Source organism: Dasypus novemcinctus, chromosome 17, assembly GCF_030445035.2.
Source record: "Dasypus novemcinctus isolate mDasNov1 chromosome 17, mDasNov1.1.hap2, whole genome shotgun sequence".
Taxonomy (NCBI): Eukaryota; Metazoa; Chordata; class Mammalia; order Cingulata; family Dasypodidae; genus Dasypus; species Dasypus novemcinctus.
Window position 1 is genome coordinate 14,542,384 of NC_080689.1, and position 61,311 is coordinate 14,603,694.

Genomic DNA, 61,311 nt, shown 5'->3' on the forward strand with positions numbered 1-61,311 from the left:
ATTTGAAATCTCATGATGAAGACATTGATAAATGCAAGCAAGAGCCTGGACATCTTAGACATCCGTTTCTTGAGTGGGTTTTAACAGATGATCACTCTAGTAAGAAGTTGTGAGTGGCCCTTTCAGCACTCCAACCCCAAGGAGAATGGAACTCCTCAATCAGAACATCCCAGTCGTAAGAAATGCACAGAGAAAATGTTCACAGAAAAGAAATTAAAAAGAAAGAATTTTAATAAAAAGACTGCCAGATTTTTTCTGCATAATCAAATAATGAAAGAAAAAGATGATTGATAGCAATACATGGGGACTTATATTTTAGGCCTGAAGATGATACAAGTAGTCTATCTTATGGCTCTTGTATTTTTAGAATAGTGTGCTGGAGTCATATGAAGCAAGTCCCATCATCTGGCCACTCGTCATGGTCAGAAGCACACAGGTGAAAATTACCATGTCAAGATCTGGCTTCTCTGATAAACCCAAAATAAGAACAAGGCCTAGAACAACTTTGTGCCTGGGAATTTCCTCCTGTCAGCCTTCATGTTACTCAAATGTGGCCAGTCTCGAAGCCAAACTCAGCATGTAAATGCAATGCCTTCCCCCCAGCGTGGGACATGACACCCGGGGATGAGCCTCCCTGGCAACGAGGGACCACTATCAACTACCAACTGATGATGCAACTGGAAAATGACCTTATATGGAAGGTTCAATGCGGATCAGCAGAATATCCATGTCTACATAAAATACCATGACTTTAAAATGCTGTTTGACCTAAAGTAAGGGGGAAATGGAAAGGAGAAATGAGTTTATATGGCTACGAGTTTCTAAAAAAGAGTCTGGAGGCTGGCAGAAGGTTTGCCCCCATGCACAACTGAGCAGAGTCAGAGAGACAGATAAAGCAGATACAACCCCCAGATATTGGTTCCTTTGAGGGCTAAAGAGACCCACGGGAGTTATGGTCATGGCCGATGGGGTTAACTACCAGGGCAGATGGCCCCTCTTTGGAAATGGTGTTTATGTGTGATGAATCTGGACTCAGATGGGATCTCCCTTCATAAGACTTTCATGCCAATGTGCTGGAGGTGCAGTTAATGTTGGGGTTTAAGATATATTTAGGGGATTTGAATCTCTGGACTGACAATGTGATAGCCAGTTCCTGAGCCTCAACAGACTCCAGCACCTACAATCTGATTTATTGGACTTACCACACTCAGCTAAGATGGAGTTGAAGAAGGACAACCACCACACCATGGAGCCTAGAGTGATTACAACTGAAAATGGGAGGATTGCATCCAGCATCCAGGTGGAATCTGACCCTCCTCTTGACATAGAGGTGCAATGGACACAACCAATCCAATGTCCACATAGAAGAGGTGGCATTGGAATGGGAAAAGTGGACATAGTGCACGAAGGGTATGGGGAAAGGCAGGAAGAGATGAGAGGTGGAGGCGTCTTTGGGACATGGAGCTGCCCTGGATGGTACTTCAGAGGCAATCACCGGACATTGTAAATCCTCACAGGGCCCACTGGATGGAATGGAGGAGAGTATGGGCTATGATGTGAACCAATGTATATGAGGTGCAGAGGTGCCCAAAGATGTACTTACAAAATCCAATGGATGTGTCATGATGATGGGAACGAGTGTTGTTGGGGGGGGGAGAGGGGGGGTGGGGGGATGGGGTTGAATGGGACCTCACATATATATTTTTAATGTAATATTATTACAAAGTCAATAAAAAATAAAAAAATTTAAAAAAAAAAGAAAAAAAAAAAAGATCTGGCTTCTTTGGCTATGGACAGAGCTAATTTATTAGGCTTACAAACTGATTGAATTTTCTATTTCAAAACTCTGCTGCTTTGGCACCTGTTTTCAGAGGTCGAATTAACTGCCAGGGACAATAACTTGCAACCATTTTTCTTAATTCCTGGGACAGAGGTCTCAAAGGACCAGAAAATCAGCATCACCTGGGAACATGTTAGAAAAGTAAATTCTCAGACTCCACTTCAGACCTACTGAATCAGAAACTGTGGGGAAATTTGTGCCGAGCTTGTTTGTTTTTGTGATAGCTAAGAAAAATGTCTTGCTGGCTATTAATTGTGTAAACAAAGTTTCAGAAAGAATGTGCAGCCTACTTACAACTTACAAGATTAAAACTGTATTAAAGAACTTTTATATTTTCATTATTCCTACACAAATCAACATACATTTACTGAAAATGTATGATGTACAGCATGGTCCTGCTGTTAGTTATCGAGAATACTTAGACTCTATTGAATCAAATTGGTTAAGATCTCTTCTTAGAAACATTAATTAGTAATTATTCTAAGCGGTCATATGTAATTTAAATGAATTCATCATTATGGCTTTAAAATAATTCTGAAAGCAGGAAGTGGGTGTGGCTCAAGTGATTGGACTCCTGCCCCCCACATGGGAGGTCCCAGGTTTGGTTCCTGGTCCCTCCTGGAGAAGATGACGCAAGACAGCAAACTGGTGCAGCAAGCTGATGCAACAAGATAATGCAACAAGGAGAGACAAAGAAGAAAGATAATGAGTGACACAACAAAGCAGGAAGCTGAGGTGGCTCAACTGATTGAGTGCCTCTCTCCCACTTGGGAGGTCCCAGATTTAGTTCCCAGTGCCTCCTACAGAGTAGATGAGCACATAGCCAAATGAACACAGAGAGCAGAGAGCCAGTGCAAATAACGGGAGCGTGGGAGGGTGAATAAACAAAAGAACTTTAAAAAATAAAATAATTCTGAAATTAAGCTTGGCCTTTCATCTCTACTCACTTCTACCAGTTCAAATTTGTGAAGTTTTCCTGTAGTTATTCCCAGTTGTTCTCAGGTCTTTTGAGGAAGCCCCAAGAATGGCCTGGGGTACCATGTTGCTAGCTAATTATACCCCATAGCATAGAATAATTTGTAATGCAATTTAAATCTCTTCACCATTAGATAGCCCCAGGATTCCAGTGCAACAATAATTCACAATATGCAGCTATCTGAGTCACAATGGCCTCCATGGCTCTTAGAAATTCTTCCAATGGCCCATGGAGAAACCATCCCTTTCTGCATTCAATGCAAGGGGCATGGAAATAGAAATAACCACAAGAAACTCTAAAAAGTATCAAGAGCTCCTGTGAGGGAGCTAGCAAAGTTTTAGCTAGAGATGGGGTGGGAGAAGAAGCTCTAATACCATTTTGCCCTGATGAAGAGACTAGTAGCCTGACAATATAGGTATTTGATCTCTTCTATGTTATAATTATCATTAGGAGTCCATGGTCTTGAAAATGGCCCATTCCTGTGGGTATGAACCCATTGCATATGGGACCATTTGATTAGATTAATTCAGTAAGCCATGACTCACAGTGGGTCTTAATCCTCCTGCTGGAGTCTCTCATAAATGGGATGGACACAGAGGGGGTTAGAGAAATACACAGGCTTTCAGAGGGAAACACTCCCTCCTTCAGAAGCTAAGAGAGAAGGTCGCAGAAGCCAGAAGCTGAAATCAACAGAACCTGGGAGAAAGAAAGCCACGGGAGCAGATAGAAAGCTGAAGGAATCCAGAATATTAACATGTTAATTTAATTTTTAGCTATTCTGCCAATAACTCTAAGGTTTTCTCAAAATATTACTCTTTGAAAGAAAATAGATTGTGATGTGCTCTTGTAATAAGAATCAGTACTTTTTAGTTGCCTATAAAGTTTCACTTCAGAGAGAATACATTCAGAATAGAATTCCTATCCAATATCTCCAGTATGACTTCATTGTCTTTCAGGGACTGTAAGGGACTGAAAGAATGCCTCCTCAGTAACACAAGGAGATATTCAATGAAGACCATAGGAGGAAAATGGCTGACACTTTTCTGATAATCTACACAGAATTCTAAAGAGAAGGAGACAAAATCCAGACTACCTTATCTCATGATTTTTTAAAATTCACTTTATTTCTACTTTTCGCGTAGAAATGACTTTCTGAACTCGTTCAAGTTGTTCAGGCAAGAACTAGAAATTATGGACCTTTTTCCTTTCAGCACACACCTGAAAGATAAAGACAATTCTGTTAGCAAAAAGGCTGGTCTCATGGTTCCTCAAAAATTGACTGAATAGTTCTAACTGCAACTATGAAATTTAGTCCAAACAATTGGTGGTAATGTCTCTAAACCAAGGTTCTGAGGTCACCGGACAAAGTTCTTCACCCCTTCACCTGGCCCTGACCCCAGACCTGTCTCTACTTCCCTTCCCAACAGGAACATTTTCTCTAATGGGCAACTTTGGTTTGAGAGCGCCCCAAAGCCTTTGTAATGCATTCTTAGAACTGAACCACAGTCTAAGACTTTCCCTGCCTACTTTCCACCCTTCCCTCTTTCCTTCACAGGATTTAGACCTCCACCAAGCTCTGACAGCTCTCCCAAACTTCTCTGCCTCCACACACACACAAACACACTTTTTCCCTCCACAGGCATTTTTCCAATAAATCTCTTACTTGCTAGGCATCTGTTTCTCATTTAAAAAGTGAACATTGGGTGGGGCAAGATGGTGGCTGAGAGAACTTGCCTGATAGTATCTCCTGTAGGGAAACGGCTGGGCGGCGTTGGAGCCTCTTCCGGACCAGGCTGTTTTGGGATTTTTGTGGGTCAGGAGGTATCTGGACAACGATTTGGTGGGAAGGTAACAGAGAACATACGTCTATAAAATAAACACAGAGGTCCCGGCTGTGAGCGGAAAGTTCCCTCCTTGGGTGGGTGGAGCCATGGCATCGGGCGCTGCCCCGGCACCAGGCACTGCAGGGGCGGTTTTATTTTTTTTTTTTGGAGGCTCTGCAGTACTGGGGAATTCATAAGCACTGAGCGGCCTATTGGGGGGTTAATAGGACAGGAGGCGCTTGCAGACCGATTTGGGGAGACAAACGGGAGTTTTATGGCAAAGCGGGGGGAATTTTTGATTGCGGACACAAACAATAGTGCTTCCGCCTAGAGCCACGCCCCCTCCCAAGCCCGGCTGCTGATCTACAGTGGACTTAAAGTGATAGCAATAAAGAGACGCCACCAGGGTCTGGTAGGGTGGGAGACATTTGAAAGCTGATTAGGGGAATATTTTGTGAAGCGTGGAAATTTCGGGTTTGGACTCTGTTATTAGCGTTTCCGGCTGGAGCCCCTCCCCAGACCTGGCTATTGATCTGAGTCATTAAATTGGCTGCAGCCTAGAGGCACCCCCAGGTGGCCATTCTGGGGGATCACAGGATGGGAGGGGTCCTGAAGTCAATTGGTGATATATCCACAGAATAGACCCTAGTGAGTGAATTGTGGGGTACAGAACACAGGATAGAGCTTGTGGATGTGACCTCACCCATAGGGCTGGCACCCACCTGCGGGGATCCCTGAAGGCTGTGATGCACTGTGGTGCTCCCAGGCTTCCTGTTAACCGGACTTGAGGTTGCCAGGTCTGAGTCCCCTAAACCCTGGTGGCCCACACCCCAGAGACTCACACCTCTTGAGTCCTCAATATCTCAGACTTTCCATCTCTGAAACCATCACGCCCTGAGGTCCATCTGAAGTCCTTGAATGTCCTAGCCCTCAACGTTTGCTTTTTTCCTTTTTTGTTTTCTTTTGTTTTGTTTTTATTTTTACTCTATTTTAATTTTTTATTTTATTTTTTTAATGTTCTGATTGCTTACATTGCATTATCCCCTAGTCTTTTCTCCCAGTGTATCCCCCAAAGTCTTTTTTTTTTCCTCTCTCTCTCTCATCCCCCATCTTCTTCTTATTCTATTTTATCTTAACTATACAATAGGTGCTGCAGGAAACACCTCACATTTGCTGGGTTTCCTCATCCTCCACTGCCTCATTTCTGTGTGAATAGATTTTGGCTATCTACACTATCCCCTTTCCCCCGACATCTTGATATCCACCATCATCTACTATCTCTCCTATATTCCACCTCCCTTTCTTTGATCCACAAAGTGTCTAACTCTTAATTTCTAATACCTTTGTTTGTTTTCTGTCTGTTATCCACTCTTGAAACTATTACCTTTCTTTTCTCTTTCCCTCTCTCACGAAAACAATAGCTTTTCAGTTCATACCATATTCCTCCCATATTCAGTCATCTACCTCATTATAGGTACTCTACCTACTGCTATAACTCTACAAAATTTACATGAATCTAACCTCCGTCCTCCCAGGTCTCATATTGTTGCTTTGTTAACATATATCACCAATACTACTTTACACTTTTTCCTTGCTTACACAATTGCCTTTCCCCGGCACTAATACTTTCCTTTAAAGTGAACGTAACCAGCAATAAGAAATAGAATAAGAAGAACAAAGTGACAAAGAGAAGATATAACACTTAAGCAAAAACAAGAGCTAATTAATCTCCAAGACTAGACAAAGAAGCTAAGGAACTGATTAAACCTGTCAAGGAAAAAATGATGACGAGACAGCAACAAAAATCTACAAACCAAACCAGTAATCAGGAAAACATGGCTGAATCCAATCAACAAACTGAAAATCAGGAAGGGGAGCAGAACTTTACACAAGCAATGAAAGATCTCAGAACATTTATCACCACAAATTTGATGAAGTAAAGGAAGAGGTTAACAACATGAAGACAACACTTGGAGGGGAAATTGCAGACATATGCAAAAAGATAACAGATATGATGGAAATGAACACCACAGTTCAAGAAATCAAAAATACACTTGCAGCAAATAGCAGCAGACTAGAAGAGGCAGAGCAGAGAATTAGTGATGTGGAAGACAGTACATTGGAAATCAAACAGATAATAGAAGTGGTCGATAAAAAGATAGAAAAAATCCAGGTAGGACTTAGGTACCTGAATGATAATGCAAAACGCTTAAACATACATATTATAGGCATTCCAGAAGGAGAAGAGAAGGAAAAGGGGTCAGAAGGAGTGTTGCAGGAAATAATGGCTGAAAACTTCCCAAATCTGAAAGAGACAGAGGTACATATCCAAGAAGAACAGTGTACTCCACTGGTCATAAACCCCAACAGGCCCACCCCAACACATATACTTGGCAAATTATCCAACGCTCAAGACAAAGAGAAAATTCTAAAAGCTGCAAGAGAAAAGAAAACCATCACATACAATGGAAGCTCCATAAGATTAAATGCTGATTTCTCGTCTGAAACCATGGACGCAAGAAGGCAGTGGTATGATATAGTCAAGGTACTAAAGGGAAAAAATTTTCAACCAAGAATACTCTATCCAGCTAAACTAGCATTCAAAAATGATGGAGAGTTCAAAATATTCACAGATAAACAGAAACTGAAAGAGTATACCAACAAGAAACCTCCCCTTCAAGAAATTCTAAAGGGAGTTCTGCAGGAAGAAAGGAAAAACCAGGACAGGCAGAGTTGGAGGACAGTGTAAGAGCAATAAAAAAGACAAAAATAGAAGGAAAAAAAATACAAACAAAATATGACAAACACAAATCCAATCAAAATATGGATAACACAAATAATTCCTTGAAAGTAATAACACTGAATGTCAATGGTTTAAACTCACCTATCAAAAGATTCAGACTGGGACATTGGATAAGGAAATATGACCCATCTATATGCTGTCTACAAGAGACACATCTTAGACCCAGAGACTCATGGAGGTTGAAAGTGAATGGCTGGAAAACAATCATACAAGCAAACAATAACCAAAGAAAGGCAGGAGTAGCTATATTAATATCAGACAAAATAGACTTTAAATGTGAAACAATTGTGAGAGACAAAGAAGGATACTACATTTTAGTGAAAGGGACAATCTGTCAAGAAGATCAAACAATCATAGATATTTATGCTCCTAACAAGGGTGCCTCTAAATACGTAAGGCAAATGCTGGAAAAACTAAGTGAAAAAATAGATGCATCTACAATTATAGTGGGGGATTTTAATACACCACTATCAACTGTGGACAGAACATCTCAAAAGAGAATCTCTAAAGAAACAAAACATTTGAACAGTATATTAGAAGAGCAGGATCTAATAGACATATATAGATCATTACACCCAAATACAGCAGGATATACATTTTTCTCAAGTGCACATGGATCATTCTCCAAGATACACCATATGCTAGGCCACAAAGAAAGGCTTAATGAATTCAGAAAGATCGAAATCATGCAAAACAATATCTCTGACCACAGTGGAGTGAAGCTGGAAATTTGCAAGGGACAGAGGCCCAGATTTCACATCACAATTTGGAAATTAAATAGCACACTCTTAGAAAAACAGTGGGTCAAAGAGGAAATCTCAAAAGAAATCAACGACTACCTTCAAACGAATGATAATGATAACACAACATACCAAAATTTATGGGATGCAGCAAAAGCAGTACTGAGAGGGAAATTTAGAGCCATAAATTCATATATCAAAAAAGAAGAAAGAGCAAAAATTGAAGAAATAACTGCACATTTGATGGAATTAGAAAAACAACAACAAAGTAACCCAACAGGAAGAAGAAGGAAGGAAATAACAAAGATAAGAGCAGAACTAAATGAAATAGAAAATAAGAAAGCACTTGAAAAGATAAACAAAACCAAGAGCTGGTTTTTTGAGAAGATCAACAAAATTGACAAACCTTTAGCGAGACTAACAAAGAAAAAAAGAGAGAAGATGCAAATACACAAAATAAGAAATGAGAAAGGCGATATCACCACTGACCCCACAGAAATAAAGACTATCATAAGAGGATACTTTGAAAAACTATATTCCAACAAAAATGACAATTTAGAGGAAATGGACAAATTCCTAGAAACACATAAGCAGCCCATATTGACGAAAGAAGAAATTGATGATCTTAACAAACCAATCACAAACAAAGAGATAGAATCAGTCATTAAAAATCTCCCAACTAAGAAGAGCCCAGGGCCAGACAGCTTCACAGGTGAATTCTACAAAACATTCCGGATAGAACTAACACCAATCCTGCTGAAACTATTCCAAAAAATTGAAACAGAAGGAACATTGCCGAACTCCTTCTATGATGCCAACATTACCCTAGTACCAAAGCCAAACAAAGACACCACAAGAAAGGAAAATTACAGACCAATTTCTCTAATGAACCTAGACACAAAAATACTTAACAAAATACTTGCTAATCATATTCAACAACACATTAAACGAATTATACACCACAACCAAGTGGAATTTATTACAGGTATGCAAGGATTTTTCAACATAAGAAAATCAATCAATGTAATACACCATATAAACAGATTGAAGGGAAAAAATCACATGATTATATCTATAGATGCAGAAAAAGCATTTGACAAAATACAGCACCATTTCTTGATAAAAACACTCCAAAAGATCAGAATACAATGAAATTTTTTGAACATGATGAAGAGTATATATGAAAAACTTCAGCCAACATTGTTTACAATGGAGAAATCCTAAAATCCTTTCCTCTAAAGTCAGGAACAAGACAAGGATGCCCATTGTCTCCGCTCCTATTTAACATTGTCTTAGAAGTACTTGCTCGAGAACTGAGGCAAGAACCAGATATAAAAGGCATTCAAATTGGAAAGGAAGAAGTCAAAATTTCATTATTTGCAGATGACATGATCCTATACATAGAAAACCCTGAAAGGTCGACAACAAAGCTTCTAGAACTCATAAATGAGTTTAGTGAAGTCGCAGGTTATAAGATAAATGCGCAAAAATCAGTAGCATTTCTGTACACCAATAATGAGCAAGATCAGGAGGAAATCAAGAAACAAATACCATTCACAATAGTAAATAAAAAAATCAAATACTTAGGAATAAATTTAACTAAAAATGTAAAAAACTTATACACGGAGAACTATACAAGACTGTTCAAGGAAATCAAAGAAGACCTAAATAAATGGAAGAATGTTCCTTGTTCATGGATAGGAAGACTGAATATCATTAAGATGTCTATCCTACCAAAACTGATCTACACATTCAACGCAATCCCAGTAAAAATCAACACAGCCTTCTTATGAAATTTATTTGGAAAGGAAAGAGGCCCCGAATAGCCAAAGACAAATTGAAAAAGAAAAACGAAATTGGAGGAATCACACTTCCTAACTTCAAAACATACTACAAAGCTACAGTAGTGAAAACAGCATGGTATTGGCATAAGGAGAGACACACAGACCAATGGAATCAAATTGAAAGTTCTGATATAGAACCTCATATATATAGCCATATAATATTCGATAAAGCCACCAAACCCTCTCAACTGGGAGAGAATGGCCTATTCAACAAATGGTGCCTGGAGAACTGGATAGCCATATGTAGAAGAATGAAAGAGGATTACCATCTCACACCATATACAAAGATCAACTCAAGATGGATCAAAAACCTAAATATAAGAGCCAAGACCATAAAGACCTTGGAAAGCAGTGTAGGGAAACATCTACAGGACCTTGTAATAGGAAATGGATTCATGAACATCACACCAAAAGCACGAGCAGCAAAAGAACAAATAGATAAATGGGACTTCCTCAAAATTAAAGCCTTCTGCACCTCAAAGGAGTTTGTCAAGAAAGTAAAAAGGGAACCCACACAATGGGAGTAAATATTTGGCAACCACATATCTGATAAGAGACTTATAACTTGCATATATAAAGAACTCCTATATCTTGAAAATAAAAAGATAAACAACCTATTTTTAAAAATGGGAAAAAGATTTAAACAGACACTTCTCCAAAGAAGAAATACAAATGGCTAAAAAGCACATGAAAAAATGCTCCAAATCTCTAGCTATCAGGGAAATGCAAATCAAAACTACAATGAGATACCATCTTACTCCCATAAGATTGGCAGCTATGAAAAAAACAGAAGAATACAAATGCTGGAGAGGACGTGAAGAAAGGGGAACACTCATCCACTGCTGGTGGGAATGCGGAAGGATCCAACCATTCTGGAGGACAGTTTGGCGGTATCTCAAAAAACTAACCATAGATTTGCCATATGACCCAGCAATACCACTGCTGGGTATATACCCAGCAGAACTGAAAACAAGGACACAAACCGATATATGTACACCAATGTTCATAGCAGCATTGTTCACTATCGCCAAAAGTTGGAATCAACCTTAATGCCCATCAACAGACGAGTAGATCAATAAAATGTGGTATATACACACAATGGAATACTACCCGACTATAAGAACAAATACACTACAAACACACATGATAGCATGGATGAATCTTGAGAACCTTATGTTGAGTGAAGCAACCCAGGCATTGAAGGACAAATACTACATGACCTCAATGATATGAAATAAACAAGCTGCCTCAGAGAACTAGAGACTGGAAAATAGGCTTACAGGAAATTGGGGGGTGGAGGAAGGATGTGAGCCGACGTCTGCAGGGGTGGAATCTATGATGAGCTGGTGGTAAGTATGAGCACAAAGAAGAGATAAAATGGGGGCAAGGGGTTGCCTTTGGGTGGGGCTTTGCGGGTTTGAGGGGGGCTGGGGATGGGTGGATGGGTAATATTGCCCAAAAATTGGGGGGAGGGGGGACAACATATGAACATAGGAGATTGTCAGGTGTTGGTTGAGAGTAAAATGCTGAGAAAATCGTATCAAAATATAATTAGGAGGGTTACCTGTTTAGGATGCTCGGAGGGGATGGCCTGATGGGGGACGGACTCCTGGGGAATGTCTGAATGCTCATTTTGCCAGGGTGGGTTGTACCATTGGGTAGAGACCCAAGAAGTGAGAGTTGGGGTGGTCCCACATCCTGGGGAGGACTAATGCCATCAAATAGAGGGAACTGTATATCTTGAGAGAAAGGGTGGCTCCCAGGGCATTAGGGCAGTTGAGCAAGTTAGGCCTGAACACTGTTGCAAGTATCTCTGGACGTGGCTCCTCGGGAAATGGAGATTGGCTGTCGCTGTGGGCCCCAAGGGGAGGGGAAAATGGATATTGAATGGATGGAACCAAGGTAAATGTGGGGGCAAGAGAGGAGTTTCACGAGAGTACACGAGGATGAATATAAAACATGTAATATTACACCAAAAACATACAGGGGACGACAGACTAATAATGTAAACCATAATGTAAAACATAGGATAACTAAAAAATTTAGAAAACTGTATATCCTAAAGTATGGACCACATTGTAAGCACAGATGTCACCTTGTTTGAAAGCTATTGTTTCAGAGTCTGTACATCAGTTTCAGTAAATATGATATGAATAAGTTAAAAGATTATTGCTGTGGAAGGGAAAAGGTTTTATGGTGGATGAGTGGGAGTATTGTATATTGTATATATGAATTACTGTGATCTAAGACTCTTGTGAAGAGAAGCTCAATAATCAGGAAAAAGGAAAAGAAAAAGACAGAATGTAGAAATTTTTCCAAATCAAAATGTACTCTAGATCTAACCTTTAAACTCATCGCTATATTCCATTTTACTAGTAAGGGAACCTGACATTATATTGGGATTCACTTTACAGGAAGTTTTGGATCACAGAGTGGTTCAACAATGACGGCAGAGGAATACTGGTATGGGATGTTATTGACAGGCTATATATGGTTGACAGGGAGTTATACAGGGCATATGTCCAGGGTGCATGGTAATGTTTAGATATACTCATAGTGGAAACAATTAAAAACAACAGCTGGGGGGGTACTGGGTTCCTGGCCGGGGGTGTTCTGTCGTGGTCCCTAGGGGAGCAGCAGCAGTCTCCCAGGTGCAACGGTAAGAACCAGGAAGGAATGAAGGTCCAACAGTGGGCTCCTGATACTAATGACTATGCTTGTGATCCTATACGCCTGCAATAAGAACAAGGCCTAGAGCAGCATTGTGCCTGGGAGTTTCCTCCTGACAGCCTTCATGTTACTCAAATGTGGCCAGTCTCGAAGCCAAACTCAGCATGTAAATGCAGTGCATTCCCCCCAGCATGGGACATGACACCCGGGGATGAGCTTCCCTGGCACCGAGGGATCACTACCAAATACCAGCTGAAGATGCAACTAGAAAATGACCTTGAATTAAAGGTTCAATGTGGATCAGCAGAATATCCCTGTCTACAAATAATAACATGACTTTAAAATGCTGTTTGACCTAATGTAAGGGGGAAATGGAAAGGAGAAATGAGTTTATATGGCTACGAGTCTCTAAAAAAGAGTCTGGAGGTTGTCAGAAGGATTGCCCTTATGCACACCTGAGCAGAGTCTCAGAGACAGATAAAGTAGATACAACCCCAGGTATTGGTCCTTTTGAGGGATAAAGAGACCCGAGGGTTCTATGGTCATGGCAGATGGGGTTCACTGCCATGTCAGATGGCCCTTCTTTGGAGCTGGTGTTTCTGCGTGATGGAACTGGACTCAGATGGGATCTCTTTTCACAAGACTTTCATGATACTTTACTGGAATTGTAGTTGGTGTTGGGGTTTAAGATATATTGAGGGGATTTGAATCTCTGGACTGACAATATGATAGCCAAGTCCTGAGCCTCAACAGACTTCAGCTCCTACACTCTGATTTATTGGACTTACCCCACTCAGCTAACATGGAGTTGAAGAATGTCAACCACCACACCATGGAGCCTAGAGTGCCTACAACTGAAAGCAGGAGGATTGCATCCAGTATCCATGTGGAATCTAAGCCCCCACTTGACATAGATGTGCAATGGACACAACCAATCCAAGGTCCACAGAGAAAATGTGGCATTGGTGTGGGAAGAGTGGCCATGGTGGCTGCTGGGTGCAGGGAATGGGAGGAAGAGATGAGATGGGGAGGCGTTTTGGGGACTTGAAGTTGTCCTGGGTGGTGCTTCACGGACAACTACAGGACACTGTAGATCCCCCCAGGGCCCACTGGATGGAACGTGGGAGAGTGTGGGCTATGATGTGGACCATTGACTATGGGGTGCAGCGATGCCCAGAGATGTACTTACCAGGTGCAATGGATGTGTCATGATGACGGGAGAGAGTGTTGCTGTGGGGGGAGTGGGGGGTGGGGGCGGTGGGGTTGAATGGGACCTCATGTTTTTTAGCGTAATATTTTTTTTTAAATGAATTAAATAAAAAAATTTTTTAAAAAAAAGACAAACAGAAAAAAAAAGTGAACATTATTCTACTTTTCTTAGAGTGACCATTATGCGGCATTATTAATTCAACTGTGCAAATATTAGATTGCATCATTTGAAATTGTTAAAAAAGAAAACCCTAAAATATCAGAGAGCTATCAACTTTGGAAAGATTGGAATTTCTAAAACGTTAAAATTTGGAGGAGAGGTCCTGGCCTTGAAACTCAGCCTTCTGGGGAGGCAGCACTACTTGGTTGGTGCTGGTGCCTCAGGAGGGCTGAAGAGGCTGGTTCTACGGTGGTGAGAACATCCATGAACTGGACTCAGCTGCTACAAAAAGGCACTGCTGCTGAAGGATTGAAGAAACATTTCTGGGTCATGCTCACAGGAGCAGAAAGCTGAAGAGAGCAGGTCCTTTATTCTTCCTCTTGTCTTTCAGTATTCCTCTGGCGCCCCCAATAGACTAACAGGGAAACAGAAATGTGGATTGCAGGGTACCAATCCCAGCATCACAAGTAAAACTAAGAAATGGTGAATTTGGACCTGAGAGAGGAAATAACTTAAGAACTGGGTCAACCAATAGATGAGCACTTTTAAATTCAAATATCAGGAAAGTACTGAAATTTATCTAAAAGAAATGAACCAAACAGACTATAATTTAGTTAAACTCTCTCCCTCTCTCTTCCATATCTTCTGGGGATTTCAGGTGACAAGATCTTCTCTGAAAACGATCTCAGAGCATGGCGCCCATATGTGAGAAGCCACTTGGAAGAAGCAGTGGTAGTAACTGATTGAGACTGAGAAATAACTGTGGGTGGAAGTAAAAGTGGATATTGTAAGCTCTGTACAATTTCTGTGTCTGACCAACTAGGAAATGTTTCTCAGATGATCTTTATAAAAATTTGCTTGAATTTTATGGTTAAGGCAGTAATTCAGAGGACCATGCTAGAAAATAAATGAACATTGAGGATGGGCTCCAGAGTTGTACTTTCAGTGTTTTGAAACTTAAAAGGCATTTTTCTAAGAAACAATGTGGTAAATGAGTACTAAATTCCGAAGACTAAGACAGACCCTACAATTAACACATAATGTAGTTGAAACACTATACATTTTCAACTAACAGAAGGTAAGGCCAGTACTATTGCAAAAGTAATTATAGATAAACAAGAGATAATTACATTTATTTTAAATGTTGGTGCCTTGGGACACAAAGCTGATTTAGTTAGGGGAAATGATAAATGAAGTTGAAACTTACAGGGAGAGTTTGAGACTTCTAGGTATTTTTTGGAGCTTTAAAACTTTATATCAGTGATTCTTAAAATTATCTCTAGCTTCTCAACTCAGGGCTAAATACTGCCACAACCCCATTCCTATAGCCATCAGCCATGGTTGGCGAGGCGCTAGAGCCAGCAAATGAATCAGAGAGGAGAACAGGAATGAAAGGAAATTATTAGAAAGACAGAGTAACCTGGCCAGTGAACAGGGAGGTGAAGAAGGTCAACCACCGCACCAGGGAGCCAAGAGTGTCTACAACTGAAAGCAGGAGAATTGCATCCATCATCCATGTGGAATTGAAGCCCCCTCTTCATATAGATGTGGAGTGGACACAACCATTCCAGGGTTCACAGGATGGAGGAATAGAGTATGGATTAGCGTGGACTTACTGATATTCTATTCTGGAACTATTGTGATTAGTAATTGAAGAAAATGTAGCATTGATGTGGAGAAAGTGGCCACAGTAGCTGCTGAGGGTAGGTAGTGGGAAGAAGAGATGTGATGTGGGGGCATTTTCAGGGGTTGGAGTTGTCCTGAGTGGTTCTTCAGGGACATTTACTGGACATTGTATGTCCTCCCATGACCCACTGGGTGGACTGGGGGACAGTGTGAACTATAATGTGGACTATTGACCATGTGGTGCAGCAGTGCTCAGAGATGTATTCACCAAGTGCAATGAATGTCCCATGATGATGGAGGAGGTTGTTGTTATGGGAGGATTGGGGTGAGGGGAGTGGGAGGTATATGGGGACCTCATATTTTTTTAATGTAACATTTAAAAAAATAAAGAAAGAAAAAAATAAAAATAAAGGGAAAAGGACCATGGGTAAATTCACTATTTTAAATAACAAATGTTACAAAATCAAAACCATCTGTTTTGTATGAGAAGAAACTACAATAATAAAGAAAACTCTTGAAAAGTCATTTTCCTTGCCAAAAAAAAAATCAAGAAATTTCTTTTCTAATTTAAATAACAATTATGGCAAGTAAAAAGTTTAAACCATGAAGAAGAAGAAAAAGAATGGATAAAAATGTGAAATATTCATTCAGTGAAATATTATAGCATACAGCAATAGAAAGAAATGAATTGCTGATAAAATAGCGATGAATTTCAAAAACATTATGTTGAAAGAACAAATCCATTCATAAAGGAGCACATAATATATGATTCCATTAATATGAAGTTCAAAAACAGTCACAACTGACCTATGGTGACAATGATGTGGGCTATGGGTGGGAGGCTCTTCGTCTCTTCAGAGATAACCTTAACCTAAACTGTCTGTCCTGGCTTGTGGGTGTGGAACGGTAAGAGGCTGCAGTCCTGCCCTTGGTGACCATAGCAATGACTCCAGTCCCAGGAAACAGTTTAACAATGCAAGGTCTATAAACTTTAAATAGTCAGGGGAAATGCAAACCAAATGTGCTAAAAGCTTATCTAGAATGTATGAAGTCCATGCTAAAAGCTTACCTAGGATGTGGAAGATAAATGCTAATTCAAGCCTATTAAGAACTGAAACAAAAGAACCATTTGGCTTTTCCTCTCTGTAAAAAAGGGACTCAAAAATCTTGTTTGGGGCTCAAGTTTGAAACAGAAAGCTCCCAAGTCCAGCCAGCCATCAATAAACCATTTTTCCTTCTCAAAATCATTCCTGAGTCCTGGCCTTTCTATCACAAATAATTGAACCTCTCTCAAATTCTACAACAACAAAAGTCAGAATAGTGGTTACTTTGCCCATGAGGCGGTGGTGAAAGGGAGGAGGGAACTTTTTGTGGCAAAGGAAATAATGTTCTATATCTTGATTGAGGTAGTGGTCAAATGAAAATCTAAACATACGGTTATACATTTTATTGTACGTAAAGTTTACCGTGAATTTAAAAAAGCTGTATATCATAATAGCTCTCATTAACATTACAATCTAAACTTCCATTCATAGAAGAGAAGCTGGTGCCTTGAGAATGAAATGACTCTTTTAGTCACTCTTGGCAATTGGAATGAAATTCTAAGCTGAACTTTTCCAACTGATGACATTAACACTTGCTTCTAACATGTGACATATTAACAAGAATGAGAGAAGTTCAGTTCTGGAGAACGTTTTTCTCCAAATTTCCATGGATGACTTAACCCAAAACAAAGAATCACCAGGTGAGGAAAGGGAACAAGGGAGGACAGTTCTTGCAGATTTGTTCCAGGCAGTCCTTCAGTCATGCTTCTCAATTTCCCATCTTTTTGACCACCACAGGATCCAGGAAATGCCTTCCTGGACTTGGGCCAGGCTCCTTACTCCTCCCCATTGTCCTTCCTTCTAGCAACATTAATGTAGAACTTAGCCAGCAAGGAAGAACAAGATCTATTCTGACACAATGCTAGAAGATTTTTGTTTCATTTAGGATGTACAGAGCTATGCAAATCACCTCTTTGTTCGTATGAACATACATACCTGTCACTAGCAACGAGAGTTCCGTGCTGAAGGCACTGAGAATACAAAAACTGTGTGAATCCCAGTTTTCATTTACTCTTCCCCTTCTTCTGCTGGTGCCATAGAGTAAAGTGGAGGGAATGGCCAAGGAAAAGGTGGAGGAGACAAGCGAGTTAGAATGGAGAATACCTCCAAGTGAAGTTTCCCAAGTGGATGGGACCATTCTACAGCAGAAGCTATGTAATAACTTCTGGGATGAAATCTGGAACTTCCAAGCCAAGCCTGATGACCTGGTCCTTTCGTAAATCAGGTACAAAACTGTCATAAAAAGAGGGAAAAGGAAGTCAGAGCATTTGTCAACTCCTTTTAGGACCAGGTTAGTGGTAAACTTCAACAACAAGGAAAGCAGTGTAATTGTCTATAAATCAGGTAGAATGGCAAAAGATCTGAATTTTTCTGTAAAAATATAATGTTATTTTTAGAGAAAGAGTAATTTAATTTATTTAAGGTATATAACTAGTGAAAGCAGATTATTCTGATTTTTAAAATCCGTGTTACTAAATTTTTTTTCATTCAACATTTATCAGGAACCTTCTAAATGTCAAACACTAGACTGGACATAGTGATAGATCTTTGTCCTACCAGCATTTACAGTCCAGTCTGGAGAATGACATCAAACAAATCATTACATAGACCTGTCATTACAACATGTGATAACGTCTAAAGAAGGAAGTGTAGGGGGTACAACGAGGGAATAGTAGGAATCCTAACTTAGATCTAGGAAGGTGCAGTGAAAAAACTGAGCCACTGTGACTGTTACACAGGAGGGTTTGTATTTGCAGGACTTGCTGATAGGTCATTTGAGGGTGGTGAGGGAAAGAAAAGAGACAAGATGACTCCAAGTAGATGACAGTGCCATATACTAATTCAGGGAATTCCAGGGGAGGACCAGATCTGAGAGTGGAACAGTCAACCATACAGTTGAATGAGCTGAAGCTTCTCAAAAGTGGAAATGAGAAAACAAGATGTACATGTTTCATTTTCCATATGAGAAATACAGTAATTTAGACTAGGGAGGTATCAGCAGAGATGGTGAGATGAGAAAAAACTGGAATATAGTTTGGATATAAAATTACTTAAGGAGTGAGAGGGAAGGATGAATCAAGGATGACTCTCTTCTGGCTTGACCAATTGAGTGATCCATGTACTGGGAGAGAAAAGTCTAGGAGAGGAAAAAGTGGTGGCACTTCAAGTTAGGGAGGTCGGAAAGTGACACTACAGTTCAGTATTGGATATGTAATGCTTGAGACAACTTTAACACTCCCAAGTATAGATATCAAGGCAGCTGTTAGATATAAAAGCTGGAGTGATGCTCCTTCTAGCTGAAGATATAATTGGAGTTGCCAAATATGTAGTGGAACCTTGAGTTCGGTAAATCAGAGTATGCAACAGGGATCTGCATGTACATGGATTATTGAGGGGGTGTTCCTCAGGAGAAAACCTTAAGGGTATGGGTAGGATGTAGAAGGGGAAGGGTCCAAGCAAAGATGTGGTCTCAGGTAAAGCCTAGCCTTGGCCTGATCCAGGAGGATGTGGTGGGGAGATGAAGGGAGGCATGACATCGTGAGTTAGGAGGTGTGCTTCAAAGGAGGCTGCTACTCAAGCAAAGAGTAGAGCTGTGAGATGTTAGCTGCGAACACAGCAGCTGGAGTGAATGCATCAGTCTGGTACAGGGGATCTGGGAAAGCCTCCAAGAGTGTCCTCTAAACACAGTATTTAAAATGATGGGAATTGTAACAGTTTGATATTATTTATGCATTCCAAAAATAGATATTGGATTATGTTTGTAAACTGGTTTGTTCCTCTGGGCATATTAGATTATATTGGATTCAGAGATTTCACTTTTACTTGATTAAATAACGATTAAGGCTTTGATTGGGCCACATCAGTAGGACATTGAGTCCTTGCCACCTTGGTGGGCAGGAACTCACAGAGACACTGCACTGCAGAGAAGGAAGGTTGGAATTTTGATCCTGGAGCCCAGGAAGTAAACACACAGAGAAGCAAATACATGAGGAAGGAGAGAAGTCTCCATTAGACATGGCAGAGGCCCTGGGAAGAGAGATGAGCCATTCACCTGATAGTCTACAGCTTGCCTTGTAGAGATAGCAGAGCAGCCGAGCCTGAAGAGATACAAGCCCTGGAAAGAGAAGAACCCAGAAAGCCTGCACCCTTGCAGCCATCTTGTTCCAACACGTGGCAACAGACTTTAGTGAGGGAAGTAACTTACACTTTATGCCAGGTAACTGTAAGCATCTACACCAAATAAGTACCCTTTATAAAAGCCAAAAGATTTCTGGTATTTTGCATCAGCATCCCTTTGGCTGACTAACATCATATAAGGAGCAAATGTAGAGTAAAAAAAAACACCAGAAAAAAACCCTAATATGTTTCACTCCTTAGATATTGAACAGAGAAAGAAACACAAATCTTAGAACCAGAAATATCTGAACTGACTGCCCATCCTGATCAAATTAATCAGATGACTGGCAGTACCACTGGTACTTTATAAACAGCTCTAGACGCACAGCCTAGAACCGCCTCTGGGCTTTCTTCATCAAGCTGCCAGTTCTGTCAACGCAGAATCTCTTTGAACTCCCTGAGGAAAAAATGGCAGAATTATCACAGACAACTAGGCCTGGGTTTTCAAGAAGCAAGTCAAGTTATTTGGGATCACACTTTTACCAGCTTCCCCTTAGCATAAGACTTATTAATGTGGAAAAGAACTACTATGTTTGCAAATGGGAGAAAATTTTGAAAAGAGACACAATGTTTATTAATTGCCTACTCAATGCTATGCTCTGCATACTTTCTCTCCTAGCTCTCAAAACCACATGAGAAAAAAAGGGATGCTCAGTAGGTTTAAGTAATTTATCCAAAGGCATTCAAGTGCACAAACATCCAAACCATGCTTCCTCTCAAAGAAACGAGACCAGGCAGCCGAGTGTCCTGAAGTCTTCCTAGAAGTCAATGTAGTGGTCAGTAGATCTAAATATGGAAGAGGCCAAGGAAGGTCAGGACTAGGACAAACTCCCAAAAGTGGAAAGGAGATAATAGGTGAGGCCAGAGAGAGAAACAAATTCACCCCCAAATTTAGCAAAGATTATTTTTCCATTTAAAACCAATGTAAATTTCTTATAGAAGTCATCACTTAAAATTACGTCAAGTTGTGCTTTTTGGCCTTTTAAAGAGGAATCCTGATGAATTCATTCTTATTTATTATGATTCAATCTAGACTTTACAGGTTGTGGACTATTCTGAATTTTTACTTTCCCTTCCTTTTCATATTACAAATATTGTGACTATTTCATGTTTCTAAAGCAAAAAAGTGACCAGAAGTAGGGGAAACCATTTTTAAAGCCAATGTTTAATGGTAAAAGTGAGTGTTTGGGAATGTACGTGATTTTCCTGAAATGGGAGTATTTTTTTAATAAACTAACCTTATGGTTAAATATAATAATTATTTGTATTATCATTTTTAGAAATTCTATATATACGCATATATTTTAAAGTGCATCTTTTAAGTATAAAATTGAGTAAAACTGTTCAGTGCCTTGCCAGTGTGCCCTACTTTAGAATTGTGCTCCTGAGTGTGATGGAGTTGGACTCAGATATGACCTCTCTATGCATGCCTCTTCTGTCACTTTTACTAACCATGCAGTTGGTGCTGGGATTGGTGTATGCTCAGGAAACTTGAACCTCTGGAACATCTACGTGCCAGTTGGGCCTGAAACTCAGCAGAGTTGCAACACCTACTCTCTGTTTCGTTAGACTTACCCAGGTGAGCTAACAGGGAGGTGAGGATGGCCAACCTACATACCAGGGAACCAAGAGAGTCTACAAAACTGTAAGCAGGAGAATCCCATCCATCAGCCAGGTGAGCTCTAAACCCCTTCTCAACTTAGAGGTGGAGTGAACATTGCCACCCCAGGGTACTCAGGATGGAGGAAAAAAATATGGATTAGAATGGACTTACTGGTACTCTACTATAGATTTATCGTGACCTTAGCATTGGAAAAATGATATCACTGATGTAGAGACAGTGGCCACAAGAGTTGCTGAGGGTAGGGAGAAGGAAAAAGAGTTGTGATATTGGGGTATTTTCGGGACTTGGAGTTGTCTCGAATGATATTCCAGGGACAGATGAGGGGCATTATATATCCTGCCATAACCCACTAAATGGACTGTGAGAGAGTGTAAACTACAACATAAACTATAATCCATGCTGTGTAGCAGTGCTTCAAAATATAACTGACGCAGCAAGATGACGTAACAAAAGGAGACACAGATTCCTGGTGCTGCTGACAAGAACACAAGCAGACACAGAAGAACACACAGCAAATGCACACCGAGAGCAGACAACGGGGGGGGGGGGAGAGAAATAAATAAAAAAATAAATCTTTAAAAAAACAACAAAATATACTCATCAAATGCAAAGAATGTACCACACTAACGAAAGAAGTTATTGATGTGGGAGGAGTGGGGTTGTGGGAGCGGGGTATATGGGAACCTCTTATATTTTTTAATATAACATTTTGTGTGATCTATGTATCCTTTTTTAAAAAGACCATTTGAAAAAAGGGAAAAAAAGTAGTAAAACACATATCTGCCCTTCCTCTTTAGGGGAGGAAAAGATGATCATATTCATCTGTTTCAATTCAAGGTAGTAAGCAGCGCAAGTGAGGTACTAACAGTTATGTATTCATTCTGTTAATAACATGTTTCTAAATAGTAATTTACAGAAAATCAATAGTCAGCTCCGCAGTTCTTTCCTTCTACATTTTCTCAGGAACCACGTGGACACAGGAAATCGTAGATCTGATACAGAATGATGGAGATGTGGAGAAAAGCAGGCAGGCCCCATTCAGTTTCAACCAGCTTTTTTGGACCCGGTAAGAAAAACAAACTCTGGTAAGTCTCTTAAAAAAAAAAAAATGTAATTACAACATAAAGATGGGCAAATTGGCAATAGAGAGCTTGAAAGCCTGACCCACTCTGGTAAACAATTCACTTAAATACAAAATTTTGAATACTGGAAAAAATATTTTTTTCCTCATGCAAATCTAGGCAGATCCCTTCTCTTAAAGATATATTTAGCCTTATTACCTAGCAATAGAGAGGTACTCTCTCTCTCTGAAATGAAGCATTCAATGAGTTTTTCTAAGTGTGAAGGTGTATCTACAAAGTCCTATCCCACTAGATTCCCTGCTTTCCATAATGGACCTCAGTGCCAAAGCCAAGAGGGCCCTGGTGCCAGGGGATCCTGGTGTCCAAATATGTAATTCACAATACACTTGCCATGGGAATATTATAAATGGTGGTGGTGTTATAGCTAAGATTACCATGGCACTTACAATGGCCCAGGCATTATACTGAACATTTCATCTATAAACTCATTTACTCTTCATAACACAGTTATGTTGTAGCTACTATTATTATCCCCACTATACAGACAAAAATTGAGACACAAAGAGGTCATGATTTCCCCAAGGTCCCAAGCAAGTAGGTAGCTGAGTCAAGATCTCTACCCAGAAATGCTTTTTCTATGGTCTACGCTATTAACCACTAAACTTAACACTGTGTGTGTGTGCGCGTGTGTGTGTGGCATACATGAACTCCAGGTACATTTTGTGTATCATCTGAAGTATATGATGGAATTAAGTAGACTCTGGGGAATGGCATACTGTATCTATTAAAATCTTCAATATATTGGCCTTCACTTGGTACATCATTTCTTATTATGTAACTCTAATAACACTGACTCAATTCAGAACAACTGAATTATGAATCTGTTTTTGAAAAATGAATGTTATTATTATTCTAGCAATGGTAGAAATTGTCACAATGATATAAAGGCAGCAGTCACCAGAGGTTCTGAGGGGAGAGAGAGGGAAGTATAAGAGTAACATGAGGTTTTTTGGAGACATTGGAATTGCTCTGCGTGATATTGCAATAATGGATACAGGCCATTATACATTTTGTCACAACGAATTAAAATATGCAGTGCAAATTTCCTGAATAATCAAAAAAAATATCCTGAATAGTCAAAAAAATTTCCTGAATAATCAAAAAAAAAAATTTCTTGAATAATCAAAAAATGAAAAAAGTAGAGTACAAAGTGTAAACTATAATGCAAACTATTGACCAAGGTTAGTAACAATGCTTCAATATATGTTCATCAATTGTAACAAATGTACTATACTAATGAAAGATGTTATTAATGGGGAAAGGAGAGGGGAGGGTATTGAAATCTCCCTTTTTTTATGTATCATTTGTGTAATCTAAAGTTTTTTAAAAAGAAAAGAAAAAGAGGACAACGAGCAAGATGGCGGCAGAGTAAAGAGCTCCTAGAGACAGCTCCTGCTACAGGGCACTTAGATAGCTCACCCAGAGCTATCTAAAGCACGTGTTTGGGGGCTCCAGACCAGAAGAGCATCCTGCAACATCCTTGAAGGAATGGACGGAGGAGATTGCCCATATGCAGAGGAGATTTGTAAGTAGAGCACTCCATGCCATGGGGGCACGAATCACCTTGGGAGCTATTCTGCGGCTGGAATTGAAAGCTCCGATTACCAAAAACAGGTGAGGAATAGACAATTGGGCACCAACCTCAGCTACTGATGAGTAAACTAAATTAAGAAAAAAACTGCTCCCAGAATATAGATTCTAATAAACCAGGTGCCAACACATCAACAAAAAATTACAATCTACACCAAGAAACAGGAAGCTATGGTCCAGTTAAAGGAACAATATAAGCCTCCAAATGACATAAAGGAGTTGAGACAACTAATCATAGATGTTCAAACAAATCTCCTTAATAAATTCAATGAGATGGCTAAAGAGATTAAAGACATTAAGAAAACATTGGGGGAAGCAGACATGACTCAATTGATAGAGGATCCGTATGGGATCCATATGGGATACCATATGGGAGGTCCAGGGTTCAAACCCAGGGCCTCCTGGCCTGTGTGATAAGGTGGCCCAGTGCTGCCACATGCAAGGAGTGCCATACCATGCAGGGGTGTCCCCTGCATAGGAAAGCCCCACACACTAGGAGTGCACCTCACATTGAGCCACCCCGCGTGAAAAAAAGTGCAGCCAACCCAGGAGTGGCGCCACACACACGGAGAGATAATGCAGCAAGATAATGCAACAAAAAGAGACATAGATTCCCAGTGCCACTGAGAATGCAAGCAGACACAGAAGAACACACAGCAAATGGACACAGAGAGCAGACAAGGTGGGGGAAGAAGGGGAGAGAAGTAAATAAAATAAACCTTAAAAAAAATAATAAGACATTGGAGGAAGTGGATTTGGTTCAAGTGATAGAGTTTCCACCTACCATATGGGAGGACTCAGGCTCAATCCCTTGGGCCTCCTGGTAAAAAAAAGAAGAGAAAGCATACCCATGCAGTGAGCCAGTGCCTGTGCAAGTGCCCTTGTGGTGAGCCAGTGCCTGCTCAAGTGGCCACAGTGTGAGCCAGTGCCCACACAAGTAAGTAACACAGCAAGATGATGATGCATCAGAAAAGAGAAAAGAGGAGAGTCACAATGAAGTGCAGCAGAAACCAGGAGGTGGCGCAAATTGACAGGAAACCTCTCTCCACATCAGAGGTCTCCAGGATCAAATCCTGGTGAATCCAAGAGGAGAGAAAAATGAGAAAAGAAGAAAACACAGACAACAAAAACAGCAGGGTGGGAGAAGGGAAAGGGAGGGGAGGATAAATAAGTAAATAAATCTTTAAAAAAAAAAGAAGATGACATGGGATAACAAAGAAGAATTTGAAAGCAAATGTAGAAAAATAGCAGATCTTATGGGAATGAAAGGAACAATAAGTGAAATTAAAAATACACTGGAATCATGTAATAGCAGATTTGAGGAGACAGAAGAAAGGGTTGGTGAGCTTGAAGAAATGGCCTCTGAAAGTGAACATACAAAAGAAGAGATGAAGAAAAGAATGGAAAAAATTGAACAAGGTCTCAGGGAACTAAATGACAGCAAGAGATGTGCAAACATACATGACATGGGTGTCCCAGAAGGAGAAGAGAAGGGAAAGGGGGCAGAAGGAATATTTGAAAAAATAATGGTAGAAAACTTCCCAACCCTATTGAAGGACATAGATATCCATGTCCAACATCACAATAAACTCCCATCACAAAAATTTCCAAACAGACCAACACTGAGGCAATACTAATAAAAATGTCAAATGCCAAAGACAAAGAGAGAATTCTGAGAACAGCAAGAGAAAAGCAATGCATAACATATAAGGGATACCCAATAAGATTAAGTGCTGATTTCTCACCAGATACCATCAAAGCAAGAAGACAATGGTACAATATATTTAAGATACTACAAGAGAAAAACTTTCAGCCAAGAATCTTATATCCAGCAAGACTGTCTTTCAAAAGTGAGGGCTTATTTGGAATATTCACAGATAAACAGAAACTGAGAGAATTCCTAACCACGAGATCATATTTTCAGGAAATACCAAATGGTATGCTAGAGTCTGAAAACAAAAGACAGGAGAGAGAGGCATGGAAGAGAGTCTAGAATTGAAGATTATTTCAGTAAAAGTGTCCAAAGAGTGGTGAAATTAAATATGACAGATAAAACTCAAATATTCAGGAATAAACTTAACTAATGATGTAAAGGACTTGTATTTAGAAAACTACAGCTCAATGTTAAAAGGAAAAAATTTTTAAAGTCCTAAATAATTGGAAGAACACTCCCTGCTCACAAATTGGAAGACTAAATATCATTAAGATGTCAATTCCACTCAAACTGATATACAGATTCAATGCAATCCTGGTAAAAATTCCACCAGTAATTTATAAATAAATTGAAAATGTGACTATCAAATTTCTTTGGAAGGTTAAGGGGTCCTGAATAGCCAGAAACATTTTAAAAAGGAAAAGTGAAGTTGGAGGACTCTAATCTCCAGACTTTAAATCATATTACCTAGCTACAGTGGTAAAAACAGCATGGTACTGGCATAAAGACAGACACACAGACCAATCAATCAAATTGATGGTTCAGGAAAAGACCCTCAAATGTAGAGTCAAGTGATTTTTGACTAGCTTGTCAAACCCAGCCAGCTCGGGCAGAACAGTCCATTCAACATATGATTCTGAGAGATCTGTATATCCATAGCCAAAAGAAGGAAAGAGGACCCCTATCTCACATGTTATCCAAAAATTAACTCAAAATGGATCAAGAACCTAAATATAAAAGCAAGAACCATATAGCTTCTAGAAAAAAATATAGGAAAATATCTTCAAGACCTGGTCATAGGTAGTGGATTCTGAAAGGAAATAAGAGGAGGACTGAGATGGACTGCTGATGTTTAATGTATGTAGAAGTTTCACTTAGCTTTACTTTAAAAGTGTGGAAATGTATAGAGTGGATGGTAACACATAATGAATAATAGCCAGTATATAAATGGGGATGTGGCTGAAAATGGTAGTCTAGGGATGTAAATGCCAATTGACAGAATGCTAGAGAATAATCTAGGGACTGAATAGCACAGTAAACCTAGAAGTGGATGAGAATTGTGGTTGATGGTGCAGATGCAAGAGTGTCCTTTGTTAGCTAGAGCAAATGTACATCACTATTGCAGGGTGGTAGGAATGTTGGGAAGCATGGGAAAAATACAATTGGAGTGACCTATGGACTATGGTTAGCAGTAATAATGTAATATTCTTCCATCTATGCCAAAGATACACTGTCTTGATAATGGGGCAGAATGGAAAACTTGTGCCAAATGTACACTATGGGCTTCATAAAAATCGTATGATATTATCTTATATTCTGTAACCAATGTTCCACCGCAGCATGGTATGTTGATAGAGGGATGTTGTTTGGAAATTCTGCACATGTGCATGATTGTTTGGTAAGTTTACAACTTTTCTAATAAAAATACACTTTAAAAATAATAATAGGGTGGATTGGGGAAAAGCACACCAACTGTAAGAAAAGGACTATAACTAAAAGTAAGATTTTGGCAATATTATTTCATAATTTGTAAAAAATGTCTCATGACAGTTCAAGGTGTTGGTGGAGGGTCCATGTATGCAAACCCTGTATGATGTTATGCATGTTTTCTTTGTAAGTTCACAAATTCAACTATATAATTAGTGTTTATGTATGTTCATATATAAATGATATAAAGATAAAAATAATAATAGGGTGGATTGGGGAAAAATACCTTGGAGAGTAGTAATAAATTATTTTAAATAATAAAAGAAAAAATAACAAAAATATGAATGAATGAACAAAGTAATGGCCTGAAACCAAATCCTGCTCATTTTTTTTTAAAGATTTTATTTATTTATTTCTCTCCCCTTCCCCTCCCCCACCCCAGTTGTCTGTTCTCTGTGCCTATTTGCTGCGTGTTCTTCTTTGTCCGCTTCCGTTGTTGTCAGCAGCACGGGAATCTGTGTCTCTTTATGTTGCGTCATCTTGATGTGTCAGCTCTCCGTGTGTGCAGTACCATTCCTGGGCAGGCTACACTTCCTTTCATGCTGGGCAGCTCTCCTTACGGGGTGCACTCCTTGCACTTGGGGCTCCCTTACACGGGGGACACCCCTGCGTGGCATGGCACTCCTTGCGCGCATCAGCACTGTGCATGGGCCAGCTCCACACGGGTCAAGGAGGCCCAGGGTTTAAACCACGGACCTCCCATGTGGCAAACGGACACCCTAACCACTGGGCCAAGTCTGCTTCCCTCATTCTTTTTTTTGAGCTAGCATAATATGTGCTATATTTTCAAAATTGCTCAGTGTCATACCAGGGTGATTATAGAAATGTGCAAAAATTGAGGGTTAAATATAATTTAGGCCAGATTTTGATGAGATCCTAGGCCACCCAAAGTAATTTCAATTTTATCCAATAAGCCATTTGTAGACAAATCCTTGGATGGACATACAACAATTTACTTAATTTTGATTTTATATGGATAGTAATTTAAAAATAATGTAGGCATGTTCTGGATTGTCTGGATGATCAATTTATAATCTAAATCCTACCACATGGTTTTAGTATTTGCCTTGACATATCTTTTAAGTAAAACTTGATGCCAACCAGTACTATTTAATTCCTGAAGATTAATGGGATGATAAATGAAGAGGGGGATTAATAATAAATGATGCACCAAGTGAAGGTAATATATAAAGATTTAACATATACAATGAAACATAAATTACTAAAAGGAAAATGGGAAGAATTATTTTTAACATCTAGGGATGGAAGCCTAAACATGACATAAAACCCAAGAGTCATAGATGACAACCTATAATAAAATCAAGAACATATGAACCAGAATAATTTTTGCAGAAATTGACCAGACTAATGAAATACCTTCTCCAAGGACACTGAAAACTCATCTCCCCGTGCAATGACTGCCTCCATCCTTCTGGGAGCAAAACTGTAAGGTAATTTTGAAGCAGAAAATATTCTTTGAGAAAGAGTCTCCTCATAAGAATGTCAGTATCATCTTATTGTGTCAGAGCCATTGTCCAATTATGCCTATGTTGTGTCTGTGAAGAGCACCAAGAGACTGAGTATGGGACTTGTGATCATCTTCATGTTCTTAATTTCATATTGATAAGGACTCACTGAATATAAAACCTAAAATGAAAAAAGAAAAAGAGCAACATCTAATGGGCTCAATTCTGAGCATCCTAACCTCTCAATAATGCTATGAGGTGGAAGTAAATATGAGCACACTATAGCTTCAGATATTGCGCAACTTATCCAATTATGAATACAGGGTAAACAGAACAGATAGGCTGCAAACACAGGACTTCTTGAACCATCAGCCCTTGATCTTCCATTTCTCTGTACTGCCTCCCACAACCATGAAAGCCTTCCTATATTTAAACCTGCTTGGCCTTGAGATAATGAGTATGTAAATCATTGGAAGGTGGCATTGAAGGAACCTTAGAAACCATGTGCTTCAAAATCCTCTCACTTTATTTCACTTGTACCTAAACTGCCTCCTTTAATCATTGAAGGATGTTTACAAGTTCTAGTCAATCTGAGACATTATGAAAACCAGATTATTGTGTCCTAATTTTATAAACATCAAAATTTTTTCTATACTGAAGTCTACAGGAGTGCGGATGTATTCTCATCTAATATCAATAAGTAGGTCACTAAGGAATTCATTTTAACTCTCTCAGAGACCCAAGAGCCCACTGATGTCCTCATGGGATAAAGAAGTGACTTGCTGTGGCAAAGGTTGGCCGTGGTCCTTGGCACTAAGCTGAAGCAGTCCCCCACCTTCCCTTTCTGTAGGACAGTTCTGTGTGCTTTGAAAATCTTGTTAAGATCTACACCTTATGCATCCGCGGTTCTCTAGACCTTAGCCAGGGTCTTAATCACTCCTCCTTGCTGACTCTAGTATGTCTTCCTATGTAGATTTAAAGTCTAAAGGAGGAAAGAAATGACTGAAGACAAATGTCAATATGTTGTTAGCACAGCTAGAGCCAGGTTTTGGGTGGGAGTGGCAGTAAAATAATGACAACAGTTATAAGGACCACCTGGTGAGTACGATAATAGAGAAATAGATAAGGCATTCTGGGAACAGGGAGTTAACAAGGAGAGGCCCAAGGGGTAACAATGGAGTTGAGTCACAAAACATAAAGAGGAATTTGTCAAATGATAAGGGAGGGGAGGGCTTTCCTACTTACCAGAACAGAAGTCAAGACTATGAGACTCTTGCACATATGCAAGGCCAGAAATGAGGATTTTTTTTTTTTTTAAAGATTTATTTTTATTTATTTAATTCCCCTCCCCTCCCCTGGTTGTCTGTTTTCTGTGTCTTTTTGCTGCGTCTCGTTTCTTTGTCCACTTCTGTTGTCGTCAGCGGCACGGGAAGTGTGGGCGGCGCCATTCCTCGGCAGGCTGCTCCCTCCTTCGCACTGGGCGGCTCTCCTTATGGGTGCACTCCTTGCGCGTGGGGTTCCCCTATGCGGGGGACACCCCTGTGTGGCACGGCACTCCTTGCGTGCATCAGCACTGCGCATGGGCCAGCTCCACACGGGTCAAGGAGGCCCGGGGCTTGAACCGCGGGCCTCCCATGTGGTAGACGGACGCCCTAACCACTGGGCCAAAGTCCGTTTCCCCAGAAATGAGGATTGAATGGTAGGGAGGAGACAGAGGTAAGGGCTCTGTGGCCACAATAAAGTGTCTGGACTTTATCCTACAGGCTCCTTGAATTCCAATGAACATTTACATAAGGAAATGAAATGATCCTGTATATGTTTTAGGAAGCTCCTGGAGAGAAATTTGAAGGTAGGAAATGAACAGCAGAACTAGGCCAAGATTGAAAGCAGGGACATCAATGAGAAGATGAAGACAATAGTCCAGGGAAGATTTATGAAGATTTGAATTAAAGCAGAGACCAAGAGGAGATGAATTTCAAACATAAACAACAGATAATCTACAGGACCTGGACATCCACTGGCTATGAAAGAGAAGGAACAAAGAAAGATCTACTCTGATTTTTGACTTTGTGTTACTGATAATGCCATTAATAGAAAGAGGGAATGAAGGAAGAAAAGTAAGTGTGTGAAGGGAAACTGAATTTTGAACCTGTTGAGTCTGAATTGCCTATAGGACATTCAGGTGGACATATAGATATATGAGTCTGTAGCTCAGGAGAGAGGTATATACATACATAATATATACATAAATTTGAGTCATCAACATATGAAATCTAAAGCAAGGAAGGAGACTTTTTTTAAAAAACAGGAAAAAATGCAAAGTGAGAATAAGTCAAAGTCCTAGAGAATACCAACATTTAAATAAAATGGATATGCCTGGGAGCAAGATGGTGGCTGAGTGAGCTTACCTTACGGTCTCTCCTGCAAAGGAAGCGGCTGGGCACCGTTGGAGGTTCTCCGGGACCAGGCTGTTTCGGGATTTTTGCAGGGCAGGAAGTGTCTGGGCATCAATTTGGTGGGAAGGTAACGGAGAGGATTAGTCTATAAAATATAATTGAAATTCTATTGCACAGAGGTGAGAGCAGCACACAGGTTGCTCCCTCCTTGGGGGGGCGGGGGTGGAGCTGCGGAACTGGCCCTGCAGTCACGCTTTTTGGAGGCTCTGCGGTATGGGGGAATTCGCAAGCCCTGGGCGGGCTGTTAGGGGGTTGACAGGACCAGATGCCTTTGCAGACTGATTTGGGGAAATAAACGGTGTTTTGTTGTGAAGCGGGGAATTTTTGATTGCGGACACAAGTAATAGCGCTTCCGCCTGGAGCCCTGCCCCCACAAGCCCGGCTGCCAATCTGCAGCGGAATTAGATTGCTGGCAATAAAGGGACGTAATTGGGAGGTTGTTATAGGGTGCAGCAAGGGGGGGGGACACGTCTGGAAGCCGATTGGGGAATATTTTGCAAAGCTTGGGAACTCCGGTTTTGGACTCTATTGTCGGCATTTCCGGCTGAAGCCCCACCCATGGGCCTGTTGTCTGATCTGCGTCATTACATTGGCTGCAGTGTAGAGGTGCCTTTAGGTGGCCGTTCTGGGGGATCACAGGGTGGGAGCTGTCCAGAAGCTGAATCGATGATATATCCACATAATAGACCCCAGTGAGTAAGTGAATTGCAGAGTTCAGACATAACATAGAGTTTGCAGATCTGACTTCCCCCATAGGGCTGGCACCCAGCTGCGGGGATCCCTGAGGGCTGTGTTACACTGCGGTGCTCCTAGGCTCCCTGTTGACCAGATTTGAGGTTGCCAGGTCTGAGTCCCCTAAACTCTGGTGGCCTACACCCCAGAGACTCACACCTCTTGAGTCTTCAATATCTCAGACTTTCCATCCCTGAATCCATCACATCCTGAGGTCCATCTAAGGTCCTTGAATGCCCTAGCCCTCAACGTTTGCGTTTTTTCTTTTTTGTTTCATTTTGTTTTGTTTTTATTTTCATTTTATCTTATTTTTTACTTTTTTTAATGTCCTCATTGCTAATACTGCATTATCCCCTAGTCTTTTCTCCCACCGTATCCCCCATAGTCTTTTTTTTTTCAGTTATTTAGGGTTTTGTTGTTCTTGTTGTTGTTGGTGTTGCAATTGTGGTTGGTGTATATCTTTTTTTTTCTTTCCCCTACCTGTTCCCCGCCCTTTGCCCACCCCCTTTATCTTTCTTCCTTTCTTCTCTTTTTTTTTTTTTTTTTTCTGTATTATCTCTCTCTCTTGTCCCTCATTTTCTTCTTATTTTATTTTAACTTAATTATACAATAGGTGCTGCAGGGAACACCTCACATTTGCTGGGTTTTCTCATCCTCCACTGCCTCATCTCTGTGTGAACTGATTTTGGCTACCTACACTATACCCTTTCCCCTACATCTTGATATCCGCCATTATCTACTGTCTCTCCTATATTCCACCTCCCTTTCTTTGATCCACAAAGTGTCTAACTCTTAATTTCTAAAACCTTTGTTTTGTTTTCTGTCTGTTATCCACTCTTGAAACTACTACCTTTCTTTTCTCTTTCCCTCTCTCACGAAAATACTAGCTTTTTAATTCATACCATATTCCTCCCATATTCAGTTGACTACCTCATTATAGGTACTATACCTACTGCTACAACTCTACACAACTTACATGAATCCAATATCCATCCTCCCAGATCTCATATTGTTGCTCTGTTAACATTTATCACCAATACTACTTTACACTTTTTCCTTGCTTACACAATTACCTTACCCCGGCACTAGTACTTTCCTTTAAAGTGAACTCAACCAGCAATAAGAAATTAGAATAAGAAGAACAAAGTGGCAAAGAGAAGATATAACACTTACACAAAAACAACAGCTAATTAATCCCAAGACAAGACAAAGAAGCTAAGGAACTGATTAAACCGGTCAAGATAAAATGATGACCAGACAGCAACAAAAATCTACAAACCAAACCAGTAATCAGGAAAACATGGCTGAATCCAATCAACAAACTAAAAATCAGGAAGGGGAGCAGAACTTCGCACAAGAAATGAAAGATCTCAGAACATTTATCAAAAACAAATTTAATGAAGTAAAGGAAGAAGTTAACAACATGAAGACAACACTTGGAGGGGAAATTGCAGACATACGCAAAAAGATAACAGATATGATGGGAATGAACACCACGAAATCAAAATTAAAATTGCAGCAAATATCAGCAGACTAGAAGAGGCAGAGCAGAGACTTAGTGATGTGGAAGACAGTACATAGGAAATCAAACAGATAGTAGAAGTGGTTTATAAAAAGATAGAAAAAATCCAGGTAGGACTTAGGTACCTGAATGATAATGCAAAACGTGCAAACATATGTATCATAGGCATTCCAGAAGGAGAAGAGAAGGGAAAGGGGTCAGAAGGAGTGTTGCAGGAAATAATGGCTGAAAACTTCCCAAATCTACTGAAAGAGACAGATATCCAAGAAGCACAGCGCACCCCAATTGTCATAAACCCCAACAGGCCCACCCCAAGACATATACTTGTCAAATTATCCAACGCTCAAGACAAAGAGATAATTCTAAAAGCAGCAAGAGAAAAAACCATCACATACAAGGGAAGCTCCATAAGATTAAGTGCTGACTTCTCATCTGAAACCATGGAGGCAAGAAGGCAGTGCTATGATACAGTCAAGGTACTAAAGGAAAAAAATTTCCAACCAAGAATATTCTATCCAGCTAAACTAGCATTCAAAAATGGAGAGTTCAAAATATTCACAGATAAACAGAAACTGAAAGAGTATGCCAACAAGAAACCTCCCCTTCAAGAAATTCTAAAGGGAGTTATGCAGGAAGAAAGGAAAAAACAGGACAGGCAGAGTTGGAGGACAGTGTAAGAGCAACAAAAAAGACAAAAATAGAAGGGAAAAAAAAAAGCAAACAAAATATGACAAACACAACTCAAATCAAAATATGGATAACACAAATAATTCCTTGAAAGTAATAACACTGAATGTCAATGGATTAAACTCACCTATCAAAAGATTCAGACTGGGACACTGGATAAGGAAATATGACCCATCTATATGATGTCTACAAGAGACACGTCTTAGACCCAGAGACTCATGGAGGTTGAAAGTGAATGGTTAGAAAACAATCATACAAGCAAACAATAACCAAAAAGAGGCAGGAGTAGCTATATTAATATCAGACAAAATAGACTTTAAATGTGGAACAATTGTGAGAGACAATGAAGGATACTAAATATTTGTGAAAGGGACAATCTTTCAAGAAGAATGAACAATCATAAATATTTATGCTCCTAACAAGGGCACCTCAAAATACATGAGGCAAACGCTGGAAAAACTAAGTGAAAAATAGATGCCTCTACAATTATAGTGGGAGACTTTAATACACCACTATCAACTTTGGACAGAACATCTCAAAAGAGAATCAATAAAGAAACAAAACTTTGAGCAATATATTAGAGGAGCTGGATCTAATAGACATATACAGATTATTACACCTGAATACAGCAGGATATACATTTTTCTCAAGTGCACATGGATCATTCTCCAAGATAGGCAATATGCTAGGCAACAAAGAAAGGCTTAATGAATTCAGAAAGATCGAAATCATACAAAATAATATCTCTGACCACAGTGGAGTGAAGCTGGAAATTTGCAAGGGACAGAGGCCCAGACTTCATGCCACAATTTGGAAATTAAATAGCACACTCTTAGAAAAACAGTGGGTCAAAGAGGAAATCTCAAAAGAAATCAACAACTACCTTGAAACAAATGATAATGATAACACAACATACCAAAATTTATGGGATGCAGCAAAAGCAGTACTGAGAGGGAAATTTAGAGCCATAAATTCATATATCAAAAAAGAAGAAAGAGTAAAAATTGAAGAACTAACTGCACATTTGGAGGAATTAGAAAAACAACAACAAAGTAATCCAATAGGAAGAAGAAGGAAGGAAATAACAAAGACAAGAGCAGAACTAAATGAAATAGAAAATAAGAAAGCATTTGAAAAGATAAACAAGACCAAGAGCTGGTTTTTTGAGAAGATCAACAAAATTGACAAACCTTTAGCAAGACTAACAAAGAAAAAAAGAGAGAAGATGCAAATACACAAAATAAGAAATGAGAAAGGAGATATCACCACTGACCCCACAGAAATAAAGACTATCATAAGAGGATACTTTGAAAAATTATATTCGAACAAAAATGACAATTCAGAGGAAATGGACAAATTCCTAGAAACACATAAGCAGCCCATATTGACAAAAGAAGAAATTGATGATCTCAACAAACCAATCACAAGTAAAGAGGTAGAATCCATCGTTTAAACCTCCCAACCAAGAAGAGCCCAGGGCCAGACGGCTTCATAGGTGAATTCTACAAAACGTTCCAGAAAGAACTAACACCAATCCTGCTGAAACTATTCCAAAAAATTGAAACAGAAGGAACATTGCTGAACTCCTTCTATGATGCCAACATTATCCTAGTACCAAAGCCAAACAAAGGCACCATAAGAAAGGAAAATTACAGACCAATTTCTCTAATGAACCTAGACACAAAAATACTTAACAAAATACTTGCTAATCATATTCAACAACATATTAAACAAATTATACACCACAACCAAGTGGGATTCATTCCAGGTATGCAAGGATGGTTTAACATAAGAAAATCACTCAATGTAATACACCATATAAACAGATTGAAGGAAAAAAATCACATGATTATATCTATAGATGCAGAAAAAGCATTTGACAAAATACAGCACCCTTTCTTGATAAAAAACACTCCAAAAGATCGGAATACAAGGAAATTTTTTGAACATGATAAAAAGTATATATGAAAACCCTACAGCCAACATTGTTTACAATGGAGAAATCCTAAAATCCTTTCCTCTAAAGTCAGGAACAAGACAGGGATGCCCATTGTCTCCCCTTCTATTTAACATTGTCTTAGAAGTACTTGCCCGAGCACTGAGGAAAGAATCAGACATAAAAGGCATTCATATTGGAAAGGAAGAAGTCAAAATTTCATTATTTGCAGATGACATGATCTTATACATAGAAAACCCTGAGAGATCTACAACAAAGCTTCTAGAACTCATAAATGAGTTTAGTAAAGTCGCAGGTTATAAGATCAATGCGCAAAAATCAGTACCATTTTTGTACACCAATAATGAGAAAGATCAGGAGGAAATCAAGAAACAAATACCATTTACAATAGTAAATTAAAAAATCAAATATTTAGGAATAAATTTAACTAAAGATGTAAAAACCTTATACACTGAGAACTATACAAGACTGTTCAAGGAAATCAAAGAAGACCTAAATAAATGGAAGAATATTCCTTGTTCATGGATAGGAAGACTAAATATTATTAAGATGTCTATCCTACCAAAACTGATCTACACATTCAATGCAATCCCAATAAAAATCAACACAGCCTTCTTTAAGGAACTAGAAAAACTACCACACAGACCAATGGAATCAAATTGAAATTTCTATTATAGAACCTCACATATACAGCCATATAATATTCGATAAAGCTACCAAACCCTCTCAACTGGGAGAGAATGGCCTATTCAACAAATGGTGCCTGGAGAACTGGATAGCCATATGTAGAAGAATGAAAGAGGATTACCATCTCACACCTTATACAAAGATCAACTCAAGATGGATCAAAGACCTAAATATAAGAGCCAAGACCATAAAGACCTTGGAAAGCAGTGTAGGGAAACATCTACAGGACCTTGTAATAGGAAATGGATTCATGAATATCACACCAAAAGCACGAGCAGCAAAAGAACTAATAGATAAATGGGACTTCCTCAAAATTAAAGCCTTCTGCACCTCAAAGGAGTTTGTCAAGAAAGTAAAAAGGGAACCCACACAATGGGAGAAAATATTTGGCAACCATATATCTGATAAGAAACTTATAACTTGCATATATAAAGAACTCCTAAATCTTGAAAATAAAAAGATAAACAACCCATTTAAAAAATGGGAAAAAGATTTAAACAGACACTTCTCCAAAGAAGAAATACAAATGGCTAAAAAGCACATGAAAAAATGCTCCAAATCTCTAGCTATCAGGGAAATGCAAATCAAAACTACAATAAGATACCATCTTACTCCCATAAGATTGGCAGCTATGAAGAAAACAGAAGAATACAAATGCTGGAGAGGACGTGAAGAAAGGGGAACACTCATCCACTGCTGGTGGGAATGCGGAAGGATCCAACCATTCTGGAGGACAGTTTGGCGGTTTCTCAAAAAACTAGCCATAGATTTGCCATATGACCCAGCAATACAACTGCTGGGTATATACCCAGCAGAACTGAAAACAAGGACACAAACCGATATATGTACACCAATGTTCATAGCAGCATTGTTCACTATCGCCAAAAGTTGGAATCAACCTTAATGCCCATCAACAGACGAGTGGATCAATAAAATGTGGTATATACACACAATGGAATACTACTCGGCTATAAGAACAAATACACTACAAACACACGTGATAACATGGGTGAATCTTGAGAACCTTATGTTGAGTGAAGCAACCCAGGCATTGAAGGACAAATACTACATGACCTCAATGATATGAAATAAGAAAGCTGCCTCAGAGAGCTAGAGACTGGAAAATAGGCTTACAGGAAATCGGGGGGTGGAGGAAGGATGTGAGCCGACGTCTGCAGGGGTGGAATTTATGATGAGCTGGCGGTAAGTATGAACACAAAGAAGAGATAAAATGGGGGCAAGGGGTTGCCTTTCGGTGGGGCTTTGCGGGTTTGAGGGGGGCTGGGGATGGGCAGATGGGTAATATTGCCCAAAAATTGGGGGGAGGGAGGGGCAACATACGAACATAGGAGAGTGTTAGGTGTTGGTTGAGAGTAAAATGCTGAGAAAATCGTATCAAAATATAATTAGGAGGGTTACCTGTTTAGGATGCTCGGAGGGGATGGCCTAATGCAGGACGGGCTCCTGGGGAATGTCTAAATGCTCATTTTGCCAGAGTGGGTTGTACCATTGGGTAGAGACCCAAGTAGTGAGAGTAGGGGTGGACCCACATCCTGGGGAGGACTAATGCCATCAAATAGAGGGAACTGTATCTCTCAAGAGAAAGGGTGGCTCCCAGGGCATTAGGGCAGTTGAGCAAGTTAGGCCCTGAACACTGTTGCAAGTATCTCTGGATGTGGCTCCTCGGGAAATGGAGGTTGGGCCCCAAGGGGAGGGGAAATTGGATGTTGAATGTGTGGAACCAAGATAAATGTGGGGTAAGAGAGAAGTTTCGTGAGAGTACACAAAGATGGATATAAAACATGTAATATTACACCATAAACATAGGGGATGACAGACTAATAATGTAAACCATAATGTAAAACATAGGATAACTAAAAATTTAGAAAACTGTATATCCTAAAGTATGGACCACAATGTAAGCACAGATGTCACCTTGTTTGAAAGCTATTGTCTCAGAGTCTGTACATCAGTTTAAGTAAATATGATATGAATAAGTTATAAGAATATTGCTGTGGAAGGGAAAAGGTTTTATGGTAGATGTGTGGTTGTACTGTATATTGTATATATGAATTACTGTGGTCTGGGGCTCTTGTGAAGAGAAGCTCAATAATTAGGAAAAAAGAAAAGAAAAAGATAGGATGTAGACTTTTTCCAAATCAATACGTATTCTATATCTAACCTTTAAACCCATCGCTATATTCCATTTTACTAGTAAGGGATCCTGACATTATATTGGGCTTCACTTTTCAGGAAGTTTTGGATCACAGAGTGGTTCAACAATGGCAGTGGAGGTATTCTGGTATAGAATGCTATTGACAGGTGATATATGGTTGACAGGGAGCTATGCAGGGCATATGTCCAGGGTGCATGGTAATGTTTGGATATACTCATAGTGGCAACAATTAAAAACTACAGCTGGGGGGGGTACTGGGTTCCTGGCCGGGGTGCTCTGTCATGGTCCCTAGGGGAGCAGCAGCAGTCCCCCAGGTGCAACGGTAAGGACCAGGAAGGAATGAGGGTCCAACAGTGAGCCCATGATACTAATGACTATGCTTGTGAGCCTATATGCCTGAAATAAGAACAAGGCCTAGAGCAGCACTGTGCCTAGGAGTTTCCTCCTGACAGCCTTCATGTTACTCAAATGTGGCCAGTTTCGAAGCCAAACTCAGCATGTAAATGCAATGCCTTCCCCCCAGCGTGGGACATGACACCTGGGGATGAGCCTCCCTGGCACCGAGGGATCACTACCAAGTACCAACTGATGATGCAACTAAAAAATGACCTTGAATTAAAGGTTCAACGTGGACCAGCAGAATATCCCTGTCTACATATAATAACAGGAGTTAAAAATGCTGTTTGACCTAAATTAAGGGGGAAATGGAAAGGACAAATGAGTTTATATGGCTATGAGTCTCTAAAAAAGAGTCTGGAGGATGTCAGAAGGATTGCCCTTATGTACACATGAGCAGAGTCTCAGAGATAGAGTAGATACAACCGCAGGTATTGGTTCTTCTGAGAGCTAAAGAGACCCACATGTTCTAGGGTCAGGGCAGATGGGGTTCACTGCCATGTCTGTTGGTCTTTCTTTGGAGCTGGTGTTTCTGCGTGATGGAGCTGGACACAAATGGGATCTCTTTTCACAAGGCTTTCATGCTACTTTACTGGAAGTGTAGTTGGTGCTGGGGCTTAAGATATATCTAGGGGATTTGAATCTCTGGACTGACAATATGATAGCCAGGCCCTGAGCCTCAACAGACTTCAACTCCTACACTCTGATTTATTGGACTTACCCCACTCAGCTAACATGGAGTTGAAGAATGTCAACCACCACACCATGGAGCCTAGAGCGCCTACAACTGAAAGCAGGAGGATTGCATCCAGTATCCATGTGGAATCTGAGCCTCCTCTTGACATAGAGTTGCAACGGACACAACCAATCCAAGGTCCACAGAGAAAATGTGGCATTGGTGTGGGAAAAGTGGCCATGCTGGCTGATGGGTATGGGGAATGGGAGGAAGAGATGAGATGTGGAGGCGTTTTTGGGACTTGGAGTTGTCCTGGGTGGTGCTTCAGGGACAATTACTGGACATTGTAAATCCTCCCAGGGCCCACTGGATGGAACGTGGGAGAGTATGGGCTATGATGTGGACCACTGACCATGAGGTGCAAAGATGCCCAGAGATGTACTTACCAAATGCAATGGATGTGTCATGATAATGGGAGTGAGTGTTGCTGGGGGGGGAGTGGTGGGGTGGGGGTGGTGGGGTTGAATGGGACCTCATATTTTTTGAATGTAATATTTTTACAAAATGAATAAAATTTAAAAAATAAAAATAAAAAATAAATGAAATGATCTTAAGTTTTTAGTGGTAACAAACCTCATTGAGAATCTAAAGGAAGTTACAGATCCACTTCTGACAAAAATGCATATCTACCTAAAATTTTGCTTACAATTAAGGAAAGATTCACAGACTCTTAATTTTCATCATGTTAAGATCCCTATATTGGGAAACGGACTTTGGCCCAGTGGTTAGGGCGTCCGTCTACCACATGGGAGGTCCGCGGTTCAGGCTCCGGGCCTCCTTGACCCTTGTGGAGCTGGCCCATGCGCGGTGCTGATGCGCGCAAGGAGTGCCGAGTGCCGTGCCACACAGGGGTGTCCCCCGCGTGGGGGAGCCCCACGCGCAAGGAGTGCACCCATGGGGAGAGCCGCCCAGCGCGAAGGAGGGAGCAGCCTGCCGAGGAATGGCGCCGCCCACACTTCCAGTGCTGCTGACGACAACAGAGGCGGACAGAGGCGGACAAAGAAACAAGACGCAGCAAAAGGACGCAGAAAACAGACAACCGGGGGAGGGGAGGGGAATTAAATAAATAAAAATAAATCTTTAAAAAAAAAAAAAAAGATCCCTATATTAGTCAGCCAAAGGGGTGTTGATACAGAATACCAGAAATTGATTGGTTTTTTAAAGGGGTATTGATTCGGGGGTAGAAGCTTAGAGTTACCAGGTCATAAAGCATAAGTTACTTCCCTCACTAAAGTCTTTTGCCACATGTTAGAGCAAGATGGCTGCCGACGTCTGCCAGGGTTCAGACTTCCTAGGTTCCTCTCTTCCTGGGGCTTGTTTCTCTCCAGGTCAAGGGTCCTCTCCTCCCAACGCTTGCTTCTTTCCAGACTCAGGGCTCCTCTCTGCCTGGGACTTACTTCTCTTTCCTCACAACCAAGCTCTTCTGTGTGCTTAATTCCCAGGGCTCCAGCTCAAGACTCCAGCATCAAAACTCGAACATCAAATGTTTATAAAACCGAAAATTTATAAAATTATACAGTCTAAGATAAACCATAATGTAAACAATAATGGAATCATAGTTAGTAAATATGTTTCAATAGCTATACATCAGTTGTAGCAAATGTAACATCCACATGTAAAAATATCATTACTGGGGAAAGGGGAAAAGGGCTTGACATTGGGTACATGGTAGCTCCCTATATTCTATGTGTGGGGTGTCATTGAAGGGGGATGCATGGGTGGAAGGGAGATCTCCAGGGCCTGCATATAGGGTATATAGATATGTTCAGATGTTCGCTGAGTATTGTCATAGTAGGTAGAATGCAACATGACAACTGAGGGAGTGCTGAGTTCCCATCCTGGGGAGCTCTGTCACATTTTACAATGGAATGACAACAATCCCACAAGTGCAAGTGCAAAGACAGTGAAGAAGGATGGTCCAATGATAGGCCCTTGATACTGATGACTATGCTTATGAGCCATGTGCTTGATATCTCAACTTGGCCTGAAGCTGCAGGGTGCCTAAGAGTTACCTCCTGAGAACCTCCATGTTGATCAAATGTACCCACTCTCTAAGCCAAACTCATCATGTAAATGCATTACATCCCCTCAGCATGGGACATGACTCCCAATGATGAGAATTCCTGGTGCTGAGGGATTACTACCAAGTATCAGCTGGTGATGCAACTAGGAAAAAACCTTGAATAAAAGAGGGAAATGGTAAAGGTAATTGAGTTTATATGGCTAAGAGACTTCAGAATGTGTCAGAAGGTCATCAGAAGGGTCGCGCTTACACACAACTCAGCAAGATCCCAGAGACAGCCCAAGCAGATACAACCCCAGGTAGTGGTGCTATGGTCATGGCAGATGGCTCTGGAGTTCAGTGCCTTGCAGTGGGCCCTACTTTAGAATTTGTTTTTCTGAGTGTGATGGAGTGGAACTCAGATGTGACGTCTCCATACATGCCTCTTCTGTCACTTTTACTGAACCTGTGGTTGGCACTGGGGTTGGTGTATGCTCAGGATATCTGAATCTCTGGACTTCCCATATGCCAGCTAGGTTCTGAGCCTCAGCCAAGGTTGCAACACCTACTCTCCTGTTTGTTGGACTTACCCAGGACAGCTAACAGGGAGGTGAGGATGGTCAACCACTACACCAGGTAAACAAGAGTGTCTACAACTGCAAGCAGGACTATTACATCCATCAGGCATGTGGGATCTAAGCCCCCTCTCAATTTAGAGGTGGAATGAACATGACCATCCCAGTGTCCACAGGATAGAGGACTAAAATATGGATTAGAGTGGACTTACAGGTATTCTACTATAGTATTATTGTGACTCTAGCAATGGAAGAAAATGTATCATTGAGGTGGAGACAGAGGCCATGGAAGTTGCTGAAGTCAGGGAGAGGGAAGAAAAGATGTGATATGGGGGCGTTTTGTGGCCTTGGATTTCTCCTGAATGATATTGCAGGGACAGAAGAAGGACATTATATATCCTGCTATAACCCACTGAATGGCCTAAGGAGAGTGTAAACTACAATGCAAACTACAATCCATGTGGTGTAGCAGTGCTCCCAAATGTATTCATCAAATGCAAAAAATGTGCCACACTGATGAAAGAGGTTGTTGATATGGGAGGAGTGTGGGGAAGATGGGGAGGCGGTAAATGGGAAACTCATATTTTTTAATATAAGATTTTGTTTTATCTATGTATCTTTAAAAAAAAAAAGACAATTAAATAAAAACTCCAGCTCTGTTCTTCGCCATGTTTTTTATCTGTGATTCCCCATCCACCAAGGAGCAGGGACTCAACACCCTACTGACATGGCCCAATCAAAGCCTAATCATGATTGAATCATGCCCAGGTACAGACCAGTTTACAAACATAATCCAATATCTATTTTTGGAATTCATGAATAATGCCAAACTGCTAAGCTCCACCCTCTGAATTCCAACAAGACATTACAATATTCAAAAAAAAACTTAAAATAGTAAAAATGCAAGTACAAAATCATATCACAATCAATTTAAAGAAATACAGTTTGTTTGGGGGCAATGTCCTGTCTAGCTTAAACCTCTAAAAATTTACAAAACATTTTATCTCTTTCCAAGACAGACAAGGGATAAACATTTCCATGACAATATGGAGAAAAATTGGGAGGGAAACATGAGTTATGAGTCCAGAACAGTTCAGTAAACCTGCAGGACATCCTCCATTCAATTTCAAAGTCTGAGAGTAATTCTTAAGACAATGGTTCCTTCTCCTTTGGGACACATGGGGACCCTCCCTTCCCATGGAATTGCCCAATGGCCATTTTCCTGGTTCCACCCTCATCAAGTATGTGGTTGGCAGCCAATCTCCAGACCTCACCCTCGAAGAACATTGGGGTGATTACCACACCTTATCCAAACTTTGAATTAGAGACTTAATCCCCCTAGTACAGTAAAGTGAAGGCAACATCCTCCCTAACCTTTAGCATACAGGTTCAATCCTCTAAGAGCAACAATTTGACTACCTGGCCTTCCCTAATCCACGGAGGACAGGTGCACACCTGTCAGACCTATGGGATGCCAACCTTAACAACCCTAATCCTTGAGGAATATGCTCCACCCTCTCTGTACCCTGGGGCAGCAAAATTCTCCCCAAATACTGGATGGGAACATCCACCCTCTTCAACTGCTGGGACAAACTCACCCTCTCTGTACACATGGGTGGGGTTCCTCTCATGGCCCAAGGTGATGTCTTAATTCCAGATCTCAGCTTCCATGGCTTTCCTCTTAAACTTGTTCCTCCTTCAATCTCTCCTTTCCATGTCCCTTTTAGTCCAAGCTGACAGTGGTTTTGTTCACACAGCTCTCTCAAAAAGCTTGTTGGTTTAGCATGCAAGAAGCAGGGGTCCAAACCATCAAACAGTAAGACTTTCCACAGCTCTTTCCTAGATAACTGCATCTTCAATCTTGATTTACAAGCTCCAAGTTTAGTTAAGTCCTCCTAGGGGGCATTATCATCTGGGGGCTTGATTTCCAGAGGCTTGGAATTTATGAAATCAGTTTCTGCTTTCTTTGTGCCCAACTGTTCAGTCCCTGTTGGATGATGACTGGAAAAGAATAAAAGATAAATTCAAATCCTTTAGGACAAGGTTACCATACACATACATGCTATGCATACTGAATTTCCAGTTTTTTAGCAGCATTTATCATTTATTTGCTGTTTTTTCCCACCACCTTAGATAATCTATGTGGCAAGGAATGCAAAGGAAAACATGGTTCCTATTATCATTTTCAAAGAATGAACAAAGGACTCCCTGACCCAGGAAGTGGGATAAGTAATTTGAAGCATTCCTGGCAAGCAAAGGTGAGCAAAGTAGAAGGAATTAGCCCTCACCTATTTCTGCCAAAAATAAGATTTCTCCATAAAATTCAGCTCAGATTGCCTGGTAGGGAAAGACAAGAAGCAAAACTCTAAGAATTATGTTATGGCCCTGGCTAACTTTCCTCTACAGTACTCAATGGATTTCTCTCAGATTATAGTACATTCCCTGAATTAGGTTAAAACAGTATTGTAGGGGGAAACGGACTTTGGCCCAGTGGTTAGGGCATCCGTCTACCACATGGGAGGTCCGCGGTTCAAACCCCAGGCCTCCTTGACCCGTGTGGAGCTGGCCCAAGCGCAGTGCTGATGCGCGCAAGGAGTGCCGTGCTACACAGGGGTGTCCCCCGCGTAGGGAAGCCCCACGCGCAAGGAGTGCACCCATAAGGAGAGCCGCCCAGTGCAAAGGAGGGAGCAGCCTGCCGAGGAATGGCGCCGCCCACACTTCCCTTGCCGCTGACGACAGCAGAAGCGGAAAAAGAAACAAGACGCAGCAAAAAGACACAGAAAACAGACAACCGGGGGAGGGGAGGGGAATTAAATAAATAAATAAATAAATCTTAAAAAAAAAAAAACAGTATTGTAGGGAAAGAGCTCTAAGCCTAATCTAAATGGTTTACATGCAGTAACTTGTTTAATTTAATAAAACACCTTGTTTTACAAAGCAACCCTATAAGCTTGGTCACAATATCCCTAATTTGCAGAGGACAATTTGAAGAGTTTGAGTAACTTGCCTATCATTACACTGCTAGAAAATGCTTAGGGCTAGATTTAAGCACAGGCAGGTTAAGTTCAAATCCTGTGTGCTAAGCTACCATGTTAAAGTCTCCCTAATTGTCTAGATGTTCAATTAACCCTTAACTACAGGCCCATACATCAAACTGCCTAGCCGGCATTTCGATTTAGATGGCTAAGGGGAGGTACCTCATATTTAAAATGTCTAAATCCAAACTCCTGATCTTCTAAAGCCTGTTTTCTGAGTCTTCCTCATTCCTCTCCCTCTTATCCACCCTCTTCCACCCACACTGGCCTTCACTCCTGCCCCAGGGTCTTTCCTTGTTGTTCCCTCAGTCCAGGAATATTCTTCCATTTTGGGGGGCTTTTACTCAATGTCACCATCTCAGAGAGTCCTTCTCTGACCAGCCTGTTAAAATGTCAACCTCCTACCCTCTCCCAACACTTTCCATCTCTGATTATTTTTTCCCCTAAGTATGTATTATGTTCTAATAAACTATGTATTTCACTATTTTATCTTCTTTGTCTCCCCCAGAACAACGTAAGTTTCCTGAAAGCAGGGCTTTTTGACTGTTGTTCACTGCTGTATCCCTATACCTAGCACCATGGTTGGCACCTAGAAGGCACTGTGGAATAAGTTAACACATCTTAATATTATCTTGTGAGGTAGGAACAATTGTCAACCCTCTTCCAGAGATAGGAGTAAAAAACCTGAGGCACAGGGAGGTTAAAGTAACTTGTCCAAGTTCACACAACTCTGTCAGAGCTGGGATTTGAATCCAGGCAATCTGACTGCAGACTGTGAGATAGTAATCGTGCCAGCTACCAAAAGGAAGAAAAGTAGTGCTGGAAGCATGAAAACTAAGTCCTCCTGCTGTAGAGTAGGAGCTACCATGCCTTCCATTTGTATCCCAAGGAACCACTCCTTCTCTTCACTGGAGTTTCCTACTCTCGGCTTCTCGGGGCCATATATGTCTTTGTCTACCTTTCAGTGATATGGGGGGTCCTGGAGTGACCACGTGAAAGGCAGGTGGAGGAAGAAAGACAGTCGCCCCATTCTCTATCTTTTTTATGAAGAAATGATTAAAGTAAGAATATATTTGAATCCTGACTCCACAGTACTTTTTCTTTTCAGCTCCATGATAGAAATGAAGAAAAGTAACAGGTGAAAGTTTAAGCAAAATGTTTGCATGCCAACTTCAACTTCTCCTTCTACATTGCAAACAGAACACCTTACACAGTAACTTATATATCGTACTCCCCAGGAGGCAGACTATTTCTTCCCACTGGTCCAGCACTCTGGGATCAATCCCTACCTCATCGGGACACATGGAAGAGATTTCTTATTTGAACTAGAAGTTTTCTCCCCTTCTAGGTCCCCAGGTTCCTCCTTCCAGCATTTCTATTTCTTCCCCAACTTGCTCTGACTTCAAGGGAAAATAATTAAGGATCTTAACAGGAAAGAATTAATAAGGAAAATTACCCCTATTTTGATATGTTTGCTTTCTAAAGGTATTACAATTCCTTCATCTTAAATAAAAGTTCCCCAGTAGCTATGTTATTTGCAGTGTAATTCCTGATTCAAAGTCTGTCTCACAAGTTTATATTGAAAATAAGTTAAAATTTGATGCAATGTATCCCTGGCTGATCCAAGTTTCTCTGCACCTTGGCTCATGACTCATATCACTAGTCTCCTCATGTCCTTAATTGACCATGGCTTGCTTTTCCTCCTTCCCCTCTGAGTCTTCAAAGACAGAATGCATTGCTCCTTTTCTTCCATCTATTTGGCTTTTGTCAAAATCCCTCTATGCTCCCATCCTTGCACTCTGCAGCTTTCCTAAGTGTCCGAGTGCCCACGCTTCCCAAGCCCTGTGAGTAGTTTTGTTTCCTTCCCTGCCCTGTGCCTGTGAGAGCAAGCAGGCTTGCAGCAAGGGTTGGCCAGAAGCCAGAGGTCTGGCCCTACCAGGTGGGAAAGCAGTTCAAGGTCAGGAAGAACACACAGACTGGAAGAGCAAGTCAAAGCAGAAGGGAGAAAGCATGGAAGGGGGAAACTGGAGGGGTCCGACAGAGACAACGCCTTCCCCTCGCAGAAAGTTTGTCTTGGCTTCTGGAAGAGGTAGGAATAGATCTCAGGGTGCAAAAGGGCTGATGAGGACCGGCAATCAGAAAATCTCCAGCAGGCCTAACATCAGGACTAAACTCAGTTCCAGAGTCACACAGACATGGTTCTCATCTGGTGGCCTATTTCAGGAGCACCACGGCAGAAGCAGATAGTGGGAGAGGAAAGCACTAAAGGGCTTCTGTACTATGCAAGAGCAGTGCAGATTCCATGCATTTTTGTTTCTCCAATCAGAGGGAAGTAGGTCTTGTTTATTTTGAAAGAAGAGTACTCCTCCCAAATATCTGCTTATTGAAAACTAGGAAAACTAATAAGTTTTAAAAGTTCACAAATTAAACCCTTCTCAGCATGTCCAGTTAGCAAAAGCTATAACCTAGGATGAAACTTTTTAATATATAATTGCATTTAATTGCTGATTTATTGGTTTCATATTTCCAAAACTACAGAAAATATTAAACATAATTTTTCAAAATTACTTTTCAACATAAATATTTTTAAAATATTGGTTTACAATGCTTTAATCATTATTACCATGCTCAGTTCTTTGAGAATTGGCTGTTGTTGTATTTGTAATATTGTTATATTTGTTCTATAGGGAGTTTTCTTTGCTTCTCCTTTCCCCCACAGACTCCAAAATGTGAAATTAGAAAGGTGATGGAATTCCTGGGGAAGAACTTAAGTGAAGAGGTTTTAGATACAATTGTCTATAACACTTCATTTGACATAATGAAAAAGAATCCCATGACCAAATGCATAAATGACATGAAAATGAATCATAATGTTTCTCCATTCATGAGAGAAAGTAATGTGTACATTGCCTTTCCTTTGATAAGAGAAAAAAAACATATCAATTCATAAATGGCTTTCTAACCTTCAACTTCACTGAAACAACTCCTTAGAATATTTCTGGAAATGAGTTCTTCAAAGCATTATTTCCAAAAGATATTCCATGAAGAATTTATTTTGTGATCAAATATGTTTGAGAAATTTTACTTACCATCCCCTACATCCTCACTGAAGCACAAATACATGTTAAAAGTTCCTAAGGGGAAGCAGATGTGGCTAAATTGATTGGACTTCCATCTACCATACGGGAGGACCCAGCTCCCATGTTCGATCCCTGGGTCATCCTGGTAAAAGCGTGCCAACGCGTGGTACACCAGTGCTTGCACGATGAGCCAGGTGCCCATGGGGCTACCAAGCTGACACGGCAAGCCACACAGCAAGATGATGATGCAACAAAAAGAGAGACGAAGGGGAGAATCAAGGCAAGATGCAATGGAAACCAGGAAATGAGGTGGTACAAGTAACAGAGAAACTCTCTCCACATCAGAGGTCCCCAGGATCAAATCCCAGTGAATCCTAGAGGGGAAAATGAGAAGAGAAGACAAAAAGAGAAATAGACACAGAAGTTCACATAGTGAATGGACACAGACAGCAAAAACAGCAGGGGAATGGTGGGGGAAGGGGGAGGGAAAGTTCTTGAGAAGAAACTTGTTGAAGTCTGTTTAACCCAAAGCTCCAAAAATACGTTTGACTGCAAACTCTTTCTCAAATAAAGCCACAAACCCAGTGTTCCTTCCACACATTTTAGAGAACAGTGGTTAAGGTCATAGGTCTTAAGAGCTAAAAGAGAGGCACCTTAATGGTCACTTAATCCACTGTCATTATCCCACAGATAATGACTGAAGTGGTACAGTGAGTCATTGGGGCCCGACTAGAACGCAGACCTTCTGCCTCCAGCCTGATGCAAATCCTAGGCTACCACATTACTAACTCCTTAAACAGAGCCAGAATTTTACTTTGAACATGTAATTGTATTAGGAAAATGAGGAGGAGGGGAAATTCTAGTCATTTTGGGGTTTAGAAAATAAGCAAAAAAATAAGGCTCAAAGAAGAAATTTTCTCTCTAATCTTATCATTGATTAACTTAGTTATCTTTTCCACTAACTTGAAAATGATATGATTACATTTCCCCTAGACAATTAAGCAAATTTACATTTCACACATGAAAATAACAAACAGTTCAAAGAACTTAAAAAAATCAGACAGGATACATCAATCAGAAGAGAAATAAATAACAAACAGTTCAAAGAACATAAAAAAATGAGACAGAATACATCAGTCAGAAGAGAAATAGCTTGCTAAGGGCTCACTGGCCATATCGATGTTAAGAATTTTTGAATATTCTATTAATATCACACAACCTTGAAACAAAGTAAACCAACTCTCCCATTCCTTCGTATTTGATTACTTTAATTTAATTATAACTTAACAGCAATGAGAATTTAGACAAGAAAGGAGAATCTCAGTTGCATTACACTAAGCACCTCAGTGGGTACAAAGAATTTTGCCTAAGCTGGAGATAAAGGTAGAAAAAGCAGCTAATGCTCTGAGGATTCAGTCACTAACACTGACCCTTCAGTTACCTTTCAAGAGAGTTACCCTGAAGAAAATCAGAAAATCTTAACTTAAGTAGAACATTAGATGTCTGACGGGATAAAAGTTCTGGTATGTGAGAAAGCTCAAGAGTGTAGTACAGAGAATTAGGGAACCCTGTGTTCTAAATTTTAGGCCCTCCCAGAGTATTTCAGAATAAAAGCTTTTTATTTACAAACACCTCACCTGCAGACTGGCTTCTTTTTCACTGCCATGTCAGAATGACAATAATATCTAGCTAAGCCGTTTAAGTATTGAGAGGAAAGGGATTATTAAACCAAAAATGTTCATTAAAATATCACTGAATGTGCTATTGGTTACTGTTTTAGGAATCATGGCAGATTGGAAAAATCATTTCACCACAGCTCAGAACAGGAAAGTTAATGAAGACTATGAGAAAAATATGGCTGATAATTTCCCTGTATTTCTCCATGGAGTTCTAAAAAGCAGAGCAAGGGAACAAGATCCATTCTTTTGCCAGCCTTTGTGAACCAGAAGAGAAATGTTTCCAGATACCACTCATTGTTGCTGTAACTTTGATGTGAAGGTTTTTAAACAATGATCTAAACAATCTTAAGCCTTAAATTTCTGATCTGCTTTTGGAATTAACCCAATTCGACTTTAGTCGAATAGTAACCGTATTCAGCATTTTCCTCCTGTCTCCCCAGATTTTTACTGTTTAGGTAAATTTCAACATACCAACATATAATAATTTAATCATTTCTCTTCTTTCAACTTAAATTTTTCCACCTTATATTATAATTTTCTTTGAATTAACAAGTTTCTTCCACACATTTCAAAAGTTCTACACCTTACTCAGCAAAAATGCCAAACCTATTCATTTGATAAAAGACATATTGAGCACTTTATTTATGCTAGGAAATGGGGGACATCAAAAGATGATAAAAAATAAGGTTTCTGCCCCCAAGAACAACAACCTAGGAGACCCCAGAATGGGCACAGGTCACTGCATTACTGAACAAAACATGATATTCCCTATAACAGATTGTAGGTAAAGTGCAGTGCGATCACACAGAAGGAAATTCAAAACCATGCAGAAATGGAGCTCCAGAAAACAACAGGGAAAGTAGGGATATGTAGCCTTGGTGTTTCACAACACCTCACTCCCTGGCCCCAAAGCATACCCTGTCAGGTTCAGTACACAGCACAGTCAGCATTCCTCGCTACCCCATTGCCCAAGAGTCCAAGGTTATCCTACTTAATATTTTATTCCTGAACACCTCAGCCACACCTATTTCAGAGGTTTTCTGAGACATAGATTTCCTTCAAGTCTCGGTGGAATAAGTCTCCAATGACAAGCCCAAAAGCAGGAGGAGAAAAGAGAAGTGCTTCTCTATCACATCTACCCACCTACCACCCACACCTTCTTTATGACCACAATGGTAGGGACTCTTTCCATAAGAGAAAATGTAATTCTGAATGAATAAAACATACATTCATAATTACACTTAAAATTTTAGACTCAGAAGTAATGGCTAATAACTTGAATTAGAGGGAAAGACCGTGTTTTAATTTGCTAAAAGCTGCTGGATACAATTGACCAGAAATGGGTTGGCTTTTACATTTGGGATTTATTAGGGTAAAAACTTAGAGCTCTGAGGCTGTGTAAGTGTCCAAGTCAAGGCAGCATCAAGAGATGCTTTCTTCCAGAGCTGCCACTGGGAGCGAGCAGGTAGATGGCAGGGTTATCTAATGATGGCTCTCTCTAAGCTGCAGCTGTCTCCTGGTGTCATTGATTTCTGCATCTGTTCCAGCACCATGCCTCAGATGACCAATATTAGCAGGGTAGTAGCAACAGGGCAGTGGCACCCATTCCCCACATACAATTCTTCTTCCAAAGGGAGAATCCAGGTGGCATCCAGTCTGATGAAGGGTACAGACTTTTGAACCACTAAATTACTTTTGAAATCCTTCAGCAGCCACATGCCAGGATCACAGATCATCTCTCTAGCTTATGTGCATGGATGATATTATCATGTAAGTATATGCAGAAGAAAGCCATCCAGCTTCAAAGTAGAATACAAGTGGCTACCAAGATAAAAATATAAATCCCTTGGTGTCACAAAAACTGAGCTGAGAAGTCTAGCTACAAGTCATTCTGGTGTTAGTTCATTAACTCTCCTCATGGGTTATCTTGCTACTAAGAATTCATTTACTTTCAATCTCTGAAAAATATGGGAATAGTATACCTCATGAGACTATGGAAAATAAGGACTCACTTGCCACCTCAGAAAAAAAAAATGGATTTTTGCTAGGGTATGTCCAGAGAAGGGTAACTGGAGTGGCAGAAGAACTTGTAACAACATTATCAAATGAAACATTTTGAAAAAAAAGAAAAGGCAGGAGAAATATTTGACTGTCTTCAACTCTCAAAAAGTTGTCATGGAAAGCAGATTGAGCATATTCTGCAAGGTTCCAAAGGACAAGAATGGATGCTGCATTGAGATAGATTTAAACTCAGGATAAGGAAGAAAGTTCCATTAATAAAAGTAGAGCTGGGAAGCAGACTTGGCCCAGTGGTTAGGGCGTCCGTCTACCACATGGGAGGTCTACGGTTCAAACCCCAGGCCTCCTTGACCCGTGTGGAGCTGGCCCACATGTAGTCGCTGATGCGTGCAAGGAATGCCCTGCCATGCAGGGGTGTCCCCCCCATAGGGGAGCCCCACGCTCAAGGAGTGCACCTCATAAGGAAAGCTACCCAGTGCAAAAGAAAGTGCAGCCTGCCCAGGAATGGTGCCACACACACGGAGAGCTGACACAACAAGATGACGCAACGAAAAGAAACACAGATTCCCATGCCACTGACAACAACAGAAGTGGACAAAGAAGAAGACGCAGCAAATAGACACAGAGAACAGACAACAGGGGCAGGGGGAGGGAAGGGAGAGAAATAAATAAATCTTTTTAAAAAATAAAATAAAAGTAGAGCTGGCAAATGGAATAGACAGTTTTGTTAGGTGGTGATGTCCTGGACTTGGAGGAATGACACAGAGGCCATAGGGGTGTGGTAAAGGAGATTCTTACACCATTTGAATTAGGATTAGGATTAGAATATCTTCAATGTCCTTTCCTATTCTAGGGTTCTAGAATTGTTGGAGATGCAAGAGGATTCCAAACCAAAATCATTCTTAGCAATAGTGATTCTACGCCTTTACCAATAGTGACTGGTGATTCTACCTCTTTAATATCTCTTGACTTCACCCATTTTCTCTCTGCTATCATCTTTCACCTGAATTTACCTGCAGAGTTTTCTAACTGTATTCTGCCTCCCATCTTCTCCCATTTCAATTATTTTTCCTCCCTGTAGTTAGTATGATTGTTCTAAAACACAAATCTGATTTTCTCATTTTTCCACTTAAAACCCTTCAGTAACTTTCCATTTTCATCAGGATAGAGTTGAAATGCTTCACCCTGGCCCTATTTTCCTCTTAGGACTATCCCTCCACCTTTTCCACCCACTACCAGCAGCCGTATCTCTAAAATTACTTGTCTCCTTAGGCCCCTTATCTCCTGCCTCTGCCTAACAGCTGTTATCCCTTTCTCCACACAGCCCTTGTCCCTTAATCAGGGAAAAGTCTACTCTATCAACACTCAGCTTCCTTCTGGAAAGCCATCCACATCCTCTCAAAATTAGTTTAAGTGTCCCTCCTATGGTTCCTGCTTCCCCTAACTTACCAATCATCACCCAACCACACACACACAACAGAAGTAGCTTGTCTTACTCATCAATGTATTCTCAACTCCATAAACTATGCCTGTTACTCATTAAGAGCTCAATAAATATTTATGGAAAGAAAGAATGAATGAATAAATAACAGTGCTAAGTCATCCCACCAGCACAGGCTGGGGATTATGAAAAATGTTCATGGGACGCCTGGGACTTAGAATCATAAAGAAAGAGATGATCATTTCAGGCAGATAGATGGAAACATAAAGGAAAATGGCATGTTGGAAAATGAGTCTATGTTAGAAAAGTGATGAATGATAATACCATAAAAGCAAGTAGGGCCATGATGCAGCTGTTTAGTGAACAGGTTGACTGTTTTTCAAAACGTTAAATATTAGTTATCATATGACTCAGCAATTCCACTTCTAAGTACCTACCCAAGAGGATTGAAAAACATGTCCACTCAAAAACAGGTTCACAAATTCTTAGAAGCATTAATCCTAATAGCCAAAAAGTAGAAACAACCCAAATGTCCATCAAATGATGAATGGATAACAAAATGTGATGTATCCATACAATGGAATATTTTTAGACCAAAAAAAGGCAATAAAGTATGATATATGCTACAACAAGGTTGATCCTTGAAAATACATTGAGTGAAAGAAGCCATACAAAAGACCACATATGATATGATCTCATTTCTATGCAAAGCCAAGAATAGGAAAATTCATAGAAGAGAGTAGATTGGTGGTTGCTGGGGGCTGGAGAGAGGAGATGATGGTGTGTTACTGCTAAGGGATTTTGGTGGTGATGGATGTACATCTTTGTGAATATACTAAAAGCTACTGAATTGCGCATTTTAAATAAAAAATAAAGTTAAAAATAGCCTATGTAAAAATGAGAAAAAATTTTGTGTGACCCGTGTATCTTTAAAAAAAAAAAAAAGATAAAAAAATAAAAAAGAAATGAGAAAAAGTGAAAGTAAAGCCACATAGCGGAAGGCATTTCATGCCAGACTCAGGTGTCTGAACATAGAAGAATTCTGAGCAGGAGAAAGGAATCAAAACAGTGCCCAAGACAATAAATTTTATAGAGAATTGGATAAGAAAAGCCTTGGAGTAAGCATGACAATGAGAGGACAATTGTTGAGGCACAGGTCAGTAGGTACCTAAACTCAGCTGACAACACAATTGAAAAGGAAGGAGAGGTTCAGGAGGCATGACACACAAAAACCGTTGGGATGTTGTGCTGACAGAATGTGAAAAGTAAAAGCTGATAACGAGCAGATTTAGAAGCAGCTGTATAGGAAAAAGGAGAGAAAGAAACGCTGGCACCAGATTTGAAAACAAGGGCAATGCAAATATGGAGACCAAAGTAGAAGCACATTTTTGGAAAGTTACATATAAAAAATTACAGGGAGACAGGAGACTAAGGAAACATTCGTGATTTTTTCATGAAATAGTTCTTCAGTGATTTTGGTAAAAGAAACTGTAGAGGAAAAAAGTAACTCCCACCCCCACCCCCAAACACCCAAAAGTTGTTTTCACTTAGAGGCTTCCATTCTGATCCTGTTAACTTTTGTCATCTAATATTTAAAAGAAAATTTTGTAATTTAATAAGAAACATTCATCTGCAAATTCTAATCCCAAAAAACTCTAGACCTTTTTCCCAGCATGTGGAATTTTCCTCACATATATCTCTCCTTTTCCCTTCTAAAGGGAGAATGGAGGAAGAGAGACAAGAGGGATCCCAGATTTGTTGTCCTATTTGATATATATAATTGCTAAAATTAGACTAACAGATTTTCTGAAAATTTCCCCAGAGTTATCTTTCCTAGCCCTCCCCACCCCATACCCACTTATAACTAAGATAGTTTACCTTTTGCTATAATTACCATTATAGAGTTTATTTTATACTATAGGAAGTTTTTCTAAATAACATTTTCTTAGACAACTGATTGCTATACCTTGATTATTTTTCCTTTTTTCTGTCAAGAACCATTTTGACATGGAGATTATAAATATGGCACAGAATAATGAAAATGCAAAGGAAAGTCAATAAATATAGACACAAAATTTTGGCATTCACTCCTTGGGTGGGTAAGACCAGTCCACTATGGTATCTGATGGGAGCAATTTCCCATATAAAATCATTGACTGGCAGATGACTCATCCACAACAGTCAACAAGGAAGACATCTGAATCTTAAATCCATGTCACAATTCAGAGCACCTGGAAAATTATTAACATTCATCATTCAGCAAATGCAAGAGTAACTCATACAAGATGCACAGAAGTGACTTCTCTGTTGTTGATGCTAAGGGTAACCAAACAAAATAATGGTATCCCCTCCACAAAGGAGAAAGACATACTCATTTCTGGTGTTCCAAGTTGGAAGATACAAGCTTTTGCCAACAAGAAAGTGTCATGAATCATAGTACTTGAAATGTTAGAATCATTAGCTTTTGTAACTCTGAGAATAATTAGCTGGTACTTTCAATATGGTTGTTCTTAGTTTATAAGAGCAATGATTTGTCATAACCAATCAAAACGAGCGTGAACTCTATTAATTGGAACCCAGGAGGCAAGATAGGATCTCATTTGCAACAGTAGTTGCTGTTATCCTTGACATGTCTTTCTGTGTGGTGTAGAATTAGAGCAAAGAAATAAATATCACAATGTTCATTGCTGACACTAATTTAATGCACCATTATATTATGAGCTTCACAAGGCAGCAATGTTGACTTATTTATTCCTGTTTCCTCATTACCTTAAAATATACTTGGTACTTAGTAAATACTTAATAAATTTAAGTATGGGTAAAGAAATGAGATGTTCTCTGGTTGTAAATTTCAGAATAGGTTCCACCAAAGTTCAATGGGCAATTTAAGACTGAAAAACCAAGCAGGCCACTCCATAGAGCAAAACAGTAACAGTTTATTAGGGAACTTGCAGACTGAGAACTGGTCTTGGGTGGCTGCAGGATGTTCAGCGTAGCATACCACACCACCCAGCAGATTACAGAGGATTATATAGGGCAAGAACATAGATGGCCCAGAGTCAAGTAGGATGTGCAAGATGATAAACATGTCTTCTTGAAGTTACTGATACATAGCAGGAGCAGTTGAGTACAGAGAGCTATCATGCTTAGGAATGTGCACATGTATTTCATGATGTACCTACAGAGGAGGGAGTTTTGTTTTATTGAGAAATTTTGGGGTTCTCTGGTTTGCCCCGTCACAGATAACTTTTTTTTCCTGCTGCCATCAAAAACACATACAAACACACTACAATAATGTCATTTTGTGTATGTATTTTTCGATTTTACAGCCTCTTGTTCTATTTTTTTTTCATCTATTCCAGATAATTTATGTGGTAAGAAATGCCGAACATGCTATGATATCTTTTACCATACTCAAAGGATGGATAACATACTTTCTGATCCAGGATCATGGGGTATGTACTACAAAACACTACTTTCAACAACAACAAAAAAATATGTAATGTACAGGTAGGTAATACTCTCCACCTGCTTTCCTAAGAAGCTCTCCCTTCTCTATTGTGAGGCAAGCATGAAAAAGCACATCAGCACTCACTGCACAGTGCTTGGTTTCCATCAGGTACACAATACATGGTGCCAAGTGAATGAAGGGAAGATAAAGCCTACAGACAGCAACAGTGATTTCCCAGGGGGCAAGGTATGGACTTGGGCACCAATGCTCTAAATTAACCAGGGGACCACTGTTACAAAGGGATTCCACGAACAAAGCTCGAACTGGAGGCCCTTTACAAAGGGTATTTTTGAGAAGTTGGTTTACTTTCCTCTATAATAAAGAAGTCCTTCTTGGATACCACATGTCTTAGGTTGCCAGGGCGATATCACAGAAAGGGTTGGCTTAAACAATAGGAATTTATTGTCTCAGTTTTAGAGGCTACAACACCAACATCCAGTAGCAGGTGGCCACATTTTCTCCAAAGTCTGTAACTGGTGGTGGTGTCTGAATCTATGCTTCAATCACATGGCAATCTGTTTTTTCTCTCTCCTCTTCTGGTTTCTACTGTGTCCAATTTCCTTGCTTATAAGGACTTTAGTCATATTGGATTAAGGTCCTGCTCATTCAGTTTGGGCTCAGTTTAACTAATAACAGTTTCAAAGGCCCCACTTACAGATGGGTTCACATCCACTCTCTGACTCTCCTTAATAAATAACATCTTCACAGGTTCTATTTACAAATGAGTTCACACCCACAAGACTGGGGCTGCAGAAAGTAATATACCAGAAATGGTTGGCCTTTACAATGGGAATTTATTAGCTTATAAGCCTACAGGTAGAGAAAAATGTCCAAATGTTTTCTCGCTGAAGACTGGTTGCCAGGGTTCCTGGGCTCCTCTGTCACATGGCAAGGCACATAGCGGCATCTGATGGTTTCTCCCTTATCTTCAGCTCCTTGTTTCTGTGACTTTCTCTCTCTGTGTCTGAATTTCATTCTCTTATAAAGGACTCCAGTAAATGGATTAAGATCCACGCTGAATGAAGTGGGTCACATATTAACTTAAGATCCATCCTACTCATCAGAAGATCCTACTTACAATGGGTCCACCCACAGGAATGGATTACCTGTAAGAACATAATTTTCTGGGGTACATACAACTTCAAACCATCACATTCCCCATTCCAACATCACCCAATGGTATACAGAGAAATCATACTGTCCAAAAGGATTGAGATCAGCTAAGGAAAATTACAACAGTGAAAGGGAAAATATTTTAACCTAACACCTCATATGACTATCCTTTAGCCTAAAAGAAAAGGGGATTCCCTCATGGCCAAGCACAGACCCTAGTTTCACTCCTCTGAGTCTTCAAAATGCTGTCTATCCTTCAGGAAAACTCACCTCCTAATCCACAGTGCATATTTTCATTCCAGGTTCCACTTCCTTCCATGCCTCTCTTCCTAGAGTACGTGTCCTCATGTTCTGAGTTACTTAGTCTAGAATCAGTGCCCTGAGAACCCCAGCAGGTCAATGAGGGTGGGCTTTGGCACTGTAGTTAGTCCTCCTTGAGAAACTTCTGGACAATTACTAAATTAAACACTCTCTCTCTTCCTCCTTCCCTCTGTCCCCCCCCTTCCCACCTCCCATATATACAAACACACAATTATGCGATTTCAGCTTTCCTCTCTGTCTGGAGTGCAGCTCCTACCTTTTTGAGTCCTAATTCAAATATGTGTCATTCATCTCTTTTGTGAAGGTTGCCCCCACTCCCTAAGGAAAGGTAGTTTTCTCTGCTCTCAGTTCCCACTGTCCCTCTACTCCTATATTATTTATCACACTATACTGTAATGATTTTGCATGTCAATGATTGTAAGCCCTTTGAAGGCAATGACTCTTCCTACAATATCATTAGTGTCGTAAAAATGCTTGTTAAATGAATTAATAAGTCCTAACCTTCACTAAAATTTCATGCCAGGCCATCTGGGTCCCCTAGATTCTCTTCTAACAACTTCTTTTTCTTGTCTGCTTTTAAACACAAGTTTACTAATTTTTCTTAATCAGGCCTTGAATATACACTGTTTTAAGTGACTTGCCCATTTTTTAAATTATTGATATATCACAGGACATATATGGGTCTACTTTATGCCCTGAGGAAAAGGAATATAAAGCTGTAAACCTCAAGGAATCCAGTGCTATTGTCAGAAAATAATGTCTGTTGAAGAGATAGATGTCTTATGACATTAAACATTTGTTTTGATTCATCAAATTAGCAAATTTTGTTCTGATTTACTTCATACCAAAAGACTTATTATGATTTTGCACATAGATGCGCTTCGAGGCAGAGAATGTACTGGTCTTATAAACATCAAACATCCTATGACAAGTGATTCTCACTGTAATAATAATAACCTTAAGGTTATTTTGTAATAATAACTATCATATCTTAAGTGTTTTAAAAGTGACAGAACCGGGAAACGGACTTTGGTCCAGTGGTTAGGGCGTCCGTCTACCACATGGGAGGTCCGCGGTTCAAACCCCGGGCCTCCTTGACCCGTGTGGAGCTGGCCATGTGCAGTGCTGATGCGCGCAAGGAGTGCCGTGCCACGCAAGGGTGTCCCCTGCGTGGGGGAGCCCCACGCGCAAGGAGTGCACCCGTGAGGAAAAGCCGCCCAGCGTGAAAAGAAAGAGCAGCCTGCCCAGGAATGGCGCCGCCCACACTTCCCGAGCCGCTAACGACAACAGAAGCGGACAAAGAAACAAGACGCAGCAAATAGACACCAAGAACAGACAACCAGGGGAGGGGGGTAAATTAAATAAATAAATAAATCTTTAAAAAAAAAAAAAAGTGACAGAACCAAGTCAATGGCTTTTCACACATTATTTCACTTAATCTTTTTAATTAGTCTTTAATTATAGAAACAATTCTATGCACATTAATCTTACAACAAAATAAAAAGAGTCACCCAAGATAACATAGGAATTAAAGAAATGGAATTCATAGTTTAAAATCATCCAAAAAACAAATCTCAAGACTCAGATGATTTCATCGGTGAGATATAACAACAATACTAGAAAAATTCTTCTAGAAAAATAGAAGATGAAGGAACACTTCCCAATTCATTTCATGAGACCAGCAAAAGTTTGATACCAAAACCAGACAAGGAGAGTACAAAAAAGAAAACTACAGATCACTTCAGATCACTTCATGAAATAGATCTAACAGTTCTCAACAAAATATTAGCAAATTTTATCCACCACTTTATAAATAGAATAAAATACCACAGCTAAGTGGAATTTATCCCAGAATGCAAAGATTGTTCAGTATATGAAAATTAATCAATATAACCCATCATATTAACAGTCAAAAGAAGAAAAACTACATGATCATGCCAATTGGCACAGAAAAAGCATCTGAAAAAATTCA

At 40.1% G+C, this 61,311-nt stretch overlaps 1 long non-coding RNA gene and 1 pseudogene across 1 annotated transcript; one reads left to right on the plus strand and one right to left on the minus strand.

Annotated features, from left to right (window-relative positions):
• Positions 1–3,918: 3,918 nt before the first annotated feature.
• On the minus strand, positions 3,919–4,901 carry LOC139436698 (uncharacterized). The gene is made up of 2 exons (XR_011646040.1): positions 4,551–4,901; positions 3,919–4,034 (listed from the first exon to the last, which is right to left on the minus strand). It is a non-coding gene; the product is annotated as an uncharacterized lncRNA (long non-coding RNA).
• A 12,948-nt stretch (positions 4,902–17,849) lies between these two features.
• LOC131273913 (sulfotransferase 1C4-like) lies at positions 17,850–51,196 on the plus strand (annotated as a pseudogene).
• The last annotated feature ends 10,115 nt before the right edge of the window (positions 51,197–61,311 follow it).